Source organism: Podarcis erhardii (assembly GCF_964252035.2).
Source record: "Podarcis erhardii genome assembly, chromosome: Z".
Classification (NCBI taxonomy): Eukaryota; Metazoa; Chordata; class Lepidosauria; order Squamata; family Lacertidae; genus Podarcis; species Podarcis erhardii.
The window spans coordinates 29,432,443-29,504,531 of record NC_138504.1 but is presented as its reverse complement, the minus strand read 5'-3'; the positions used below and the strand labels follow the sequence as shown (position 1 = coordinate 29,504,531).

The 72,089-nt window shown below is 44.8% G+C and overlaps 1 protein-coding gene across 2 annotated transcripts; it reads left to right on the top strand.

Annotated features, from left to right (window-relative positions):
- The first annotated feature begins 35,341 nt into the window (after positions 1 to 35,341).
- Positions 35,342 to 40,577, top strand: LOC309333526 (uncharacterized protein). 2 transcript variants are annotated; one of them, XM_081847179.1, is made up of 2 exons: positions 35,342 to 38,321; positions 39,138 to 40,577. In XM_081847179.1, exons 1-2 carry the CDS (start codon positions 37,310 to 37,312, stop codon positions 39,329 to 39,331), a joined length of 1,206 nt encoding a protein of 401 aa, XP_081703305.1. In that variant the 5' UTR covers positions 35,342 to 37,309; the 3' UTR covers positions 39,332 to 40,577. The 2 variants fall into 2 exon arrangements, with proteins under 2 accessions (XP_081703305.1, XP_081703304.1); XM_081847178.1 differs by having other exon boundaries at positions 35,343 to 38,321; positions 39,132 to 40,577.
- The last annotated feature ends 31,512 nt before the right edge of the window (positions 40,578 to 72,089 follow it).

The following is a 72,089-nucleotide window of genomic DNA, read 5'->3' as shown; positions in this document are numbered from 1 at the left end:
CAGCCTTGAAGGAGGCCACCGCCACGGAGAATTATGAAAGAGAGGAGCTTGATGCCAGTCGCAGGGCCCCTAAGCCACAGATAGAAGTTGCGCATGCCATGGACGAGCTAGAGGCTACTCCGAGCCAGAGCCCAGTTTGTGGGGTCGAGTCAGTGCGTCAGGCCTGCACAGTGCACAAAGATCACCGAGGCAGGTGCCCTGGTTGTGGCGGAAACCACGAGCGGAAGAGTTGTCGTTTCCGGGATGCTGTGTGCCAGACGTGCGGAAAGAATCACATCGCCAGGGTCTGTAGATCGGCGGCGTTGGGAGCGACAGGAGCACCTAGACTGGAGCATCGCAGATCGGCCACAGCAAACCATGTTCTAAAGGACTGCAACTATGTAACAGAGATCAATGGGAGGGTCGTGCAGTTTCCAGCGCAAGGCAAGGCACATGTCAAGGTGAAGATTGAGGGTCAGCTGTGCGACATGGAGGTGGACTCCGGATCTGGATTCACTATCGTGTCGGACCAGACCGCAAGGACATTCTTCCCCAGGGGTAAGTTGCCCCCTCTGGAGCCCTTCCCGGCAACTTTGCAGTCATACTCAGCGGGCCGCATCCATGTCATGGGAATGTGTGCCGTGAGAGCACAGTTCCGGGACAAACAGGCGGTACTCAAACTGGTGATTGCGAAGGGCAGTCGCCCCAGTCTCTTGGCCACTGACTGGTTTCCCGCCCTGGGACTGAGTATATCAGGGCTTAATTCAATCCAAACCTGCCCCGAGATGAGCGAGGCATTATACAAAGAATTTGCTGGTCTCTTTAATGGAAAACTGGGTTGTTATAAAGGGCCCCCAGTTGACTTCGAATTGGACCCTGGGGTGGCCCCAATCCGACTCAAACCAAGGCGAGTGCCATTTGCACTGCAACCCAAGATCGAAGCAGAGCTGGATAAATTGGTCAAGCAGGGAGTTCTCTCACCCGTGGACTCCGCTAAGTGGGAGACTCCAATCGTCACGCCCCTTAAAGCAAATGGGGAAGTTAGGATCTGTGCTGATTACAAATGTACTATCAATAAGGCACTCAGGGGAAATTCATACCCCATTCCAGTCGTATCACATCTGTTGGCTAAACTGGCTGGGGGCAAGGTGTTCGCCAAACTTGACCTGGCACAAGCTTACCAACAGCTGCCAGTAACCCCACAATCAGCGGAAGCACAGACTATTATCACACATAAAGGGGCGTTCAGAGTTAACAGATTACAATTTGGAGTTTGTGTGGCCCCAGGGATTTTTCAAGGGCTCATGGAACGCCTGTTAAGAGGTCTGCCGGGGGTCTTGCCATTTTTTGATGACGTTTTGATTGCTGGAAAAGACCCACAGGAACTGGTTGTGCGTGTCCGTGCAGTGTTGCTCAAGTTCAAGGAGGTGGGGTTGCAACTAAAAAAGGAAAAATGCAGTTTTGGGGTGCCAACTGTGGAATTCTTGGGGTTTAAAATTGATGCATCAGGCATCTACCCCACAGATGCTAAGGTTAAGGCCATCATCGAGGCACCACGACCACAGAACAAGACGGAGTTGCAGTCATTCCTGGGACTTATTAACTTTTATCATTCGTTCTTACCCCAGAAAGCTTCGGTAGCTGAACCATTACATAGACTGTTGCAGAAAAAGAAGGTGTGGCGATGGGGGCAGGAGCAGCAGAAGGCTTTTGACTCCTTGCGAGGAATGCTGAGTAGCAAGAGCGTCCTTGCTCATTATGATGAATCGAAGCCGCTGGTCCTGGCATGTGATGCCTCTCAATACAGCCTGGGGGCGGTGCTGAGTCATAGGGAACCGGATGGGTCGGAAAAGCCCATCTCTTTCTATTCCCGTACGTTGTCACCCACGGAGCGCAACTATGCTCAAATTGACAAAGAGGCGCTTGCAATTGTGGCAGGAATAAAAAAGTTCCATGATTATGTGTACGATCGTCATTTCTCCATTGAAACGGACCACAAACCACTGTTGGGGTTGTTCAACCCGAACAAACAAACGCCACAAATTCTCTCCCCCAGAATGTTGCGTTGGTCTATATTCCTGAACGGGTTCCAGTACACCTTGACCCATGTGCCGGGGAAACGGTTGTGCCACGCTGATGCGCTGAGTCGATTGCCCCTTCCTGGCGGGAGCAATGAGGATCCTGCTCCAGCGGAGCACATAATGATGCTGGAAACACTTCCGGGGGCTCCTGTAACGGCTACTGATATTGCTGAGAAAACGAGGAAAGATGCTGTTCTCTCCCGTGTGCTCACTTGGGTGGGGAGGGGGTGGCCAGGTGGTCCGCATGAAGACAAATTCAGGCCTTATGCGACAAGGCAGCACGAGTTGTCCATGCATAAGGGTTGTCTCCTGTGGGGAGATAGGGTGATCATCCCAGCACCACTGAGAAACAGGGTTCTTGAGACGCTTCACATGGGACACCCGGGAATGGTCAGGATGAAGTCGCTAGCCCGATGTTATGTGTGGTGGCCTGGAATGGACCAGAACATAGAGCAATGGGTACGAACATGCAAGGCATGCCAAGAGGTGCGGCCAGAAGTGGCCAGAGCACCAGTTCACTGGTGGGAGCAGTCCAGATCTCCCTGGAGCCGGCTGCACTTAGATTTTGCTGGGCCATTCCAGGGGAAGGTCTTTTTGGTTATCGTCGATGCATATTCCAAATGGTTAGAAGTGGCGATGGTCCCTAGCATGGCATCAGCTGCCGTAATCAAGGTGTTGAGGCAGCTGTTTGCAACCCACGGGTTACCTGAGACCATTGTATCAGATAATGGGGCAGCTTTTGTATCCCAAGAATTCAAGGCATTCTTGGCTGATAACTTCATAAGAGGAGTCACATCCGCGCCCTTTCACCCATCCTCCAATGGGCAGGCGGAGCGCATGGTAAGAACAGCCAAAGAATCCATTGCGCACTTAATGGAGGGTAACTGGTCAGCTCGCATCGCACGAATGTTATTTTTGCAGCATGCGACGCCATGTACTGCGACGGGCAAGTGGCCAGCTGAGCTGCTCTTGGGTAGAAGATTGGTAACGGTGTTGGATTATGTCCACCCGGATAAAATGCCAAACCGTAATTCAAGAGCAAACCCCCAGGCTGAGACTGACACAACAAGGTATTTCGCCCCTGAAGATCTGGTCTGGGTGAGGAACTATTCACCAGGTTCGCGGTGGGTGGCTGGTGTGGTCACCCGGGCTAGTGGACCTGTGTCCTATTATGTGACCTTGGAAAATGGGCAAGTTTGGAAGAGACACATAGATCAGCTGAGGCGCCGGGCGCTCAGCAGGGAGGAGTCTGATAATTCATCCCTGGCTAACGACGCAGAGCTGCAAGACCAGAGTGAAAATGGCCCAGAGGTGCAATCACCAGGGGCTTCAGCAAATGAACCAGGGTCTGCTAGTCCTCAGGATGACGAGGTACAGGTAGGGGACCCTGAGATGTCTGGGACTCCATCTGTTCCTGACGAAACCCCTATAGCAGCCCCCCTACCACAGGTGACACCCAATCCAGAACCGGCAACACCTGTTGTCAGGAGATCAAGTAGAAGTTGTAGGACCCCACAGTACCTGAGAGATTACGTCTGCTGTGCTCACTAGGGGGGGAGGGGTGTTGTGTATTGAGTCAAAGGATTTTATATCTGTATTATTATTGTCTGTATTTGCATTAGGGTAAAGTAACTGCCTTTTGGTTCCAGAGGGTACAGCTACTATTGGTTCATTTAAGCTGCTGTATTTGGATCCTCTGTCTTATTGGTTGCCTCCAAAAGGCAGGACTGTGATTGCCTGATATTGTTCCCTCCAAAATGTATCCTTTCTAGCTAGTTCCCTGTCCCTATAAATGTAGCTCTCCCCTCCTCAAGTTTCAGTCTTGTTGCGTTAATAAAGAAGTGTTACTAGAGAACTGTCTCCAGCATATTATGTCAAGAGAGCTGAAATCACAAACCCCACGTCACAACATATGTAACCCGAGGTACCACTGTATTCTTAATCATTTCTATTATATTTTTTATTTCTTATTATTGATTGGATTTTATTGTAGTTGTTTTTTAAATTAAATCTGGAAAGCTACTTTGTGAACACATTGTGTGGAAGGGCTGAGAAAAATTAATGTCTATCTCTCTATCATCTATCCATCTTTTCATCAGAAAAGATGACAAAATGCGGCAGCATTTAAGATTAAGGTGAAAAGGGGGCTGCGGAAAAACATTATTGTTTAATATGAAAGACTGGTGGAAATTATTGGAGATAAAATTGATACATTTGATTAGAGAAAAACTATTGTTGAAATATATTAATAACAATAATTAGAGAACCCCTTTTGAACGTTAAAAGGAAAATGAATTAATCTGACTCACTTTTTCAGATGCACTTGATCAGAGAAAAACTAGTGTTGAATTTTAATAATAAGAATAAGAGAACCTCTTTTGAATTATTTGTGTAAAAAGGAAAATGAATTAATCTGAGTCATTTAGGTTGGATGATTGGGAAAATATTGCCTAACAGAAAGTAGATCAGTTTGTTATCATTCTAGACTAGAGTGAATATTTTGAATAATTTCTTTTCTGTAACAGGCTAGCAGAAAGAAGGGGAAGAATTGCTTGGCAAGGGGGTTTCTGGGAAGGAGAAGCAGGAGGTGGGGAGAACTCCATGCAGGGGGCTGAAGGTCAGGGCCATGAGGGCTGACTGGACACAGAGATGTTGCTTGGAAATAATAATAATAATAATAATAATAATAATAATAATAATAATAATAATAATTTATTATTTATACCCCACCCATTTGGCTGGGTTTCCCCAGTCACTCTGGGCGGCTTCCAACAGAATATTAAAATACAATAGTCTATTAAACATTAAAAGCTTCCCTAAAGAGGGCTGCCTTCAGATGTCTTCTAAAAGTCTGGTAGTTGTTTTTCTCTTTGACATCTGGTGGGAGGGCGTTCCACAGGGCGGGTGCCACTAGTGAGAAGGCTCTCTGCCTGGTTCCCTGTAACTTGGCTTCTCACAGAAGGCCCTCGGCACTGGACCTCAGTGTCCGGGCAGAACGATGGGGTGGAGACACTCCTTCAGGTATACTGGACCGAGGCCTTTTAGGGCTTTAAAGGTCAGCACCAACACTTCGAATTGTGCTCGGAAACGTACTGGGAGCCAGTGTAGGTCTTTCAAGACTGGTGTTATGTGGTCTTGGTGGCTGCTCCAGGTCACCAGTCTAGCTGCCGCATTCTGGATTAGCTGTAGTTTCTGGGTCACCTTCAAAAGTAGCCCCACATAGAGCGCATTGCAGTAGTCCAAGTGAGAGATAACTAGAGCATGCACCACTCTGGCAAGACATTCTGCGGGCAGGTAGGGTCTCAGCCTGCATACCAGATGGAGCTGATAAACAGCTGCCGTGGACACAGAATTAACCTGCGCCTCCATGGACAGCTGTGAGTCCAGAATGACTCCCAGGCTGCACACCTGGTCCTTCAGGGGCACAGTTACCCCTTTCAGGACCAAGGAGTCCTCCACACCTGCCCGCCCCCTGCCCCCCAAAAACAGTACTTCTGTCTTGACAGGATTCAACCTCAATCTGTTAGCCGCCATCCATTCTCCAACCGCCTCCAGACACTCACACAGGACATTCACCGCCTTCACTGGTTCTGATTTGAAAGAGAGGTAGAGCTGGGTTTCATCCGCATACTAATGAACAAGCCAGCCCAAACCCCCCGATGATCTTTCCCAGTGGCTGCATGTAGATGTTGAAAAGCATGGGGGAGAGGACAGAACCTTGAGGCACCCCACAGGTGAGAGCCCAGGGGTCTGAACACTCATCCCCCCCACTTTCTGGACACTTTCTGGAATCTACCCTCTTCCCAAATCTGAGTGACTATCGGCAAAAAACTTTGCAAAATCATTGCAGGAGATCATACTGCCCATACCTGGCCCTGATGTAGCTAGCAGGTGGTTCTGCTAAGCTGCGAACCACCTGAAAGTGTCTCCTGCTTCTGTTTTCTGCAGGTACAATAGAGGCGGTGAAGAAAGTCTTCTTCGCCATCACTACCGCCACTTGGTAGGCTCAACATTGAGCTCTAACCCGTGTCTGGTCAGCTTCAGAATGAGTTATCCACCACCAGCGCTCTAGCCGTCTCAGCAATTGTTTCATTGCCCTCAGATCCGTGGAAAACCACGGGGCTGTCCGGGCTCCATGCAATCGGAGAGGGCGCTTCGGAGCCAAACAGTCAATAGCCCTGGTTAACTCCACATTCCAGCGGGCCACCAGGGAATCAGCTGAAAGGCCATCAACATGGGATAAAGCATCTCCTCCCACTCTCTGGAAACCATTTGGATCCATTAAGTGGCGGGGGCGAACCATCCAAATTGGTCCCACCTCCCTGCAGTGGGGAAGGGTCACGGAGAAGTCCAGATGCACCAGGAAGTGATCTAACCATGGCACTTCTTTAGTTTCGCTTTTCTTAGTCTCAGATCACCAACATCCATAGAGATGAACACCAGGTCCAAGGCATGTCCGTGGTTATGAGTTGGGCCAGACTTATTCAGGGACAGCCCCATGGAGGCCATGTTTTCCATGAAGTCCAAGCGGCCCCTTGTAAGGTCACGTCGGCATGGATGTTAAAATCCCCTAGGACAACCAAACTAGGATGTTCTCCAGGAGAACATGCACCACGACCTGAAGCTGCTCGGGCAGGGAATCCTTGGTGCAGTGGGCCCCACCCTGGGCCAGGTGGTGGGTGGCAGGAACGGGGCACTCAGGCACTCACACAGGGGAGTCCTCCGCCTCCGTAGCAGCAGCGGTGGCAACCGTCCTTATGAGGCCTGTCAGGCCCCACCCTGGGCCAGGTGGTGAGTGGCAGGAATGGGGGTACTCAGGCACTCAAACAGGGGAGTTCTGGGCAGCAGCAGCAGCAGCAGCGGTGGCAACTGTCCTTATGAGGCCTTTCAGCCCCCCCTGGCCCAGGTGGTGAGTGGCAGGAACGGGGGCACTCAGGCACTCAGGCAGGGGAGTCCTCCTGGGCAGCAACAGCAGCAGCGGCAGCAACCTCTGAATGCAATGCTGAGCTGCTTTGCAGGACAGGCCCCTGTTCAGATGTGAGTGTTGTCAACTCTGCACTCCCCCCATAATCCAGGTAGCGATTATGTGTTAACAAACCATTTTCTCAAAGACACAAAAGTTTTGATTTCCAACAGAAATAGGGCCTTGGGTAAGCACCTGGGATGCCAACTTGAATAAAATATTGTGGGTGCCCAGGAAAGCCCCTCTCCACATAATAAATCACATGCTGCCGTGCACACACACCACTTGAATGGTAATGCCCATCAACCCTGGGGGAGGCCTGGCCCCCTCAAATATTTTATTATGGGGGACAAAGCCCCCACGACCCCTAGGAGTTGGCTCCTGTGCCTGGAACCCTTTGGAATCTTCCTACTGCTTGCTAGAGATTGAGGTAGCAGGTGTGACCCTTTTAATGATGTCAATAAGCATATGCCAGTATGTCTAATGGGGCTGTATCCCAAGTGTTTTAAGTAGCCCTCAATGCCACTACATCAGCAGCAGAAAAGGAAAGTGTAATGGACAGACCATTGGGTCATCCTCCTGGAGACCCTTAGCACATCATGGCAGGGAGGAGAAATGGCCAATAAGGAAAAAGTGATGATGATAAAAGGAGAATTTGGCATTTTAAGTGGCAGATAAGGCCTGGCCAGGGAAGTAGCTAATGGTGCTTGGGAGATTGTCAGGCAGGATATACTGATTTAATTTCCTTAGGTGGAGGAAAAGGACCTAGAAAGGGGCTAGAGGTATTTCACAGGCAGAGTGGGCAGCCATACAAGGAAGAAACAGGTTCAATAGAAGCAGTTCTATTGTGGGGAATTATAGGTAAAGTTCACGTTTAAACTTGAAGCAGCATTACTGACAAAATAAACTGAATGTTGTTGGCATATGTCTGTCTTGGGAGACAATGGAGGAGTGTACCTTTGGGGGTGAAGTAAAACATTAGAGACTTTCAGCACCTACTGTGACTGTAGAGACCGATATGGAAGAGATGTTTTGTTGCAGCTGGGGCAGATGAAGGCATCCAGTTGTGCTACTGCAGATGCACCATGGCATTTTTCGCTCTCTGCTCCTCCCAGCAGTCATTCCTTCTCCGGTCAATGCTGTGGATACAGGACCTGACTGCCTGTTCTCTAGGCACTGTTCCCAGCCTTCATGTCACATTTGCAGACATCTTTGTAATGCAGAGTTGGTCTGCCTATGGGCCTGGTGCCTGAAGCCAGCTCCCTGTAGAGCAGGGGTAGGCAAACCTAAGACCCAGGGGCCAGATGCGGCCCAATCGCCTTCTAAATCCAGCCCATGGATGGTCTGGGAATCAGCGTGTTTTTATATGAGTAGAATGTGTCCTTTTATTTAAAATGCATCTCTGGGTTATTTGTGGGGCCAGCCTGGTGTTTTTACATGAGTAGAATGTGTGCTTTTATTTAAAATGCATCTCTGGGTTATTTGTGGGTCATAGGAATTCGTTCCTTTTCTCCCCAAAATATAGTCCGGCCCACCAAGTGGTCTGAGGGACGGTGGACCGGCCCACGGCTGCAAAGGTTGCTGACCCCTGCTGTAGAGCATATCCTTAGGGATCCTGCCATCTTCCATTCTGTGGACATGACCATAGACATTGCTGAGGCAGGGTGTGAACATGCTGGCAATGTGGGCTTGGGAGGGTGCATCTTTGCTTGAGACTCTGTCCTGCCATGTGATGCCCAAAATCTTCCTGATGCAGTGCATGTAGAAGGCATTGAAGTATTGTGCCTTTAACATTGAAACCTCCAAGCTTTATCCTCCATTGCTTTAAAAACACATTAGCCTTTCCACTAACCTTCAGCTTTAATCTATCCCTAGTACAGGGAATAAGTTGTCATAGGAACCCCTAAGTCAAAAGCCCTTGCTGCAGAGCTACATTATACTCTGTGACACATGAAAAATCCTTGGTGTCTCAGGTATCATAGGCAGGAAGTCACCAAGGTTAAAAAACACCTTTCTCGATCACATCCCGCTCCCCCCTTCACTAAGTGAGTTTGTCACTGTGGAAGCAGTATATATGAGTCTGGGATCTGCAAGGACCTGGACCTGTAAATGGCTTGAGCCTGTTCAGAACTTATATTCCTAGGGCCATGTCTCCCTGGAACAAAAGTTAGCATGTTGGAGGCTTTTGACCACCAATACTGCTTTTCCTTTGCTTCCCTCCCCCCCCCCCTTGCTAATCTACTTGTTGTGGTTTCATATTAACCAGGTTTTGACAACTTTGTCATCCCTATAAACACTGTTAAGCTCCATATGTTGGTAGAATAACTTATCGATTAGTTCCCAAGAAAGACATGGAGTTCTTTTCAAACGCAATTGGCTTGTCTTCATAAACAGAGTCTTGAAGGACTGACATTTGCCCTAATCACAGCATGAAGGCTTGGTTTTCTTTTGTGGCCACAGAAAGAATGCTTGGTTTCCCACCAAAATGAAAGCACAAATCTTTGCTGTGCCCTGAACTCCCATTAACTGCATGCCTTCTGCCACAGGCCTTCCAAGAGACAACCAGCTGTTTGGATGCGGCTTTCTTCCTCCAGGTTTCATTAAAGACAAACCCACTTTTAATCTAAACTGTCTGCTGTTGGTATTTTCTTCCTGTTTGCATATTTTGGCACTTTTAATAGTTTTAAAATGCCTCATTTTATCTTATTTATGTATATAGTGCTATTCATCAGAAAAGATGACAAAATTGGGCAACATGGAAGTAAATAAGGTGAAAAGGGGGTTGCAGGACTTTTTCCTAGAATGAGGAGTGGCGCTGCCTTTCCAGGGGGTGCAGCTCCCATGGGGGCTATGCCCAGAAGCCAAAGGCACAAATAGCTTTTCTTGGATTTTCAGTTGTATAGAGAACAAATAAGAGATATACAGTAAAGTCAGCATAAAGCACTGATCCTCCCCTGGAGCAAAACAGGAGAGCAGGAACATTAGCACCATATATAAGAGAACCACACATCAAAGAGTTTTGAGCTATAAAGCCCAACATGGCTCAGGACTGCAATACCTCAAGGACTGCCTTTCCCCATACAGTATATACTTACCTGCACCCCACAATCATCCTTCTTCGTGTGCCTCCTCCACAAGAGGTCTGAAGGGTGGCAACATGAGAACGGGCCTTTTCTGCAGCAGCTGCCCATTTGTGGAATGCTCTCCCCAAGGCTGCTTGCCTGGTGCCTTCATTACATATATTTGGGTGTCAGGCAAACGCTTTCCTCTGTAACTGGCCTTTGGTCTTTAACTATCTATGATCTTTTAGAAGTTGGTGTTTTTGATGTATTTCTTTTTCTTTTTGGTTTTAATGTATCTATAGTGGGGGGGGGTTGTCTGTCTGTCTGTTTAGCTTTACGTCACTTTGATTTTCCCTGGGCAAAAGAAAGCAATTAACAAATTCAATTAATCATCATCATCCCCATCTCCCACCATAAAATACAAAAATATTATGACTGCTATTTACCCTGCAGCAAACCTAGGATATGGGTAATCTTTTCTAAAATCGCAGTGTTCCAATTGTTCTTACAGTGTGCTTGCAAGGAATAGATTGTACTTAAGTTTGCAATGCTATACTACTGTTTGCATAGAAGCAATTAGTAAAGAAAGTCAAAAGTTCCTTAGAATGTAAATCCTTGTTTGAGCCATTAAACAGGGATAATATGGACAATTCTGGGGAGTGAGCAATAGGCACAAGTGCCTACAGGTGCAACTTTCTCACACAGACATACATCTCCTCACTGTCCTTCACATAGGCAGGCAAGCAGCACAATCACAGTTCACATTAAAGCAAGATACAGTGGTGCCCCGCAAGACGAATGCCTCGCAAGACGAAAAACCCGCTAGACGAAAGGGTTTTCCGTTTTTGAGGCGCTTCGCAAGACAAATTTCTCTATGGGCTTGCTTCGCAAGACGAAAACGTCTTGCGAGTCTTGCAATTTTTTTCGCTCCCCCCCCTTTTTCTAAGGTGCTAAACCGCTAATAGCCGCTAAGCCGCTAATAGCGCTAATCCGCTAATAGGGTTGCTTCGCAAGACGAAAAAACCGCAAGACGAAGAGACTCGCGGAACGGATTCTTTTTGTCTTGCGAGGCACCAATGTAAAAGGCGTTGATGAGGTGGCCATGGAGCAAGGGTCGTGGCGGTGAGAGGCCAGGCCTCAGGAGCAGGAATGTGGTTTGAGGGTTCGGTGGAGAGGCCTAGAGATCTGCATTCCAATCCCAGGCCTGAAGTCTCTCACTCCTCTTCGTGTGTCATGTGGAAGCTTTGGAGAAGACTTTTGTGGAGTTCACAGAGCTACCATCCTGTAACGTGTTCCACATAAATGACTCAGGCTACATTCCCACAATACATTTAAAGCAGCATCAAACTAATTTAAACGAACTGAGCTGAATTCTTTTAAGGCTGCTGAGAGCTGTGCAGAGGCCTCCTATTCCCCTCACCGAGCTGCAATTTCTAGAGTTTCCTGTGACAGTTTATTTTATTTTTTAAAAATAATATTTATTAGCAGTTTAAAGATTACAAAAGAAAAGAAAAAGAATTAAACAAGACAATACAATACAATACAAAAACAAAAACACCACACAACCCAAACCCTAAAACATTGAATCAACCAAACAAAACAAAAACAATTAAAAACACATCCATTGATTTCAACATCATAACTTGTGTTCACTTGTTTCAGCGACCTCCTCACACCTCCCTTTTTTGTATTCCACTTCAATTAACTGTTTCAGCAATTCCTTTCCATCTTCCTCTGTTTTCTGTCCTGTAATTTATCTTAACATATTCTAACCTTGTTTTTTCCCTTTAATACATTTACAATCTGTCTGTACCTAATTCCTTATAACATTTCTGTTAAAGCCATATAACTTCATTCCATCATTTTTCTAACATTCATTAATCTTACAATATTTCTGTAAATAATCTTTAAACTTTTTCCAATCTTCTTCCACCGACTCTTCTCCCTGGTCTCGGATTCTGCCAGTCATTTCCGCCAGTTCCATATAGTCCATCAACTTCATCTGCCATTCTTCCCGGGTGGGTAAATCTTGTGTCTTCCAATACTTCGCGATGAGTATTCTTGCTGCTGTTGTTGCATACATAAAGAAAGTTCTGTCCTTCTTTGGCACCAATTGGCCGACCATGCCCAGGAGAAAGGCCTCTGGTTTCTTCAGAAAGGTATATTTAAATACCCTTTTCATTTCATTATAAATCATCTCCCAGAATGTCTCAATCCTTGGGCATGACCACCAAAGGTGAAAGAATGTACCTTCAGTCTCATTACATTTACAACATTTATTTTCGGGCAAATGGTAAATTTTTTGCAAGCTTTACTGGTGTCATGTACCACCTATAAATCATTTTCATTAAATTCTCTCTTAGGGCATTACATGCTGTAAATTTCATACCTGGGTCCATAACTGTTCCCAGTCAGCCATCATAATGTTATGTCCAACATCTTGTGCCCATTTAATCCTAGCAGATTTCACTGTTTCATCCTGAGTGTTCCATTTCAACAGCAAGTTATACATTCTTGACAAATTCTTAATTTTGGGATCTAGCAATTCTGTTTCCAATTTTGATTTTTCCACCTGGAAGCCAACTTTTTTGTCCAAATTATATGCCTCCATTATTTGGTAATAATGGAGCCAATCTCGCACTTTGTTTTTTAATTTTTCAATGCTCTGCAGTTTTACTCTGTCTCCATCTTGTTCCAAAATTTCCCAATATTTCGGCCATTTGGCCTCCATATTGAGTTTTTTCTGTGCCTTTGCTTCCATTGGTGACAACCATCTTGAGGTTTTATTTCCTAACAAATCCTTATATCTTATCCAAACATTAAACAGTGTTTTTCTAACAATATGGTTTTTAAACGCTTTATGTGCTTTTACCTTATCATACCACAAATATGCATGCCAACCAAATACATTGTTAAAAACTTCTAAATCCAGCACATCAGTGTTTCCAAGAAGCAGCCATTCTTTCAGCCAGCAAAAAGCAGCTGATTCATAGTAAAGTTTAAGGTCTGGCAGGGCAAATCCACCTCTTTCTTTAGCATCAGTTAATATCTTAAATTTTATTCGAGGCTTCTTGCCCTGCCAGACAAACCTGGAAATATCTCTCTGCCACTTTTTGAAGCAGTCCATCTTGTCTATAATTTGCAATGTTTGAAACAAGAACAACATCCTTGGCAATACATTCATTTTTATCACAGCAATTCGACCTAGCAATGATAGCTTCAAATTTGACCATATTTCTAAGTCCTTTTTCACTTCTGACCAACATTTTTCATAATTATCCTTAAACAGATTCACATTCTTGGCAGTCATGTTAACCCCTAAATATTTCACTTTCTTGAGCAATGTTAATCCTGCCTCCTCCTGGAACTTCTCTCTCTCATTCACAGTTAAATTTTTCTCTAAGAGCTTAGTTTTCATTTTGTTCAACTTAAAGCCTGCTACCTGTCCAAATTCTTGAATCAGTTCCAGTACCCTTTTGGTACTAGATTCTGGCTCCTGTAAAGTCAAAACTAAGTCATCAGCAAATGCTTTCAGTTTGTACTGTTTAGCTCCCACTTGTATACCTTTAACCAATTGGTCCTTTCTAATCATATTTAACAAAACCTCCAGGACCGATATGAAAAGCAATGGAGAGATTGGGCAACCTTGTCGTGTTCCTTTCTCAATCTTAAACTCTTCTGTCACTACATTGTTCACAATTAATTTTGCCTTTTGTTCTGAATAGATTGTGTAATGGGGTTTGGGGTTGCTTGTGCGTAAGGCGCAAACTGCTCCAAGCTGAGTAGTTTGGTTAAAACTTCCCCCTGGCTGGACAGTCAGTACTCCGTGACTGTCTCAATCACTGGCAGAATCCGTCAGTGGGCGTTTCCTGAATTTCCTCCAACATAAAAGTTCTTTGACACCAAGTCGCCGCCTAGCTTCCCTGCGCGGAAGCTTTCTGCGCAGAGTGGGCGTCCCAAGGGGAGGTCCTGTGCTCTCCCCACTGGTCTCGCTGGAACAGTCCCGGAGCCTTCCCGCCGAAGCTCCCTCAGCCTCCTCTTTCTCCCTGGCGTCACGTCTATTTCCTTCCCCAGCGGAAGCTCTCCCTCTCTCCTTGCTGGTTCCCTCTCCAGCGTCATTGAGGAGCCTTACCACCACCCTTGGCTCCGATGGCAGTTCCCTGACAGATTGCACCTATACCATTTTCAAAACCTTGACCTACCCCCATCCCCTGTAAATTCTTCTTCATAAAACTCCAAGAAATATTATCAAAAGCTTTCTCTGCGTCCACAAATATGAGAACTGCCTTAGTATTAATATTCACTTGTAGTTTTTCTAAAATATTAATTATGTTCCTCATATTGTCAGACAAATGTCTGCCCAGGAGAAAGCCCGCTTGATCTTTATGGATTTCTTCTACTAGCACCTTTTTTAATCTTTTAGCCAAAATGTCTGCAAAAATTTTATAATCCACATTAAGCAGCGATATGGGGCGGTAATTCTTAAGCTGTGTCTTTTCAGTCTCTGTTTTCGGTATAAGTGTAATATAGGCTTCCTTCCACGACTCTGGTGCCCTTTTCCCTTCCAATATTTCATTACAAACTTCCTTCAATGGTTGTATTAACCATTCTTTCAAAGATCTGTAATATCTTGAAGTCAAACCATCTGGTCCTGGAGATTTACCCAATTGCATGTTCTGGATGGCCCCTTCCACTTCCTGATCCGTTATTTTATAATTCAACATTAACTTATTTTCCTGAGAGATTTTCTGTAGTCCATTTATTTTCAAAAATCGATCAATGTCCATTTCTTTCTGCTTCTCCTGTGTATAAAGTTGTTTAAAATACCTCTGGAAGCACTTCCTGATCTCCACTGGGTTCTGTATATTCTTTCCTTCCACTTCCAAATTCGTAATAGTATTAAGTTTTTGTCTTTTTTTCATTTGCCAAGCCAACAATTTTCCACACTTATTTGCCGATTCAAATGTCTTTTGTCTCATCTGTTTAATCTTCCATTCTATTTCCTGATTCATCATTTTCATATATTGTACTTGATATAACTTTATCTCTTTCAGGATCTCCTGTGACTTTGGTTTTGCTCTCAGTTTCTTCTCTCCTTCCTTTATTTTCTCCAGGATTTTATCTTTTTTTTCATTTTGAGTTCTCTTCTTAATTGCATTCTGTTGTATCAAAAATCCTCTCATAACCGCTTTACTTGCGTCCCAGATTACTCTTTTTTCCACTGTAGTATTCATATTTATCTCAAAATAATCTCTCAAAGTTTTTTTGGCCTTCTTGGTCACTTCTTCATTCCTAAATAAAGTATCATTCATCCTCCATCTAAAAGAACCAATTGGCGTCAATTTCATTTCCATCTTCACAGCATTATGGTCAGAGCAAGTTTTGGGGCAAATTTCCACTTTGCTGGTCTTCGGAACCAGCCCTCTAGTTACCCAAATTTGGTCAATTCTTGTCCATGTCATTTTAGCTTCAGAGAAGAAAGTTCCCTCTCTTCCCAAAGGATTCTTCATTCTCCAGATATCAACTAAGTCCATATTTTCAGTCAGGTCAAAAAAAGTTTTTGGTAGTCTACCATCTTTGGTAACTATCTGTCTCTGTGCCTTGTCCATATTTGTAGACACCACTCCATTCATGTCTCCCATCAAAATCATGTTATAATCCATATAGTCCATCAGAGTCTCATGTAGCTTCTTAAAAAATTCCGATTTTCCTTCATTTGGTGCATAAATGCCTACTATCAAGAATTTCTCTCCTTGTGATTAGATTTCAATTGCAACAAATCTTCCTTGGTCATCTTTGAATAAAAATTTCGGTGATAAGCTCTCCTTTGCATAAAGAACTACTCCTCTTTTTTTAACTTTATCTGATGAAATGAATTCATGGCCCAATCTCTTATTACTCAATATCTTCCTATGTAGCCTTATCACATGTGTTTCTTGTAGACAAATCAAGTCCAATTGTTCTTTTTTCAATAAATGAAAGACTCTCCGTCTTTTTTCCAGGGAGTTCAGTCCATTCACATTCCAACTCAATACTTGCAACACCATGGTGTAATTACTATTTTCCTTCAATTGCACGCAGTGCTTGCTCTTCTTCTGTTGGTGGTAGTGGTAACACATTTACTGGGGGATCCAATCCAAAGGGTAAAGCTGATATATCCAATATTCCCCTATTTGGTGATCTTCTATCCAATGCCCTTTGCTCTAGTCCTCTACCTGGTGATCTTCTATCCAATGCTCCTGGCTCTTTTCCAAATCCCTTCTGCAAATCTTCTTCGTAATTATACAAAAACTTTATTTTATCTTCTACTGATCTTATTTTTATTTTCCTTCCTTTAAAGTTGAAGGATAGGCCTTGGGGAAACTCCCACCTGAAAATGATTTTGTTCCTTCTCAGCAGGTCAGCCAAATCTCGATAATTAGACCTGAAGCAAAGTTCTTAACCTGAGGTATTTCTGAGTTAGCAGAGTCTGTAACCTGAAGCATATGTAACCTGAAGCGTATGTAACCCAAAGTACCACTGTGTGCTTATCTGTATGCGTATCTGGCATTAGGAGCATAGGAAATTGCTTTATACTGAGTCAGACCATCGTTCCATCTAACTTGTCTACATGGTCTAGCAGCAGCTCTGCACCTTTTCAGGCAGAAATCTTTTTCAGTCCCCACTGAAAATGAGATGAACCAGGTACCCTTTGCTTGCAAAAGCATTTCCTTCCCCCTAAGATTGAGCAGCTTCTTCTGCCCCTGCAGGTGTTAAATACATAGGCACCTCCTCAGACTAAGGTATTGGCACCCATTATCCATTATGTGCATGGAAACAATAAATAAAAATGTGAAACACACACTGTGTTCTATAGGATTAACACATTGTGGAAAGGAATAAAGTGTGTTGTTCAAAAGTCAGGTTTTCTGGCAACTTTACTTGTATGCACAACATGATCATTAGCACTTAATATACAGTGGTACCTCGGGTTAAGTACTTAATTCGTTCCGGAGGTCCGTTCTTAACCTGAAACTGTTCTTAACCTGAAGCACCACTTTAGCTAATGGGGCCTCCTGCTGCTGCTGCGCCGCTGGAGCACCATTTCTGTTCTCATCCTGAAGCAAAGTTCTTAACCTGAAGCACTTTTTCTGGGTTAGCGGAGTCTGTAACCTGAAGCGTATGTAACCTGAAGTGTATGTAACCTGAAATGTATGTATGTACACTGATTTCAACTGAAACTCCAAGCACATGAGCTCACATTTTTTAATTACCCATTTAAAAGGTGACAGTACAATAAATTCTAAATATTGTAATGTTTTGAGAGATGTTCCTTGAGAACAAAAATATTTACATTTCTCTTTTTTCTTTTCATTTTTAAAAAAGATATACATTTATCTATCGATACTTATACAAAGATACTCAAAAGTTCATACCCCGTACAATGTATATTTTTATAATGCACCCAAATAAAAGAGGTGTTTCTAAAATCTAACCTAAAAACGAACGAAAGAGGAGGGAATGAAAAAGGAAAAAGCAGAAAGGGAGGAAGGAAGGAAAAGAAAACGAGAGAGAGAGAGAAAGCGGGGGGGGGGGAGAGAGAAAATGAAAAAATAATTTTTAAAACCTCCTGGTTCTCTGTCTTGCAGCTAAATGTAGTATTCACTCATTAACATCCAGCTATTCATTTTCTATAAGCTGTTTTTTAAATCTTCAAATCCAGATATTACAAGTTAATTTTCTCTTTCATGCAAAAAGTTCTTAAGAAGTTTCTAATCCTTCATTAATGTCAGTAATGAATTTTCTCTAAACATGTTAACTTTGCCATCTTAGCTAAGTCCAATAATTTTATTGACCATTCCTCCATAGTACAGTCATACCTCGGGTTAAAGTTGCTTCAGGTTGAGCGTTTTCGGGTTGAGCTCTGCGGCAACCCGGAAGTAACGGAACGCGTTACTTCCGGGTTTCGCTGCATGTGTAGACGCTGAAAATTATGTCACGCGCATGTGCGGAAGCGGCAAATCACGACCAGCGCACGCGCAGACGCGAGTTACGTTCGCTTCAGGATGTGTGGAAGAGGTACCACTGTAGATATTTCTCAGTGTGATCCACTCCTTTCATCCACATTAAACAACAGGCTGTAAAATACAGTTTTATATTTGATACACCCAATCCTCCCCTCTTTTGCATATTGCAACACTTTAACAAGTGTTTTTCCCCCTTGCCATAAAAACCTGTACGAGTCTTTTTGCCATTGTTTGAATGCTATGTCATTAGTTATAACGGGTATTGTTTGGAACTGAAACATAATTCTAGGCAATATATTCATCTTTATCACAGAAATTCCACCCACTAAAGAAAATTTAAATTTTTCCCACCTTAGCATGTCTTTTTAAATTTCTGTCCATGTCTTAAGATAATTATTTTGAAAAAACATACAATTCATATTTGTCATTTGTTGTTGTTGTTTAGTCGTTTAGTCGTGTCCGACTCTTCGTGACCCCATGGACCAGAGCACGCCAGGCACTTCTGTCTTCCACTGCCTCCCGCAGTTTGGTCAGACTCATGTTGGTAGCTTCGAAGACACTATCCCCAGTAGCATGTTGGACGCCTTCCGACCTGAGGGGCTCATCTTCCAGCGTCATAACTTTTATATGCCTGTTGTCTTTGTCCATGGAGTTTTCTTGGCAGGGATACTGGAGTGGCTTGCCGGTTCCTCCTCCAGGTGGATAACGTTTGGTCAAAACTCTCCACTATGACCTGTTCATCTTGGGTGCCCTGCTCGGCATAGTTCATAGCTTCTCTGAGTTCTTCAATCCCCTTCGCCACGGCAAGGCAGTGATCCATGAAGGGGCATATTTGTCATAGAGATACCTAAATACAGTGGTACCTCTGGTTACGTACTTAATTTGGTCCAGAGGTCCGTTCTCAACCTGAAACTGTTCTTAACCTGAAGCACCACTTTAGATAATGGGGCCTCTGGCTGCCGCCACACGATTTCTGTTCTCATCCTGAAGCAAAGTTCTTAACCTGAGGTACTATTTCTGGGTTATCAGAGTCTGTAACCTGAAGCGTATGTAACCTGAAGCATATGTAACATGAGGTACCACTGTACTCTACTTTCTTTTCAGTTTGAAATCCAGTTTTCTCTGTTAAGGCCTTTTGATCTTCTGTTGTCATATTCTTTTGAAAATGTCATTTTCATCTTCTGATAATTACCCTTAAAACCTTCTAGCATGCCAAATAAATTTAATTTATTCATAAGAGTCTCCACCCCCTGTAAAGGAATATCATGAAATCATCATCAAACTTTATTACGGTCGCAGACCAACATAAGATAAAAACCAACAAAGACAGAGTGGCTTGCCAAATTATTGGAGTACTACAATATATCCAAAACAATGGGAGAAATTGGAAGGATCTCAAAAGAGAAGGCAGACAGGGACTGGAAGGTGTTTAAAAGATACTTGCAAAACTATATCGAAAAATCAGAACTCCTATTAGAATAAACAAGTTTCGTTTCAAATATTGGAATACTAAATAAGATGGATAACAATGTGTAATAGAAAAAGAAGTATGAAATTAGGTTAAAGGTGTGTGAAAGAAAGTAATAGAAGTGGAAAGAAATTGCAATTGAGTAGATTGGAAGTCTAACACAAAGGGTGAGGGGTGGTGGATGGTGATGGGAATTATCTGTGGGATTGAGTGTAGGTATGTTGTAGGTATGTTGTATGTATGTAGGTATGTTGTATGAAATGTATGTTTGTATGTTTGTATGTGTATTAATGTTGAATTATTTTAACAATAAAAAAGATAAAAACATGTGAATAAAATAAAGCACATAAGACTTAAAGAAGAAAGGGATAAAAGCTAAAGACTTAAAGAAGAAAGGGATAAAAGCTAATAGTTAAAAGTGATTATAACTCGCATAAACTTAAAACAGATGGCAACAAAAGACAAGCAGTTAAAAGTGACTGTAAGGAAGGGAACATGAAGCAGCACAGGTCTTGCATTATGGGTCTTCAGTTTAGGCATGGTTTGTGCCACAAACCATCCTTCAACAGATGCCCATCATGGCACTGCAAAATCTAGCAACTGAGAATGTGACACATTGGAGTAGTAGGGAGATACAGAGTTGTTCTGTACGTGCTGGGAATTTGTGTAGTATAGGCAGGATGGACCTAGCTTGTGTGTCTGTACAGTATTGACAGTGAAAAAGTGCATGTTCAATTTTTTCCCGTTGCCCAGAGCCACATGGGCATTTCCTCTCCTCGTACGGTGTCTTCCTAAAATGGCCTTCTGGATAGCTGAAGGGAGGACCTGGCAATGGGCCATAGTGAAAGCCCTTCACTGTTTTGGAATATATGGCATTTGGGAGATGGCGTTCTGTCTCTTCCACACACTGTTTAATTATTTTTTTAGCTTGTTCATAGCCCATGTCAAGTAGAATCTGTGGGGTGAGGCCTAGAGTTGTTATGTTTATCACTGCCTGTTGCCATGTCGTTTGGAAATCATCCTTAATAGTTAGGGGAGCAAGGCCATGTTGGAAGGAGGATAGTCTCAGCCAGTAATTAAGTGTGGCAAGCCACACTCTGGCCTCAATTCTTGTGAATCTGGTTTCAAGGTAGCATTGGAGATGTGTTTAGGCACTTGTAAGGCTGATCTCAAAAATTTAGATTCTACCAGTCCTAGTGGTGCACAATTGGCGGAGGAGCCTAGGTGGGCACCATTCCCTGATGAGATCATCAGGGAATGCCTGTAACTTATAATCTTCCTCTTTTATCTTTATCCTCTTAATTCTCTAAGCAAAACTTCCAAAACCAAGATGAAAAGCAATGGGGACAATGGACACCCTTGCCTGGTCCCCTTCTGTATCCCACAGGGTTTTGTTAGTTCTCCATTAACAATTATATGAGCTGTCTCTGGTGATTTTATCCTTTTAAAAATATTATATCCAAAATTCATTTCTTGTGAAACTCTCAGTTCATATTTGTCAAAACCTTTTTTCTGCATCAAGAGAAATCAGTGCAGCACGCTTCTCATTGTCACAGTTCAAATATTCCGAGATATTTAACACATTTCTGACATTGTCACTTAACTGTTTTTTTAGGTAACAATCCACTGAAGCCATAATGAATAAAGTATTGTAGATTTTTTTTAAATCTTTCTGACAAAACCATTGTAAATACCTTATAGTCGTTATTCAATAATAAGATCAGATGGCATTTTTTTACTAAGGTAAAATATTGGCCCTCTTTAGGTATAAGAGTAATATCTTACTGCTCTGCAGAATATTAGTCATTGTTCATTGTAAGGGTTATGAATGTCCATCTTCCAAAATATGCGGGGTGGGGGGGAGAGATAGTAAGCAGCTGCTAAATAAATGCTTACATTTCTGGCATTGGGAAGATGTGGTTTCTTGTTTACAAGGATATGCATACTTTGAACTGAATATTCTAAAAATTCTTTCTTTGGCTCTGCCAATTAAAATACAGAAGCAGCTTGCTCATTCTCACTATCTTAGTTTGATCTTGGTGCACTCACTGTAAAATTAATGTGAATATTTTCATCCACCAGCTGTTGAAGGCAACGGGAGCTTGAGTAACAGTGGTGGTCTTCACTGGATTTGAAGAGAGCATTTGGACAGTTCTTGCTTCTTATCAAGATGAGAGGGAAGGACCCATTAGGTGTTTCCTGCTTTTCTGCATGCACCTTATAACACCCCCCCAAAACAGAGGTTATTGATTCCTGCCCCCAGCCCACCTTTCCTATGCATGACCATCAGGTCACATATTCTTATTGGTTACCGTATTTTTCGCTCTATAACATGCACCAGACCATAACACGCACGTAGTTTTTAGAGGAGGAAAACAAAAAAAAAAAATCTAAACAAAATAGTGGATATATGATTTTTGTGGTTCATGCTGTGGCCACAGACATGTGATCTGACAGTGAGTTTGGAGTAGCCCAATGCAAAAATCCTGAGGATCCATGTGGATCCATGCTTTGTAACCACGGAGGAGGGAAGGAAGGGGAACCATGGATCCTCTGCTCACGACTGCAGCAGATCCCCCCCGCCACCCGCAGGCATTCGCTCCATAACACGCACAGACATTTCCCCTTACTTTCTAGGAGGAAAAAAGTGAGTGTTATGGTGCAAAAAATAGGGTATTTGCTCCCAGTCTAGGACCCCTTCCTAGTTACTATTCCCCCAAACAGCAATAAGTTGGCAGCTACTAACTGTGAGGACAATGGAACACAGCTATAAGAGTGACACATCTTGAAGAAGAAAATCTTTTTGTGGGGTACCCTTATGAAAGGTTTGGAATCAATGTGCTGCATCAAAATAGATCTTAAGCTCTGTGGAACAATTTCACTTCCCATTTTATACTAGGCATCCTTTGGATGTTTTAGGTCAAAACATGACAACTGGAGATCTGAGTAGGTTATACTGTTTCAGCCTGGCCCACTTTGGAATTGGTTTGACAAGCAGTTCAGAATTTGATTCCAAAATACTTAATTGGAAGCAAGCTCTACAAAGAGCCTTGCTGGATCAGTCAAAAGATGCAACCAGTCCACTTCCAAAATGGGCCAGAAGATTCCTCTGGAAAACTCATCAGCAGGCCTTGAAGGCCATATCACTTTTTTGCTGTTGCTGCCCAGCGACTGATATAAAGCGACAGTTTCTTATCCTAGCAGTTCCATATAGCTATCATGACTAGGAATATAGGAAGCTGCCTTATACTGAGCTAGACCTTTGCTCCATCTAACTCAGTATTGTCTACACTGACTGGCAGCAGCTCTCCAGAGTTTCAAGCAGGGGACACTCAGTACCCTACCAGGAGATGCTGGAGACTGAACCTGAATACACAGTAGTGCTCTAACACTGAGCTTTGGCCCTTCCCATTAATGTTCTAAGCCTCTTTTAAAACCACCTAAGTTAGTGGCTATCATGAATGTTGAGATATCATTAGTAGCCTAAAATTAATGCATCAAATCTAGAGAAGGCAGAATTATGTGCATAGGAAGATTAGAAATGGTTGATAATTTCCCCCTGTATATGGATGAAATTGGGATTTCTTTCTTTATTAAATTTATATCCTGCATGCCCTCCAAAGGAGACCAGGGTAACAAGCACATCAATAATAATAATAATAATAATAATAATAATAATAATAATAATAATAATAAACCTATTAAAAACAGTTTTAAAGCATCCTAAAAGTTAGGTTGAGAGTATGATAAAGCAAACATAAATACAGATTATGAAACAATGCATGTTTCTATATGGTAAACTATACCATACAAATTTTGCTGCCATGTTATTCTGGCACACGAGGCAGAAAATCTCACAAGTTCCATTCCTCTCCTCTGGTTGAAATAAATACAACAATAACTGAGGGCTCGCCCACATTTCAGCTTGCACTGTGCCTGCTTAACCCATGCTTCCTAAGCACTGGTCTGAGTGGTTTCCTCCTTGTGTAGCTCCTTCCCAATGGAAAACCCACTATTTCAAGATAAATTGGGCACTCTGGGGAAAACACAGATTTCTGTTTGCTCCGATTGAGCGTTCAAGGGTAGTTTTTCCTGGGAAAGCAGCGGGGCATTAATTTCACTCCAGGGACGTGTGATAAAGCTGTGGAGTTTTAGCTCATAAATTTGGTAAACAGGAAATCTTTCGCAACTTGCATCACTGGTTGCATCCCATAAAGACTAATGGGCAGTTCTAGATTTTTCTCTTTCTCAAGGTGTGCTTTGAAGATAAAGGTGATAGGGAGATCATTAGGTTCCAGCCAGTGGGCAAAAGTGCAGCAAAACCCAAAACAGAAGGAAAGGCTGGTGGGGGGCTTGGTTACTCAGTATTGCCTATTTTGGTTTATAATATAAAACAAGAGAGAATTGTGTCTTTGTAGCTACATCTGAGATCTATCTCCATTTGTCAGCTTGACAATGGTTGTATGCCTGTGTTTTTAAATGTGGCCTGAACAGTACCAATTCTACCCGATAGAAAGTTTGAGGCAAATCAGAGGAGTCTTTGAGGAGACAGAAATGATCTCACCTTCTGAGCATTTCCCTCTTCTTGCATTGAATGTTTTCTGGCCTGTCATATCTTCTAAATGGTTTAGCCTAAAAATGTCAGATTTGTTCTAATCTGTTAGGCTTGGCAAGGGCCGGCGTCTTTTGACTAATCTGTGTGGGTGAGAGAGCAGCCATGTGGAAAGGTGTGTGGGCCTGTAGGGTGCATGTGTGTGCGGGGCTACTATTTGATTCATTGCGCTATCAAAGCCATCTCTAGTTGCAGTCAAGGGTGGCAGCAGCTGGGTGTATTTATTTGTTTTTTAAACACCTTTATTAGGACCGACCAAAGTGTTACAAAGTTGTGAGCAAGCTTCTGAGGTCCCAAAACTCTTCATCAGGCTGGATGCTGAGTAAGGCCACATTCATATCATACATTTAAAGCACTCTGATACCACTTTAAACTGTCATGGCTCTCCTCAAAGAATGCTGGGAAATGTAGTTTGTTAAGGGTACTAAGAGTCCTGTGTTCCCCTCACAGAGCTACAGAGTGGTTTTGCAGTCAATCGCTCTTCACAGGCAACTCTGCACAGCGGCGTAGCGTGGGTTGTCAGCACCCGGGGCAAGGCAAGTAATTTGCGCCCCCTAATCCGGGGCAAGGCAAGTAATTTGCGCCCCCTAACCCGGGGCAAGGCAAGTAATTTGCGCCCCTAACCCCTAACCTGCCGCCGCTGCCAGCTTCTTCTTGCTGCTGCCTGGGCTGGGGTATTTACGGTAAGGTAGCCACGGCGACGGCGGCGGGTCCGTGTCAGGTGATCTGAGGCGAGTTGCCGCTGGCGCTGCCGCCCAAATGACGCCGCTTGCCCGGAGGAGGAGGAGGGCAGAGAGGCGAGGAAAATGCAACATGGCCCAGCCGCTGCAGCAGCAGCGGCGGGACTGTGAGGAGGGGCTGCCTGGCGGCCCTGACGCGCGGGGACAGCGGCGAGCGCTGAGAGCCGCTGCCTGCCGGACGCCTTCAGCCCGGACGCACGCACAGCTCGTCGGTTCCGCGAGACATGGGGCTCTGCTACAGCCTGCGCCCGAGGCTCTTCGGCGACTCCGGAGGTGGCGAGCGCCCCCCCCCCCGATGTTGTGCCGGGTGCGGCCGGCCCCCCCTGCACCCCCCACGCTACTCCACTGACTGCAAACTGTAGCGCTGAAGGAGGAAAAGAGCTCTCCTGGTAAACTCTCATTTCCCAGAATCCTTTGGGGGAAGCCATGGCTGTTGAAAGTTATCATAGCACTTTAAATGCACATTGTGGATGTGGCCTAGAGTATGAAAAATTAGGGCACTTAATTCAATTTATTTATGCAAACATAAATAGCCTGCCCTTCACAGAATAGAAGAAGAAGAAGAAGAAGAAGAAGAAGAAGAAGAAGAGGAAGAGGAGGAGGAGGAGGAGGAGGAGGAGTTTGGATTTGATATCCCGCCTTTCACTCCCCTTCAGGAGTCTCAAAGCGGCTAACTATCTCCTTTCCCTTCCTCCCCCACAACAAACACTCTGTGAGGTGAGTGGGGCTGAGAGACTTCAAAGAAGTGTGACTAGCCCAAGGTCACCCAGCAGCTGTCAGTTATCAATATTTATTTTATTTTTTAAAGTGCAATATGCCAACCTTTTGGAGATACAACACTATGTCTCTTCCCATATTGTTCAGTGTCCAGCCTCATCAAGAGTTCTGGAGTACAGTGGTGCCTCAGGTTAAGAACTTAATTTGTTCTGGAGGTCCGTTCTTAACCTGAAACTTTTCTTAACCTGAGGTACCACTTTAGCTAATGGGGCTCCTGTTGCCACCACACAATTACTGTTCTCATCCTGAAGCAAAGTTCTTAACATTTTTCTTAACATCCTGAAGCAAAGAGCTCAACATTTTTCAGAGGATCTAGGAATCTTAGTAAACAGCAAGATGAACATGTCATCTGGCTCCTACTTGGTTCACACACATGCACTGCATTTTTCAATAGTGTCCCATGAGTGAACATAATAATAATAATAATATTTAAAAAATTATATCCTGTCCATCTTGCTGGGTTTCCCCAGCCACTCTGGGCGGCTTACAACATACAGTCGTACCTTGGATCCTGAACGCCTTGGTACTTAGACGTTTTGGCTCCCTAACGCCGCAAACCTGGAAGTGAGTGTTCTGGTTTGCGAACGTTCTTTGGAACCCGAACGTCCGATGGGACTTCTGCAGCTTCCAATTGGCTGTAGGAGCTTCCTGCAGCCAATCGGAAGCCGCGCTTTGGTTTCCGAACATTTTGGAAGTCGAACAGACTTCCAGAACGGATTCCATTCAACTTCCAAGCTACGACTGTATATAAAAATACAACAAAGCATCAAACATTAAAAAACAAAATATCCTATATGAGCAACAAACAAACCAATAAATCAATAGAAACCAACAACAACAATAACAATAATAAACAGTTTACAGTTACAGTGGTACCTCGGGTTACATACGCTTCAGGTTACATACGCTTCAGGTTACAGACTCTGCTAACCCAGAAATAGAGCTTCAGGTTAAGAACTTTGCTTCAGGATGAGAACAGAAATCGTGCTCCAGCAGCGCAGCAGCAGCAGGAGGCCCTATTAGCTAAAGTGGTGCTTCAGGTTAAGAACAGTTTCAGGTTAAGTACGGACCTCCAGAACGAATTAAGTACTTAACCCGAGGTACCACTGTATACACAAATTAAAATAACTGCCAACCCCAACTAAACATTTAACCAACATCAACCCGACAAAAACAAAACAGAGGAACCAAAATTAGTACCATTTAAAACATTTCAAAACATTTTAACCAGTTGCCCCAACCCAGGAGTGCATGCATGAGAAAGTAATGTTGGGGATTTCTAGATTGAATAACGAATGGCCTGACTTCCAGCTTGGATGATGTTGCGTCCTGATGGCACATGCTTTGGCAATCCTCTGATACATACTTGGTGCATATATCTTTCCGCTACTATAATATGCACTTCCGATGTTATTTCCTTATTCTTTGAGAACATTACAAGTAGCGACATAACATATCAATGCCAGTTAATGCTGCAAAGGGGGCAGAAAGAGTTAGAACAGATGGCCTTTGGATCTCTTCTCAGTTGCTGCTGTTGTTATTAAATAATAACATATATTTTACTTAAAAGAAATCAAATCCTTGGAGAGGGGAGAATTAAATCCTGACAACCAACCCCCATTCTGCTTTTTGCATGAAAAATGCTGGCAACTGGTCCAGACCTGGGCTTTTACTTTCTAAAGCAGTCGGTCCACTGAGCTAGTGCAGAGTGCACGGTAACCTCTCTGCAAGTGTGAGACATTGAGCTCATTGACTTTACCCCCTCTTCTCTCTGTGGAATACATCAAGTCAGTTCTCATTATTCAATACTGTTATTTCTCATTTTTGTGGTGAAGATCATTGGGAAGAGAACATCCTGTTTTCTGATGCCTAACATCCCCTGGTTTGGGGAGCTGGGGAGAGAGGGCAAATGTTCTTCCTCCTCCTTCGTATTTCTACTTCTATAAAGCTCTTTTGGACTGGGGGTCTGGCAGGCAGAATATTTCCCAGCTTCATACACGTATTTGATTTGGCAGGGACAGTCTCAGTGGAATTGCGTTTTGTATTAGAAGCAGTCCCCTTCCCCCTCCCAGAAATTAAAACAAGAACATGTGATTTATTAATCTTGGTATTTTATTTAGCAGATAAATGCTGGTATGACTTCTCTCTCCATGATTTATAGCATTTGGATCCTGCTTGCTTGTTGCTGAAATCAAAATTAATATGACTGAATGATAAATCAAATTTGGGATCATGTGGGTTCTAGAGAAGACTTCATCTCAGTGGCCCTTCCATAGAATATGGATCTAAAACATTATTTTAATGTAGTTACTTATTGGTTAGGGCCAAACCCAGAGACATGAGTACGTTTCCACCTTAGTGGCCAATAACAAACTGCTGGTGATGGTGTAGTTGCTGATAGAGAGGAATCAGTGCCAGAGCAAAAGGGTTAATCCCCCTCCCCTATGCTATAAACCTGATCCAAACTGGGGGGCTCTAAAGGTGCTTTTTGAAAAAGGAAAATATGTCATAATTTCCTTAATCACTTTTAGTTTGGCCCAAACTTGAGACCCCTGGAGATCATGCCTTGCTTCCTATGGACGCTTCTGAGTCAATTCTGTTTTCTAGCTCTTTCTGTTTTTAAGAGGTCTGATTCTCATATCTTGACTTGATTTTTTGATAAATTTCATGTTTAAATTTTATTAATTTTACTTTTGCACTTATTTTTACTTCATAGCTTCCAAGTTTGCTTGCTTCTGCATTTTAACAAGTGCTCAAAATCCACATTATAACTTTTTTAAAACAACAACAACAACAACAACAACAACAACAACAACAACAACAACAACAATGTCCTGAGACCTCTCAGGGGATCTGCTAAGCCAGGGTATCATTTCATAACATTGCTGGGTAAATGGTGAGGAAAGTTCAGCCTTAATAATCACCCTCCGTGTCAATGTGCTATGCTTGTTATGAAGGAATGTGGCACTCCTATAACCATCTCACCTACCATGAAGCAATAGTCCTTGGCCATGACTGAGGAAGAAGAGACCATTGCTTAGGCATGAGGGGGCATTAACTGGCCCCAAGTCACCTGGTGAGCTTAATGGGGATTTTCACTGTGGTCTCCGAGGTCCTGGTTTGGCATTCTAACCACTACCCCACACTAGCAGGAGAAGTAGGCAGAAAGCAGGCGGTGGAGCAATCCAAGGATGAAGCTGGAAGTCCTTGGGAACTGAAGAGAATCGCAAGGGAGAAGTGGGGGCAGGGCTGCCAACTTGAATAAAATACTGTGGGGGTGGACAATCAGTCATAAGACATGGTGCATGCACACCATTTGAATGATAATGCTTATCAACTGGGGGGGGTCAAAATTTTTTTTGGGGGGGCAGAAGGGACCTCAGCCCCTAGATGTTGATTTCTATGAGTGTGGGTCAGAGTTGGCCTGAGGGTCAAGCCACTAGTCAGGATCAGAGCTAGTTTGCATGCCAGGAACAACAGAGGAAAACTGTCATTGACCTGACAACATCCTTAGCCATCTTTAGGCCTCTTGTGCAATTTCCTACAGGGATGCACAGTGGCAAAGTATTTGCTCTGCATGCAGAAGGTATCTGGTACAGTCCCTGGCATCTTGATGTAGGGCTAGGAGGGAATGCTGCTTGAAACCCTGAAAAGTTGCTCCCAGGCAGTCTAGGCAACACTGGACCAATGGCCTGATCTGATCCAATAAAAGGCAGCTCCCTATGCATGAGGAAGGCCTGTAGCTCAGCTGCATAGAATCTTCTTTGCATGCAAACACTCTCAAGTTCAATTCTTGGCATCTGACCCCTGCCTGAAATCCTGAAGAGTTACTGCCACCCACTGAAGACAATACTGGGCTAGATGGACCAATGGCCTGACTCTACAAGGCAGTCTGCTATATTCCTGCAAAAACTGACCAATGGGATCAGAGGCAGGATTCTCCTAAGAACAACCCTCCACCACAACTCTGTACAGCACTGTAGGCCCATTCAGGCCCACCCCCATGTCCTCACACATGCCCGTTATACATCTCACGAACCACCTCTGTGTGGAGCAGAGAAGACTCACAGGAGGCTTCTACTCACATTTGCTTGAATGCTAGTGAAATGTCTTCCACTGCTTTGTTAGGGCTCCTGATCATGTGCAGAATTCAACTCAGATTTAAGCAAACCTACAGGCATTTCACACTCAACCTGGGGGTGGTTGGGGACTGAGCATACAGGGCAGTGTGATTTGGGACATGGTTGCCTGCTTGTGTGCATACCCCTGCCCTCCATCCATCCATACCGGGGCTGGCCCAAGACATTTTGGCACCTGAGATCACCCACAAAATGGTACCCCCTCCTCACCAGGGAAGAAGGGGTGAGTGAAGATCTATATGAGGAGTAAAGGGCGGGGGAGAGAATAAAGATCTAGATTGACATTTGCTGCCCCTGTGGGTCCTGCTACTTGAGGCGGTTGACTCACCTTGCCTTATGAGTGGGCCAGCCCTGACAGATACATAGTTCATGCATTCAGGCTCAAACGCCTGAACATGCTTTGTGTTCCAGGCTTTTCTTAGAAGGCAGAAGCAACAAAATCATGTGGCCAGGCAGCTCGAGACCCTACTGGGGTCTGACATTCACCAGCCAAGATCCTGCTCTCGACAGAGCAAGTGATGTGGTATCTTTCACTGCACTTTCCTGTTCTAGGGCAGATCTGCAGCCTTTTCTTAAAATAACATTTGCTTTTTTAGCAATGGGAGGCTGTGATTCAGACAATTTCAGCCATCAGGCAAGCAGCCTATCATGCAATCCTGCTTGCGTGTATTGACTGCCTTTGGCTCAGGATAAAGCAAAGTGAAGGTTGAAGGTCAAAAACTGCTGACCAGCATTTGATCCACCCTCTCACGTGGATTCCCCTGCTCTGCCCCTTGCCCCAAAAGCTGAAAAGTACATTCCTACTTTTAGACAAATTTTTGGCAGCTTCCTTCTGCATAATATATATTGCTAAGCAAATGACTGAACTCCATAGATGACCTGGTTTGCTTACGAGTTGGAGGAAAGTCTGTCGTGTCAATCTGGATATGCACAAAGTGAACGCCAAGCCCTTTGGCATGCTGTAAGTATGTGTTGATTGTGAATAGGCTTTTCCAGCCAGAAAGAAAAAAGAAAGAAAGAAAGATTCTGAAGGCCTTTCTCTAAGATTTTCCATAAGGTCACCTTGCAAATCATTCGAAGTCACAAATCATTGTTCTTTATTTTCAAACTGAACTATGAGCAGAGGAGGAAACTGGCAAAGTCCACTTGCATCTCTCTTAATGAGAAAAAACACACACCACAGGATCAGGACAGCTTCACACAGAAGCATTGTCTGTGGACCAATTTCAGCAATTCAGTGAAAGGAACACCAAGGGTCATCTAGTCCAACCCCCTGCAATGCAGGAATCACAGCTCTAACAGATGAGCATCCAATTTCTGTTTAAAAACTTCCAATGAAGGAGCATCCACCACCTTCCGAGGGAGACCATTCCACTCTCAAACAGCTGCTACTTTAAGAAAGTTCTTCCTAATGTTTAATCAGAAGCTCCTTTTTTGGAATTTGAATCCATTGGTTTGGATAGTTGCTGTGATCCTATGACTATTGCCATGAATATAATATACACACTGCCCATTTGTGTGGTTATAGTGAAGGATGTATAGTGGTACCTTGGGTTACATACGCTTCAGGTTACATACGCTTCAGGTTACAGACTCCACTAACCCAACAATAGTACCTCGGGTTAAGAACTTTGCTTCAGGATGAGAACAGAAATCGTGCAGCAGCGGCGCAGCAGCAGCGGAAGGCCCCATTAGCTATATAATAATAATAATAATAATTTATTATTTATACCCCGCCCATCTGGCTGAGTTTCCCCAGCCACTCTGGGCGGCTCCCAATCAGTGTTAAAGACAGTACAGCATTACATATTAAAAACTTCCCTGAACAGGGCTGCCTTAAGATGTCTTCTGAACATCAGGTAATTCTTTATCTCTTTGACATCTGATGGGAGGGCGTTCCACAGGGCGGGCGCCACTACCGAGAAGGCCCTCTGTCTGGTTCCCTGTAGCCTCACTTCTCGCAATGAGGGAACCGCCAGAAGGCCCTCGGCGCTGGATCTCAGTGTCCGGGCTGAACAATGGGGGTGGAGACGCTCCTTCAGGTATACAGGACCGAGGCCGTTTAGGGCTTTAAAGGTCAGCACCAACACTTTGAATCGTGCTCGGAAACGTACTGGGAGCCAATGCAGATCTCTCAGAACCGGTGTTATGTGGTCCCGGCGGCCACTCCCAGTCACCAGTCTAGCTGCCGCATTCTGGATTAATTGCAGTTTCCGGGTCACCTTCAAAGGTAGCCCCACGTAGAGCGCGTTGCAGTAGTCCAAGCGTGAGATAACTAGAGCATGCACCACTCTGGCGAGACAGTCCGCGGGGAGGTAGGGTCTTAGCCTGCGTACCAGGTGGAGCTGGTAGACAGCTGCCCTGGACACAGAGTTAATCTGCGCCTCCATGGACAGCTGTGAGTCCAAAATGACTCCCAGGCTGCGCACCTGGTCCTTCAGGGGCACAGTTACCCCATTCAGGACCAGGGAATCCTCCACACCTGCCCGCCTCCTGTCCCCCAAAAACAGTACTTCTGTCTTGTCAGGATTCAACCTCAATCTGTTAGCCGCCATCCAACCTCCAACCGCCTCCAGGCACTCACACAGGACCTTCACCGCCTTCACTGGTTCTGATTTAAAGGAGAGGTAGAGCTGGGTGTCATCTGCATACTGATGAACACCCAGTCCAAACCCCCTGATGATCTCTCCCAGCGGCTTCATATAGATATTAAAAAGCATGGGGGAGAGGACAGAACCCTGAGGCACCCCACAAGTGAGAGCCCAGGGGTCTGAACACTCACCCCCCCACCACTTTCTGGACACGGCCCAGGAGGAAGGAGCGGAACCACTGTATGACAGTGCCCCCAGCTCCCAGCCCCTCTAGACGGTCCAGAAGGATGTTATGGTCGATGGTGTCAAAGGCCGCTGAGAGATCCAGCAGAACTAGGAAACAGCTCTCACCTTTGTCCCTAGCCCGCCGGAGATCATCAACCAGCGCGACCAAGGCAGTTTCAGTCCCATGGTGAGGCCTGAATCCCGATTGGAAGGGATCCAAATGGTCCGTTTCCTCCAGACGTGCTTGGAGTTGTTCAGCAACCACCCGCTCAATCACCTTGCCCAAGAATGGCAGATTTGAGACTGGGCGATAGTTGGCCAAATTGGCCGGGTCTAAAGATGTTTTTTTAAGAAGCGGTTTAATGACCGCCTCTTTCAGCGGGTCTGGGAAGGCTCCCTCACAGAGGGAAGCATTCACCACCCCGCAGAGCCCATCACCCAGCCCTTCCCGGCTCGCTTTTATCAGCCAGGATGGGCAAGGATCAAGGAGACAGGTGGTCGGTTTCACTCGTCCAAGCAGCCTGTCCACATCCTCGGAGGTAACAGATTGGAATTGATCCCGTGTAACAGGACCAGACAGAACTCTAGCACTCTCCCGCCCTGGCCCTGCTCCCACGGTGGAGTCTACCTCCTTCTGAATCTGAGCGATTTTATCTGCAAAAAACTTTGCAAAAGCATTGCAGGAGATCTTGGGGTCCCTACCAGGCCCCGGTGGTACAGGTGGTTCTGATAGATTGCGAACCACCTGAAAAAGTCTCCTGCTGCTGTTTTCTGCAGATGCAATGGAGGCGGTGAAGAAGGGCCTCTTCGCCGTCGCCATTGCCACTTGGTAGGCTCGACGTTGAGCTCTAACCCGTGTCCGGTCTGATTCAGAATGAGTTTTCCGCCACCGGCGCTCTAGCCGTCTCAACGATTGTTTCATCACCCTTAGCTCCGGGGAAAACCACGGGGCTGTCCCGTGCATTGCTAGTGCAGTACAGTGGTACCTCTGGTTAAGAACAGTTTCAGGTTAAGAACAGACCTCCATATCGAATTAAGTTCTTAACCCGAGGTACCACTGTACTGCACTAGCAATGCCACCAATGGTCTGGTTCAGAAACAAACAATACCAATGGTTAGCATTAGCTAGCATTTGTGGCCTTAATCATGGTTACAACCTGTAAGTGGCAAATTCAGAAGTGCAGGGTCCTTTCATGATTGTCACAGCCATGCCTCTCAAGCCTTCTAAGATTATTCATAGAATAATATAATTGTAGAGCTCGAAGGGACCCTGAGAGTCACCACCCCCTTAATGCAGGAATCCTGTCCACAGCCATCCCTGGGTGGGCTTGAACCACCAACCTTTTGGTTGACAGCCAGACACACTGACCCATTGTGCCACCTGAGATCTCTATTCAACCTTCTAAGTTAACTCAATAATCTTGTAATATAATAATAATAATAATAATAATAATAATAATAATAATAATAATGGGTGCATTGCAGTTAGTAGTTCAGATCTGCATGTGTTGCTTTTCAGCTAGAGCTACTATTCTCTGTGCAAATACAGTGTGGGAAGCATGTTCGTAACTCGCAGCACCACGTGTGTGCACGTGTGGGTCATGATTCGACGTTTCTACGCATGCACAAAGCGTGATTTAGCGCTTCTGCACATGCGCAAGCGCCGAAACCCAGAAATAACCAACTCTGGTACTTCCAGTTTTGGAACGGTGTGCAACCTGAAATCGCACAACCTGAAGCATCTGTAACCCGAGGTATGACTGTACATGGGCAAACAATTTGGAGTGCTGCAGTATCTTGTACAGCCTGCTCCTGAAATAGAAGCACCTTGTGTTTTCAGTATCCCAAGATGCTTAGCTTTGGAGCACACGAAACAACAACTTCCCAGTGCTCTTTCCATGTGCCTTCTCTAAAGGGACTTTAGGAGCCAATCCTCCATGGTGGTGCCTTACTTCATTTTGCTCTGATTGGCCCCCATCAGCACCAAGGCTGAGAAGACTTATCAGTGGCTAAAACTTCCTTGATGACTGGGCAGTTCAAGGATTTTGGAAACATGGACCTTGCTGCAGAAATAGTAATGGACCTTCAACCCTGGGGAACCCAAACCAGTACAACTCTACTAAGATCACAAAGTGAAACCACGATTTAAGATGCTAAGTGCTGTGTTAAGGGAACAGCCACTCAATCTGCTCTTCCCTTTGCAATCAGAGAGGTGGGAGAGGTGGTGACCCGAGTCATCTGATCTCTCTCTTTCCCTCTTTTTTGAGAGAATTGGAATCATAATCCTTTGGCCATTGTGTGGACATTTCCCCACGTGGCATACCACATGTTGTTTCAGGTGTGTAGTAAGTGTAGCTGCATTCACCATCTCCTTCATCACACAAAAGGGTCAGCACTCTTAACTGGCAAAGGTATTAACCCAGGCATAGGCAAACGTGGCCCTCCAGATGTTTTGGGACTACAATTCCCATCATCCCTGACCACTGGTCCTGTTAAATAGGGATGATGGGAGTTGTAGTCCCAAAACATATGGAGGCCCGAGTTTGCCTATGCCTGTGCTAACTGCATGGCTAGAACTGATGAATCATAGAATCATAGAGTTGGAAGAGACCACAAGGGCCATCGAGTCCAACCCCCTGCCAAGCAGGAAACATGATGATGGGACTAAGGAAACCAACATCTTCCTCTCTGTTGGGAATGCTTCTCTTCATCCGTAATCCTTTCAAAGAACATGAGTCACTTCCTTTCATGGTGAGATGCTCAAATTGCGTGGCAGCAGGGTACCCTCAGCTGCTCCTGGAAGTACTGTGATTTCTGCATTGCAGGAGTTAGACTAGATGACCCTTGTGGTCCCTTCCAACTCAACAGTTCTATGATTCTATGAATAATGACTCCTGTCAGCCACCAACTACTGCCTGCTGTCTCTCTGAATGACTCACATTTCTCTCCTCACTGCCTAACCTGGTGGGGCAGGATAAATTATGTCAAATATATTCACGGAGTGGAATGTATTCCTTTGATCAATCCCAATACAGTGATCAGGGGTGCCAACTTGAATAAAATATTTGGGGTGCCCAGGTAAGGTTTGCCTCATATAATTGAGTACATGATGTTGTGCACGCACACCATTTGAATGGCAATCCCCTTATGGGGGGGGGGTGCCACGCTTAAATGTTTTATTGGGAGGGCCGAAGACCCCTTGGCCCCTAAGAGTTGGCTCCTATGGCAGTGATATGGCAGAATGAGTTGCCCTCAGAGGAGTGTGTCTGATGTATCTTTGTATGAGTCACTGCTCTGATTTAATTTTCATTTAATTTTGAGAAAGAACCTAGAACAGTGATTTATACAAAGACATTGGGGGGGGGGATGTCATAAGAGTAAGCCATTCCTACTCTTTCCCTTTCTAAAAGTGAATCTTTTTTGCAGTGCAACATTGGAACATGCCTCCTGTTTTAACCCAGACATCTGTTGAGCTCCTCAGGGTGAGAAAAATACTCAAAATAGTCTCCCATGATGTCAAATAGTTCTTTAATAACATGAGGGCATTTACAGCTTTTCATAGTCTACATTATTAGGGTGTTCCCTTTATTTCCCTTTTACAAATATATCTGACCATAAATGTGCATTTATTGAAAAGAGGCACTTGACATCACCTGCAGCTTTGAAGTTTATTTGTTTTTGTAACTTTAATTTTTTGTTCCTTGCCATGATGAACAAGATCTCCCAACTCCCCCTGCCCTTTGATCACCCAACTTTTTTTTTCACTGGCAGAGCATGGGACTCTGAAACTAGATTTGAATACTGAGCCATTCTGCATTAAGGAACAGAAGACCCAATCCACTGAAGAATTCTCTTCCATAAGTTCCACTAAAATTAAAAGGAGCCCCCAGAAGATCAATTGTTCACTTCTTTTTCAGCACCGTCCAAAAAGAAACAATATGGCAAAGTGGAAAGTTATTATTTTTACAAGGTTAGCTTTTCTGCCCTTTGGAAAGTCCCATTTATCCACCCTCCCACGCTCAACCTTGGTACTCAGGTGATGCAGCATCTAAGCTACCCAATGCCTCCGGTGTTGCCAGCTGTTGGATATCTGGTTCTAAGAGATGTTGACATTGTCATTAAGGGAGGTGGTTGCTGAACCAATCAGACAATCTTCTTTGCAAAACAGCGACCTTGGCTGGTGGATTAAATGTCCTCAGCAGCATCTCAAAAATATTAGCTAGGTTACTACAATTAGGCAATGGTGACTTCAAGGCTACTGGGTGGGCCTTTCCTCCATCCCTTTTCTAGCTGCTGGATAGGAGAGCAAAAGCCAGTGCGTGTGTGAGAGACAGACAGAGAGAGAGATAGAGAGAGCTGAGCTGGAAGCAAACCAAAGACAGAGACATACTTGCTTTATGCTCAGTCCAAAACTATAGGAGAAGCAGGATCTTTAGGGCTGTTAATGTGAGCCATTCTATCCTATGCTCATGTTGTTTATATGTGCAAATAAAACCATATAGCCTAAAGACACCACGTTCTCTGCCGACCATCATTCCAAGGAAACTGAACTCCGGACAAGTGCCTAGAACCCCTGGACTCTCTCACTGCTGGGAGATTGGGCTGGTGTGCAGCACTGGTGTTTTTCCTGCAGGAACAACTGTGAGTGAGTTGTGCCTGAGTTGAAATGGAGGGAGAAATAGCAACACTCCAGGATCAAATGAAGTTGCTATTCCAGCAGAAGCAGCAGCAAATGGAAGACCAGCAACAAATGCTGAGACAGCTTAAAAGCAGTCTTGAAGAGAAAATGGATGCCTCTTATCAGGGTATCAAAGACTTCATGGATAAACAGCTGCAAGAGGTGAAAAGTGACCTAGAAGCCCAGGCAAAGGACTCCAGGAAGAGAATTGAGGAAGTAGATGACAAACTGATCAACCTGGACTATAAGGCGTTTAAGGCAATATCCAGAACCCAAAATGCTTTGGCTGACTTGGAAGTAGCCAACAGATATGAAAATGAAGATATTTATAAAGGATTACAGGCACTGGAAATGAAACTGCAAATTGTGAAGGAAGAGTGCCAACACACCCGTGGAGCAAGTGACTTGGTGAGAAACCAGCAACCAGCAAGTGTGCGCAAGAAGACCCCCCCTAAGGGGCAGGCAGGTGTAGCTGATGAATTCAAGAAGCTCTCTCTGTATGATGGCAAGACTCCTTTGGAAGCTTATCTTTCAGAGTTTGAAACAATCTCCCAAGTAAATGGCTGGGATGAAAAACAAAGGGGGGAATTCCTAGCAGCCAGTCTTAGTGGGCCAGCTCAGGAAATCCTGCAGCATCTCCCATCAGAGAAAAGGCAGAGCTATCCTGATCTGGTGAAAGCCTTAAGTCAGCAATTTAGACCAGGGCACCGTGCTGAGCTAGCCAGGGCCCATTTCAGGAGTAACAGGAAGAAGAAACTAGTGATCCCTCCAGACTTTGCTGAGGACTTGAAGACTCTTGCAGAAATAGCATACCAGGAGGGCAAAAAGGAAACAGAGGATGCACTGGCAAAGGAAGGGCAGAGTGATATGGAGGGCAGCTGGAAGGTGCCGCGCCCAAAGAACCTGCAGGAAGCCATAGAATTCACCAAAGAGATAGAAACATTTCTTGCCGAGACCAGAAAAGGAAGAGGAGAAGCTTTCTTGCAGGAAGTCTTTGGGGGTAAGTACACATCCTTTTCTACTGCAAATGGGAATGTGGGACAGCCTGACTGTGCAGCTAATATTTTAGATTGGTTAGAGGAGTTCCTAAACTTGGTTGAAAAACCCAGGTAATTGGCAATGGCAAAGGGTTGAGGGATAATGTGCCATTGAGGTGCTGGCACTGTAACAAAATTGGTCGCAAAAAGAGAACTCCTATCTTGCCAAGGGAAGTCATGCGAGAGGTTCACAAGTGCCAAAAGATGATGAATGAACCGGTGTTCGAAAATGGGGTGCCAGCAAGCCGAACGGGCAAAGCTTGGAGGGAATAAGGGAAGTCTCGCAGTGTGTGCCCAAATCTGGGTAATTAGACTGTAATAATAGTAGCCTGGCAATTAGCTGTGAGGTTGGTGGTGTGAAATGCACAGAGATATTTCATATGGAATCAAGCATCACTGTTCTTTAATCTGACATACCAGGCTTATTCAGAAAAGAAATGGCTCTTGTAAGAAGGGCTGCCTGGTCTCAGATAGAGACCACCAGTAGTAATATTAGTATATTAGTTATATAATATTATTATATTAGTATATAATAATAATAGTAATATTAATTAATATAAACCTCACTATAACCACACATTATAGAAATGGCCTGATTCCAAGCCAAGACCCAGCATGCTGGATTAGCAAATGCTACCTGATCACATAGCGGCATTTCCAGAGAAATCCATCTGGCCCAGTTTTCAAAGAACCAAACAGGCGACAGAGTTTCTTAGCCTCTGAAAGAGACTTTTACTTTTAATGAAATTTTGTTTGTTTGTTTGTTTCTGAAGGGATAGAAGAGGAAGATGAAGACGAATACGAATACGAAGATGAAGACGAATACGAATACGAATACGAATACGAATACGAATACAAAGAGGAAGAGGAAGAGGAAGGAGAAGAAAAGCCAGATCCATACCTCCCCCGCTTCTCCACTGACAAGGAAGATCCACCAAAAGAGGAGGAGCTGGGGGCCTGTGCCAAGCCTTAGTTTGTTTCTCTTAGATGCTTTAATAATTTGCAATATAAGGGTTTGTCCACACTTCTGCTAATCCAGTGCTTTCTATTCACTGGTCCAAGAGGTTTTCCTTTTGCCCTGCTATTTCCACTGGGAAAACCCACTGTTTAACACTGAATTGGAACAAATGCCAGACCACAGAAAACCTAAAAGATGTTTGTTCCGATTTAGTGGTTTTCCTGGGGGGAAATGGTGGGATAAACAGAAGAAAACATGGGACAAGTGGAAGTGTGGATGAGCCTTGAGTGGTGGTGGGGGGGGGGCGGGTGCTGCACATTGGAAATGAAATTTCCACTCTGCTGTTTCAACTGATGACGTTTAATTTTGTCATTTGCTTTCTTTCTTTTATTTTATTTTTACTATCTGTCTGGTGGTGGTTGTTGCATATTGAGGCCCCGTAACCAGCCTGTTCCCTAAGGTACGAATGCAATATTTCAAAAAGTGAAAATCCAGGCACAAAAGTTGCTGAGCTTCTTTTTAGTTCCCGGACATTTCAGCAATTTCCACCTGGATTCCCTCACACTTGAGCCGGAAGCTGCACTTAGTGCAGAATGCTGCAACATGATTGCTGACAGGAGGCCCTGTCAACGCAACAAGGAGGGTGGTGATAAAATAGCGAAATGCAGTGTAACCATTATACAGTTAGAAATCTAAACAACCATGAAAATAACAGGAGTGATCTTTTTCTTAATGAACATACATATATTTGAATCTTGATAGAAGAAGAATCCACCCATAAATCAACAGTTGGTAAACATTCAGACATAGTTCCAGTATACATCACATTTCCTCCCCCAGGGGGGCTTAATCACTGAGCTAACAAAATTAAATAAAACAAGATTCCAGTCAACATCTATTTCCATATAAGGTAAATATAATGTGAAGAGAACACATACATGCAGCAATACCTTGTGTAGTAAAATGTAGACGGTGAGCAATTATTAGTTTAGAACAAGGGTAAATCTATAAAGGTAAAAAATGACAAAATAACTCATCTATATGCCTTGTTAGCATATAACACTCAGTGCTCAGAGGTCTGCACTGGTTGCCAATCTGCTACAGTGCCAAGATGCACACATACAGGTTTGCATGCTGCCCTTCCACAGTTTAAAACCATGCTCAAGGCAGCTTACTACTTGAAAAAAAATGCATAATTAAAAGTATAACAAAATTAGTCATAAACAATGAAAAAATAAAAATAAACAACCAAATTGAAACAATTTCCGCATAAAACAATTGAAACAATTTCCACATAAATAATAACATCTAAAATAAAATATAAAAAACATAAATAACAGCATTAACAACCCCAACAACCCCCTGCTAAACAATACCTGAGCACAAGAGTCTGTTCAGCAGCCTCCCAGACAACGTGGGAAAAGGCTTGCAAAGCAGGGAGCAGGTCTTCTAGGACTCATAGCCATGCTGGTTCAAGGTGTTACTGTTAGTATACAAAGCCCTTAACTCAATAATTTAGTAACTCAGCACCTTTGATACCCAGCAGGTATTTGTTGTATTCTTTTTAACACCTGCTAAAAACATCCTTGTTTAGACAAGCCTATGTAGATGCTTAGAAATGCTGGTGTGAATTCATTTTAGTGTTGTAACTTTTTATTGTGTGTTTCTTGTGTGTGTTTGTTAATTGTGTGTGTTTGTTAATTGTGTGTGTGTTTGTTAATTGTGTGTGTGTTTATTGTGTGTTTAGTGTGTGTGTGTGTGTGTGTGTATTTATTGTGTGTTTTAATGTGCTGTAATTTCCCCTTGATTCTATTGCTTTGTCTTTTTGTAAACTGCTTTGAAATTTTTGCAGTCAAGTAGTGTATTGAGTATTATGAAATAAATGTATCAAATAAGCTATCTCCTAGGGGCAGAGCTGGGAAGCAGGGCTCACTCCATCAGCTCCTCTCTGACAGGCCAGCTCCATCAGACCTCCTCTCCCCTAAACTGCCACCTGGGGGCAGCCTTTCCATCAGGCTGCCTCAGTGTGAGAGATAGAAAGCAGGAGGCTCGCTCTGTCAGCTTTGTTGGAGGTAGATTTAAGGGAGTGCGGCCAGTTTGGTTGCACTGGGCGTGGAGCCAAGGGGGTGCCACAATTATGTTGTAGAATGGAAGGCAAGAGATGGAGGGGGCACCGAATTTTGGTGTCGCACAGGGCACCGCTGAAATTTGAGACCTCAGGGTCTGCCACTGCTGGAGGCCCATCTGTACCCGGGACCTCTTGGCACTCAGCTGTGCCAGATGGGCATTGTAGGAATAACTGTTTAGAAATCAGTGCTTGGATTTGATTATGATGTTCCTCTTACCTCCCTGTCACATTTCTCTTGTGTGTCATGTTTTATTTTAGATTGTAAACCTGTGGGTATTAAGTATCATGTTTTGATTGTATGTAAGCTGCTTTTAGAACTGCTTTGGCTCCAAATAAACAAAATAAAACAAGTTTTGGTCTGCCATTTTGCCTTTTTTTTAAGCAACACTGTTTCTCCTAGTATATTATTTTCACTAACATATGCACTTTACACATGCTTTGCCCCATTAAATGCATTTTTGCACATATGACTTCACTGAAAAACTGCATCGCAAAATTCAGGGAAGTGCAAATTCCAAAGAATGGTTGTGTTTTGGTTTTTTGTCTTGTTTCAGCAAGTGTAAAATAAGCAGGTTGTCCTTAAATTATGAACTGAATCAGATTTCTCCCCTGTCCCTAGGAATGCGTGTGGATTGCTTAATTCCCCTCACTCACATCCCTCTCTTGATGTAAAAATGACTCCTTTCACCCCCCCACCCCACTTCATGAGTGAAAAACGCAGGCATGTGAACATATACTGTATACAGTCTCTGCCAAGTCATCTTTGATCACCACAGTGCAGTCAGAATCTATTGCGAAGTCATAACGAGGATCATGGGACACGACTGGCCCAGTGGACCAGAGGCTTTTCTGGCAGATTTCAAGGCTAGGCCACACATTCCATGTGTCAGTGCTGGGGAGGGGAGAGCGAATGCTGCTGAAAAGGGGTTGACCCCCAGACAGTGTCAGTGGTTAACAACATACCATATTGAATTCTGAATTCTTATGCTTTTCCTGTCTGCATAACTAGGCAGTTTTTCAATATGTTAGGAGGGATTTTTTAAAAAAAGATTTCCCTGAAGTATGGATTCCCATAACAAGGCTGCAATTTCTTCCCGTTTGGCAAACTTGCACCTGTTTTGCCTTTGGCAGTAAAGACAGGGTAATGAGGTAGACTAATGATGCAAGCTCTGGTTCAAAACCATCTCTCAGTAGGATGCCTTTCCTGTGTTTTTGCTCCCCCTTCAACCACCCTTCCCCCTACATACCCACCTTGGGCGAGGAGCTGGGTTGCTGCACTAAGATCTTTGACATGCTGACCCTTCTTGGGGGGGGGGGGTGTGAACATTCTGAGTCCTTATTTGTGGCACAGTGTCCTTTATGTAATGTCTCAATATGACATAATCGAAAATAAATTAGATGGTGAAACAGTATATCATCATCATTCATGTATCGATGGGGGATTCCCACCCCTTAAGTATCTAAAACTCTTCACATAAATCTCGTTTCCCTTGCCCTGTTGTACTGTTGTAACGTAGTTTGGTGAACAAGAGACCACATGAAAATAAGTTTATAAAATTATTCATGACAAGGAGAAAGTGTACAATGGTACCTCGGGTTACATATGCTTCAGGTTACATACACTTCAGGTTACAGACTCCTCTAACTCAGAAATATTACCTCGGGTTAATAACTTTGCTTCAGGATGAGAACAGAAATCGTGCTCCGGTGGCACAGCAGCAGCAGGAGGTCCCATTAGCTAAAGTGGTGCTTCAGGTTAAGAACAGTTTCAGGTTAAGAACGGACCTCCAGAACGAATTAAGTACTTAACCCGAGGTACCACTGTATAGAGAAAAGTCCCCCTTCTCCCCCTTCTCTCATAGCACCACAACTTATGGACATCCAATGAAGATCAATGTTGGAAGATCCAGGACAGGCAAAATGAAGTACTTATTCATTCAGTCCATGGTTAAACTATGGAACTCCCTCCCACAGGAGGCAGTGATGGTCACCAGCTTCTCTGGCTTTCAATGAGGATTGGACAAATTCATGAAGGAGGAGAAGGCTAAAAATGCATACCATAAAATAGAAATATGGTGAACATGTCCAAGTGGATGCCAGCAAGGTTAAATAGCAGTGTCAAGGAAGCTATAAAAGGCAAGAAGCCTTAAATAAAATAAAATGCAAGCCTTGCTAAAAGTATGTTTGATAAAAAGCAAGCCAAAGAGACTGGGGTGTGTGTGTGTGTGTGTGGATTTGGCAGACAAATTGCCAAAGGAATAAAAACAACCAACCAACATTTCTGTATACAGTGGTACCTCGGGTTAAGAACTTAATTTGTTCCGGAAGTCCGTTCTTAACCTGAAACTGTTGCATGTCAAGGTCCCCAACACCCCCCCCCAATAAAACACAGTTGACACAAGATTTTAGTTTTAAGGTTTTTGGCATAATTTTGGCCACAACTTTATTAAAATTATAAGTGATGTGAGTGGTTGCATTGGTTAGGCATTGGTTGTGACTATCTGACCCCACATGGGGACAGACTGACATTTGCACGCCCGCGAAGTCAGAAAGGGTAAACAATTTGGGGAGAGAGATGGGACTGGGAACCATGCCTCACTTATCCCCAAATGCTCCCAGGGGCTCTTGTGTGGCCCTAGCCCCTTGACTGGGGTTCGGACAAAAGCATGGCGAGCTTCTGGGTTCCTTTAACGGAAAACCAGCAGCAGCATTAGAGGGGCAGCAGCAGCAGCATTAGAGGGGCAGGCACAGCCAATCCAAACCCCTCCACCAACCAATTCCAAAACCAATGCCTAACCGCAACCTTACAAGTTGTGACGATTTGCTACGCAGTAGGCAAAAACCAAATGGCACCAACCAATCAGTCAAATGGACAAAATTCCTACTGGGCCCCTGCCCCAAAGCAGACGACCCCATGACAGGCATAGCAAGGTCAAGCAAACAACCTGAAAATAGGGAGGGAGGGCGTGTGATCTGATGCGCACAGCGAAAAGAGAAAGCTCAAAGCTGTGCACAGGGTATTTAAAAGCTATGGCTGTCAATCACGAAAAGGCAACATTTAAATCTCCCCAGCAACAGTAAGCTCAATAGTAATGGTGGCCAACTCCTTTCCTGCCCAGCAACAGTGGGTGTCTTGCTAGCCCCCACCGCAACACGTGCTCTCCATGAAGAACACGCTTTCTTAACCCGAAGCACCACTTTAGCTAATGGGGCCTCCCGCTGCTGCCACGCCACCGAAGCACGATTTCTGTTCTCATCTTGAAGCAAAGTTCTTAACCCGAGGTACTATTTCTGGGTTAGTGGAGTCTGTAACTGAAGCGTCTGTAACCTGAGGTACCACTATGTACAGTAGGAGGCAGAAACCAACTTATACAAATTCATGTGGGAGAGCTGGGGAGCAGAGTTGACTCCATTAGCTCCATCAGACCACCCCTCCCCTTGTCCCAGCCATCAACTGGGAGCAGCCATTCCGCTGGTCTGCCTCAGTGGGAGAGACAGGAAGAAGAAGGCTCCCTCCATCATCTTTGCTGGAGGCACAGTTCCATCCAGCACCTCCTGCCCAAGAACTATGCCAGCTGGTCAATATAGAAACAACAGTTTAGAAATTTGTGCCCAAGTTTTTGTTTTTGTTTTCCTCTTCCCTCCCTGTACATATTCCTCATGTGTGTGTGTGTGTGTTTAGATCATAAGTATATAGGTAGGGGACTGATTTTGTTTTGATTGTGTGCAGGGCTTTTTTCTGGGGGGAACACAGGGGTTCCTCTAAACATTTTGTGAATCTTTATACTTTTGTCCATTTACTGTATTTATTTTCCCTGATTTGAACTATAAAATGGTGATTTTATTGAGTCAAAATGAAAGTACCCCTAAACAGTTTTTTTAAAGAAAAAAAAAGCACTGATTGTGTGTAAGCCTTTCTACAGAGCAGAGTACAAATGCACTAAATAAACAAGCAAATTAAAAAATGCAGTATAGGCTCTCTGCCACTGTAAGCCATGACAAATAAATGGAGCCTCAATATTCAGGGGCAGTATACCTTTGGCTACCCAGTTTCTAGGGGCATGGAATGTTGGAGGGTCACCTTCTTCTGTGCCCAGCTTTTAGGCTTCCTTTTGGAGACAGGAAAATGCTGGGCTGACTGAGCCTTTGGTTTGATTAAGTAGGACCGTCCTTATGGGCTGGGCTATGTGATACTGTATTATGGGCTATGGTGTTTCATCTTCAAAACAAAGTATATTCATAATGAATATCAACAGCAATGATTACCTGTTTCAACCTTTTCATTTTCCAAATTTGTAACTGTTTTGTATCTGGAGGCCCTAAGGTAAAGATTACCTTAACTCTTTATTCTACTTAAAAACAAACCCTAAACTTAAATGTGGTATTACTTTAACAAGAAAAAAAGTGGTTTATGAAAATCAGGAGCTTAACTTAACTAGATGGGGACTGTTTTACCGCAGGGAGAGCATACGGATTTCATTTCCCTCATATTTACAGCAGTAATATTAAGTTATAGGGTGGCACAAACTCACGCAATGCCCAAAGGCAGCAGGACTTTTGAGCTGGTCTCTACAGCGAGAGAAATTCACACACTGAAACTCACAGTGGCATTAAATTTTTAATACATTTGATTCCTTTCTTTTTTTAAAAAAGGGAAAAAAGACTGTAATCAGTAGAGTCTTGAAGCAATTAAAGCTTCCATGTTTCAAACATATAGCTGTTTAGGAAAAAGAAACCCAGTTCAGACATTAGGCTCTGTGGAGGCTGGAGTGTACACACACAGCATATGTCATGATGCTGGGTAGTTATGTGCACTTTATTCTCTCTACCCACATGGTCCCTCTCTGTTCCAAAAGATATGGGGAAATTGCACATACAGGGCGAATCACACATTCTTTCATGTGTGTGATTGTCTAGTTCCATGTCAACTGTCAGCTGGGGGAGTGCTAGACAGAGGAGGACCCAGGGCAAGGCTGGTCCAAGACATTTCACTGCTAGAGGCAAATGACAAAATGATACAAACATGCCCCCATTCCATATATACCGTATTTTTCACTCCACAAGACACACTTTTTTCCTCTTAAAAACTAAGGGGAAATGTCTGTGCATCTTATGGAGTGAATGTGTGGTCCCTGGGGCTGGGGGGGTGGGAACCCTGGGCTTCCCCCGCCAGCCCCGCCAGCTCCAAGAGCAGAGGCAAGGCTGTGCGCAACCTTGCCGCCACTCCCCGACCTGTTCTGGTGGCTGGGGTCGGGGAAAGCTCAGGCTAAAAACGAAGCCAAGACAGCGAGTGGGATCCATCCCACTCGCTGTCTCGGCTTCTTTGCTCTTTGGGGCTGGGGGGAGGGGACCCAGGCTTCCCCTGACAGCCCCAGAAGCTCTTTGGGGCTGGGAGGGGGAAATAAGATTTTTTTTCTTGATTCCCCTCCCTAAAAACTAGGTGCGCCTTATGGTCCGGTGCACCTTATGGAGTGAAAAATACGGTAGTTGTGTATCCCACTTCAATCCTAGCAGCCAGGCACTGCCTTCCACTGAGGGAGATTGGCAGGGTAGTTATAAAGGAGGAGAGCAAGGTACATGACACACATCTTTCTTCTCCAACAGAAGAATTTGGTTGGGGATCTCAGGAGAAAGAACTAAGGGGCACCACCACTTTCCAGCAAAGAGGCAGATGAAAGCCATGCGGCTGAACTGGAGCAACTAGCTCACACCTCCTCACATGCTGAATTCACAGGTAGACTGGGAGTGGGGGGTGGGGGTGGCGGGACAAAGACTATTTCCTTCCAAGGTAAGGGGAAGTGACCTAGATATGCCTGGCAGGACACCTTACTCTACAGTATTAACCCCTTCATGCATTAATTAGACTTAAGCATAGAACTGTAGAGTTGGTAGGAAACCCAAGGCTCATCAAGTCCAACCCCCTGAAATGCAATTCTATGATTCTAAGTATGTTGGTTATATTAGGCTGGTTATCCCACACTTTGCACATGTCATCATAAACTGGGTCTGGAAATGGGGGAAGGGGACCCTATCTCATTGCAGCATTGCATATTGCCAACTGGGGTTCTGGAGCAGACAAAAAGCTCAGCAGTGCTACATGAGAAGCCTTTCTCCATCTGCCTGACTGGGGTAGAGGTGTCAGGGTTCCGACACATGGAGGTGAAGAGGCAAGGGGCATTTGAGCTGAAGAATGTATCTGTGGAGGCTTGCACTCCATTCCTTCAGAGATCTGTGCCCCTCTATGCCTTTGGACTGTGTGAAATCATCCCTGTGCTGTTTATGAAACCCTCCCTGCTACAGTTGGGACTTTGGGCAAATGTCTAGCCTAATTCAGCAAGGACTCTGTGACTTTGAAGACATACAGCCAATAGGGACTTCAGGTTCTTGAATAATGGGTATTTAGCACATGGCTATAAGGACACGGGTGGTGCTGTGGGTTAAACCACAGAGCCTAGGACTTGCCTATCAGAAGGTCGGTGGTTCGAATCCCCGCGAGGGGGGGAGCTCCCATTGCTCGGTCCCTGCTCCTAGCAACCTAGCAGTTCGAAAGCACATCAAAGTGCAAGTAGATAAATAGGTACTGCTCCAGCAGGAAGGTAAACGGCGTTTCCGTGCGCTGCTCTGGTTCGCCAGAAGCAGCTTAGTCATGCTGGCCACATGACCCAGAAGCTGTACGCCGGCTCCCTTGGCCAATAAAGCGAGATGAGCGCCACAACCCCAGAGTTGGCTACGACTGGACCTAATGGTCAGGGGTCCCTTTACCTTTACCTAGCACATGGCTGTATGAAGAAGCTCAGCCATTCCCCCCAGTGAACAAACTGGAACATTTGTTGGGGAGAGAGAGAAAGCATCCTGAGCTGGTGAGCTGAGTGGGCTTCATGCAGCAAGTAAGGCCCAGTGCACTAGCTCTGGTAGCCTAGGGATGCCCAATGCAGGTCTCACAGGAGCTGGTATGGCCCCATGAGATCTCACGAAAGCATCCTAGAGCAGCTTGCTGAGCAGAACTTGCCACCCACCCAGCAAAGCAGAGAGCCTTAAAGCTCTTTATGCACAAGGCAACCCCAAGCAGACCTGGCACAAAAGTAGACCTGGCACACACACAAAGCACAAAAAGTGCTTTTCAACTCTCAGCCTTGCTTGGATTTAACTTGTGGAACTTCAGTCAGCTGGCCTTCAACCACGTATGGTTGAAATTGCACAAGATAAATACATGCAAGATGTGATCATACTGTAATGCTAAGCCAAACTGTGGCTTGGTGCCAGCAAGCATGAGGGTTCCTCGAGACAAGATCACAGCTGCTGCACCTTTCCCCTGGTCCTTCCGCTTCTGCTCTGCTCTATGCTAAGCCATGGTGTTGTCAAAACCTGGGCTTGTGGTTTGTCTCTTCCAGGCAAACCATGAGCTATTGACTGCAGTTTTACTGTAGCATTATGTGTGAACCAGCTCATACTCAGGGCATTTAGAAAGTTATTGTTCCTTTGATGCCTCTGTGCCATGTTTGTTTTCCTGCCTGAGAATGCATGAAACTACACCTGCCTCAAGTACAAGCTGGTAGCCTTGCTGGAAGAGAACATACAACAACTCGAGACCCACCCATCCACACTTCAAGTTATCAGAGAAGATGAAGAATTTCTTGATGGAGCACAGTGGACTGTCTTGAAACATTGACACAGGTGGGGTGCCCCCAAGAAGGAGGAAGATTGCCCAATGCAGGAAACAAACCCCTGGAGGGACATGACACACAGAAGCAGGACTGTCAAGTGCCATGCTGCGTCACTGGAGCTGCAAAATCAATTCCTATTCTCTGGCCTAGAACTGGTGTCTCAATTCAGACACCAGTACTGGGTCAGATGAGCAAGAACAGCAGTTGCAGACCTCAGAACAGACCAAAGTAGTCGTAGAAGGTGCAGTGTACAGAACAATTCCTGAAACACCCCAGAGGAAGAAGAGACATATGGTGGTGGTAGGTGACTCCCTGTTGAGGGGGCTAGAGGCAGCAAAGTGCGGAAGTAACAATATGTCCTGGGAGGTATGCTATCTTCCAAGTGCAAAGATTCACGATGTGACAGAGAAGTTGCCAAGTCTTATAAAGCCCACTGACCAATACCCCCTTCCTTCTGATTCATGATACTGCTAGACACATCTTTTGATATATAGCAAGGGATTACAGTGGTACCTTGGTTGTCAAACTTAATCTGTTCTGGGAGTCTGTTTGACTCCCAAAACTGTTCGAAATCCAAGATGCAGCTTCCAGTTGACTGCAGGAGCTTCCTGCACTCAAGTGGAAGCCACACTGGATGCTCAGCGCTCTTCCTGTCATTGGTGACCTAAATTTTTGTTCTTTATAAAGGATAGCATTGGAAAATTCCTTTCTGCTGCACAGCTTGAGACAGGCATTGTCAAGTACAGTGGTACCTCGGGTTACAAACGCTGCGAGTTACAAACACTTTGGGTTACAAACTCTGCTAACCCGGAAGTAGGACCTTGGGTTGAGAACTTTGCCCCAGGATAAGAATGGAAATAGCGTGCTGGCAGTTCAGTGGCAGCGGGAGGCCCCATTAGTGAAAGTGCACCTCAGGTTAAGAACGGTTTTGGGTTAAGAACGGACCTCCAGAACGAATTAAGTTCGTAACCAGAGTACACCTTCTTTCCCAAGGTGCAATTATTATTTTAACTGATAACACTTGTTTACTAATTTGTGGTCAACATCAACTTTGTAATACAATATTATAGGTTTACTACTATTGTCATCAATTTCAAAATTGTTCACCAATTCTGAGAGGAACTTGAATCTTTTTGCAATCTGCTTATGTGGGTCAATCCTCTTGCATAGCTGGATTATGAGGCTCTACAATTTAAGAAGGATATTGGCAAACTGAAATGTGTGCAGAGGAGGGTGGGCAAGGGTCTGGAAACATGGAGAAGAGGGATGATAGAAAAGCCATCTTAAAATTTTTGGTGGGCTGTCACATGGATAGTAGAGCCAGCTTGTTTTCTACTGCTCCAGAGGGTAGGACCCAAACCAGTGGCTTCAAGTTACAAGAATAGGAGATTCCTATTAAGCGTTAGGAAGAACTTTCTGACAGTGGCACAGACTCCCTCAGAGGGTGGTGGACTCTCCTTTATTGAAGGTTTTGAAACAGAGCTTAGATGGCCATCTGATGGAGTTCCTTAGCTGTGATTCCTGCATTGCAGGAGCTTGGACTAGATTACCCTTTGGATCCTTTTCAATTCTATAGTTCTATGAATCTAATCCTTTGCATAAAGGTACTTTATAAAGGTACTTGCATTACAGGGACCCCTGACCATTAGGTCCAGTCGTGGACAACTCTGGGGTTGCGGCACTCATCTCACTTTATTGGCCGAGGGAGCCGGCGTACAGCTTCCGGGTCCTGTGGCCAGCATGACTAAGCCGCTTCTGGCGAACCAGAGCAGCGCATGGAAATGCCATTTACCTTCCCACCTGAGTGGTACCTATTTATCTACTTGCACTTTGATGTGCTTTCAAACGCCGTTTACCTTTCCACCGGAGCAGTACCTATTTATCTACTTCATTTTGACGTGCTTTCGAACTGCTAGGTTGGCAGGAGCTGGGACCGAGCAACGGGAGCTCACCCCTCGCGGGGATTCGAACCGCCAACCTTCTGATCAGCAAGTCCTAGGCTCTGTGGTTTAACCCACAGCGCCACCCGCACCACTAAGCCTTTGCATAGTTCAATATTTAAAAGGACTGGAAGAATGTTCTTTGACTTCCCCTCTTTCCCCACCTTTCCTTCCCCAATACCAGTTCATCTCTCAGCAGTTCATTTCAATTATTTAGACATCCCCCCAAAAAACTTCTAATAATGTGGGATTGTGACTGCAAGGCTGAATGCCACTGAGCCCTGTTGGTTTATTACACCTGTGTGACCGCTGTGCTTGACTTCATGCCACAAAGAGCCAAGTTCCTTTCCCGTAATTCCAAAATAGCTGTGAAACATACAAATTCCCAGGCTTGACCTCTTTGCACATTCCGTACAGTTTTGGCACTGGAATGTATTTGCCTCCAACCCCAGACGTACATTGCAATGTAACAGATCATGGGACAGGAAATCAATGCAAATGTGCTATGCACTAGCACATTTGGTTCCATTTCTTGGGGGACCATAAAGTGAAATTTAACATGTTAATCTGTGGGTTAATTTTTGTCTTCGGCTGGCAAACTGTAAATGCTTCCAGGCACAGCATGAAGAGTGCATTGCAGAATTCCCCAGGTTTGTTTTTTTATGCAAGAGGCACATTTCTTTTCTAGAATAATATCGGGGGCACACTTCACTCTAACAGTCAGAAAAATGCAAGGTTAATTTCTCTGTCTGCTGCTAAAGCAGTGGAAAACAATCTTCCTTGCAACTGAGGGATGGAATAGATAATATTCACAGTAGGGCCAAGTGGGTTTTCCCCCCTCCATAGACCAACCAAGCTATGTATCATTCAGCAACCTGCTCAAACTTTTGCACAGTCAGTCAGGGATGGGAATGTCCTTTACAGACAATGGAACTTCTTCAGGGATTTCCCTCTGCCTGGCAGCTGTAATTAGAGAGGTAAGCTAGGACTCAATTTCTTGACTTTAAGAAAGCCGACTTCATAAAACTTAGGGAAGTGCTGGGTGAGATCCCATCGACAGTAATACTAAAAGGAAAGGGAGTTCATGATGGCTGGGAGTTTGTTAAGAGGGAGATAGTAAAAGCACAACTTCAGGCAATACCAATGAGACGGAAACATGGAAGGTGCCTAAAGAAGCCAGGGTAGCTATCTAAAGAACTTTTAACTGAGTTAAGATTAAAAAAGGATGTGTACAAAAAATGGAAAAGGGGGGAAACCACCAAAGAGGAATTCAAACAAATAGCCAGCACGTGTAGACACAAAGTCAGAAAAGCTAAAGCACAGAATGAACTCAGGCTTGCTAGAGAGGTTAAAAGCAACAAAAAAGGCTTTTATGGGTATGTTCGTAGCAAAAGGAAGAACAAAGAAACTGTGGGGTCACTCAGAGGAGAAGCTGGTGAAATGCAAACAGGGGACACAGAAAGGGCTGAATTCCTCAATGCCTTCTTTGCCTCAGTCTTCTCCGATAAAGAAAACAATGCCCGACCTGAAGAATTTGGAGCAAATGATTCAGCAGAGGAAACACAGCCCAGAATAACTAAGGAGATAGTACAAGAATACTTGGCTAGTTTAGATGTATTCAAGTCTCCAGGGCCAGATGAACTGCATCCAAGAGTATTAAAAGAACTGGCAAATGTGATCTCAGAACCACTGGCAGTCATCTTTGAGAATTCCTGGAGAACAGGCGAAGTCCCGGCAGACTGGAGGAGGGCAAATGTTGTCCCTATTTTCAAAAAGGGGGAAAGAGAGGACCCAAATAATTACCGCCCAGTCAGTCTGACATCAATACCAGGGAAGATTCTGGAGCAGATCATTAAGCAAACAGTCTGTGAGCACCTAGAAAGGAATGCTGTGATCACCAATAGTCAGCATGGATTTCTGAAAAATAAGTCATGTCAGACTAACATGATCTCGTTTTTTGACAGAATTACAAGCCTGGTAGATGAAGGGAACGCAGTGTATGTAGCCTACCTTGATTTCAGCAAGGCATTTGACAAGGTGCCCCATGATATTCTTGTAAAGAAGCTGGTAAAATGCGGACTTGACTATGCTACCACTCAGTGGATTTGTAACTGGCTGACTGATCGAACCCAAAGGGTGCTCATCAATGGTTCCTCTTCATCCTGGAGAAGAGTGACTAGTGGGGTGCCACAGGGTTCTGTCTTGGGCCCGGTCTTATTCAAGATCTTTATCAACGACTTGGATGATGGACTCAAGGGCATCCTGATCAAATTTGCAGATGACACCAAATTGGGAGGGGTGGCTAACACCCCAGAGGACAGGATCACACTTCAAAATGACCTTGACAGATTAGAGAACTGGGTCAAAACAACCAAGAGGAATTTTAACAGGGAGAAATGTAAAGTATTGCACTTGGGCAAAAAAAATGAGAGGCACAAATACAAGATGGGTGACACCTGGCTTGAGAGCAGTACATGTGAAAAGGATCTAGGAGTCTTGGTTGACCACAAACTTGACATGAGCCAACAGTGTGACGCGGCAGCTAAAAAAGCCAATGCAATTCTGGGCTGCATCAATAGGAGTATAGCATCTAGATCAAGGGAAGTAATAGTGCCACTGTATTCTGCTCTGGTCAGACTTCACCTGGAGTACTGTGTCCAGTTCTGGGTACCACAGTTCAAGAAGGACACTGACAAACTGGAACGTGTCCAGAGGAGGGCAACCAAAATGGTCAAAGGCCTGGAAACGATGCCTTATGAGGAACGGCTAAGGGAGCTGGGCATGTTTAGCCTGGAGAAGAGGAGGTTAAGGGGTGATATGATAGCCATGTTCAAATATATAAAAGGATATCACATAGAGGAGGGAGAAAGGTTGTTTTCTGCTGCTCCAGAGAAGCGGACATGGAGCAATGGCTCCAAACTACAAGAAAGAAGATTCCACCTAAACATTAGGAAGAACTTCCTGACAGTAAGAGCCGTTCGACAGTGGAATTTGCTGCCAAGGAGTGTGGTGGAGTCTCCTTCTTTGGAGGTCTTTAAGCAGAGGCTTGACAACCATATGTCAGGAGTGCTCTGATGGTGTTTCCTGCTTGGCAGGGGGTTGGACTCGATGGCCCTTGTGGTCTCTTCCAACTCTATGATTCTATGATTCTATGATTCTAGCATCATACCTCATATAGAGAGGTATAGCATCATACCCTCCAGTATTTCTCCAATGAAAAAAGGAACATCCTGTTCTACCCCAGGAAGCTTCTCCCACGTTTGATCTTGCCAAACAGAGAGACTGGATCTAGACACATCAAAGAAGCGATTCACTTAAACGCATTATGAACTTCGTAAAGGGAAGTTCCGCTGGCAAAAATGGAACGCAATAGCGCCATCTGGTGTCATAGTGCTATAACACATTTAAAGCCCTTTATCTTTACAAATGTAGCCAAGTCCATAGACATCATATACACATCTTACCTTGGTCACCTTGAGCCAATTACCACCTCTCCACTGAACCTACCTCACAGGATTGTTGTAAAGAAAAAATGTGTGAGGGAAGGGATCGTGTACAACACCTTCCACAGATAAACAGAATGAAATTAAATTTTAGCTGTGAGCTGCCTTGAGTCCCTGTTAGGGGAAAAGGCGGGATAATGGAAACTCAGAATGCACAGGAACATATCGAAGAGTAAATTCTATTGAACTCAGCGGGGCTTACATCTGAGTAAAAATGATCTGAGTTACAGTGTAAGGCTGCCCAGTCTTTACCCAATTATCTGAGAGTAACCTCCATTGAATGCGTGGGGCTTACTTATGAGTAGACAGCGTAAGGCTCTATTTACAATAAAGGAATCAACACTGCGTTTCCTAAGAAATGGCTGGCTGTTGAAGCAACACAATTGAAGAATTTGCACTGGATTGGTGACCTTTTCCTTCAAAATCATAGGGAGGACTTCATATGCCAGTATCATCATTTCCTTCATTTGGGGTTGGTATTTTATTTTCAGGATACACAGATCTCCGTTCTTGAACCTACACAAACAGGCACACAACTTTTAATTGTACTCCAAGATGGGGAGGGGAGGAAAAAGGAAAACTGGGACATTACGGGATCAGATCAGAAACTGGGGCAGCTTCTGTAGTTCTGGGACTGTCAGAGGGTATGTAGCATGAGGGCCTAAGATGGGAAAATTGAGATTCAAATCCCTGATCAGCTATGAAACACACCTTTGGCAGTTGCTATATCTCAGCCTAAATTATTTCATAGGGTGGGTTTGAGGTTAAAATCCACGGATGGAGAGCTGTTTACATCCCCTCAACCAAGCTCCTTGGGAGGAAAGCAGGGATAGAGAAAGTTCATAGGTAGAGAATCTGCTTGAGAACATAAGAAGAGTCTGGCTGGCTCAGACCAATATGGCCCATCTAGTCTAGGATCCTGTTCTCCCAGTTGTCAACCAGATGCCCCCATGGGATGCCTCAGGTGCCAAAATGTCTTGGGCCAGCCCTGCTTAAGGATAAAATGCAGTGGTGAGGAAAGTCATGACAGAAATGAAATTAAATATTGACTCTGCAGCCTGTAGCGGCTCAGGGGCACTTTCATTTATCCTGCCTTCATATATTCCAAAACAAACAAGCCCACCACCACCACCACTGAATATAAGTGGAGCTCTGGCCCAAACTGAGGACTATGCATATGTCTAATTCTGCCACCCCCACCCTGCTCCTTCCATTGTGTTTTCCACTCAGTCCAAAACATGACAGCTTCGTACTCACAGATCTGTTTGAGACTCTCTGGCCTTTTCACTTGTTTTTAATCTTGGGAAATAAATGAAAATCACATGTGAGCTGCTGCTTTGGTATTTGCAAAGGACAAAACTATGGCAGCAATTGCTTGCTTAGACACACAAAACCACCACAATTATATCTTTGTTTCTATTCTCTAAAACAACGTGTCCCCCCCCCTTTCTTTTTCTTCTGGAGAGACTAATGAGAGGTACTCACTTCTTTAGCTGTCTTCACTAACATTTTATCTTTCTCTCGGTCTCTCCCCCCGCAGCCGATGCTTATACTGGCAAATATATTATTTTTCCCTTTGTTGAATCCCTTCTGTTAGGTTGCTATGGACATAGACTTTTGCTCCCCCTGCTTAATCTCAAATATGTGTCTGTTTTGAATTTGATATGACAATTTATTTATTTGCTTCCTGCCCTCTTTCTCATCCTTGTGTGTGTGTGTTTGTGTTGTGTTGTGTTGTGTTGTTGTGTTGTGTGTTTGTGTGTGTATGTGCATCACAGGAAGCATGAGCTCAGCTATTTTGCTGGCCTTGTTCTTTAATAGCATACCTGAATTCTTGGCAAAAAGGTCTCATTCGGGGAATGTTGAGCAGCTCCAGATTTTTTGGGGGGTAGCCAGAGGAAATATAAAATTAATTAGCAACATAATTTAGCCCTTTACCTGACTAGTAAAAAGGGCTTGAGTGTTTGTACTAGTAAGAGGCTCTTGGCTGGGATCCCTTTCCCCCCTACTTTAAGAGGGCTGGGAGGTCAAAAGTCATATTGCTTACAGTAGTGATTATATTAACACCTTTAAATTGACATGAGTAAGAAGATGCAAAGGGGGGGGGGGGGGGACAGCCCTGGATGCCATCTCTGGGCAACAGCTTGATCAAAGGTTGGTGCAGAGATGGAGTGGGAAGGCAGAGAGTAGTTGATAGTGGGTGTGTCCTTTTCATTGCCTGCCACTAATCCCCCACACCCTCACATCTCCCCCCTCCATACATGCTTCTAGTGGTATAAATGTTAGTGCGATTTAAAGCATGGTCCCATATGCTGAAATGTTTTTCTTTCACAGACTTTTTTATTGTTTCAAAATATAGATAGCTATAACATCAGCCATGGAGGAAAAATTCATCAAAGTATAGAACTAGGTTTAAAATCATAAAACAAGAAAGCTCATTAAAGGTTTGGGTTCTTCCTAAGCATCAGCCCGAGGTGCTTAGCCAGAAACTGCCACAAGTAGTTTGTGGAGCAAAGTTATTTTCTTCTTGGATGGCATGTGTGATCAAGGTATACGACGTGCCCTGAAAAGTGTCAGGACTCCTTAGTGCAGGGGTAGGCAACCTTAGGCCCGTGGGTCAGATGTGGCCCAATCACCTTCTCAGTCCAGCCCATGGATGGTCTGGGAATCAGCGTGTTTTTACATGCGTAGAATATGTCCTTTTATTTAAAATGCATCTCTGGGTTATTTGTGGGGCATAGGAATTTGTTCATTATTTTTTCCAAAATATAGTCCGGGCCACCACATGGTCTGAGGGACGGTGGACCGGCCCATGGCTAAAAAAGGTTGCTGACCCCTGCCTTAGTGCTTTGAGTCTGTGGGTTGATTTTTCCACCTGTGCGAAAATGTAATTGTGCCAATAAGATAAAATATTTGTTGTAGAGGTCTGGGTCAGCGAGAGACATTTTGCCTCCTGGGAGCCAGTGTGGTGTAGTGGTTAAGAGCAGTAGTCTCCTAATCTGGGGAACCGGGTTCGCGTCTCCGCTCCTCCACATGCAGCTGCTGGGTGACCTTGGGCCAGTCACACTTCTGTGAAGTCTCTCAGCCCCACTAACCTCACAGAGTGTTTGTTGTGGGGGAGGAAGGGAAAGGAAAATGTTAGCCGCTTTGAGACTCCTTAAAGGGAGTGAAAGGCGGGATATCAAATCCAAACTCTTCTTCTTCTTCTTCTTCCTGAGGTCAACCAGACAATGTTCCCCACCAAGCATCCTGGGGATTGTAGTTTGTTAAGGGTGCTGGGTTAGAGCATGGGCAGGGAATATCAGACTCAGGGACCAAGTACAGCCCTCTGGGTCTTCTCATTGGGGCTCAGACTGCCCCTCTCCAGTCTTTGCACCCTCGCTGAGTGTTTTGGACTGACTGCAAATGTGCCTTTGTATGGAGAAAAGGTAATGTGGTGGCGGGAGAATACTCATCTCACCCACTCTTCCTTTCCCTCTTTCCTCCCCCCACCCCACAAAAACACTCTTCCTCTTTCCATTCTGAAGAGTGGCCTTTGCACCATCGCTCATTGGTTGGAGACTGCAGCTGCTCTCTTGCAAAGCTAGGAGCCTGCCCATCACGAGGCAGCTGCACAAGTAGTACAACTCTGTGGGTTAGTGGTTTGATAGTAAAGGTAAAGGGACCCCTGACCATTAGGTCCAGTCGTGGCCGACTCTGGGGTTGCGGCGCTCATCTCACTTTATTGGCCGAGGGAGCCGGCATACAGCTTCTGGGTCATGTGACCAGCATGACTAAACCGCTTCTGGTGAACCAGAGCAGTGCACGGAAATGCCGTTTACCTTCCTGCTGGAGTGGTACCTATTTATCTACTTGCACTTTGGCATGCTTTCGAACTGCTAGGTTGGCAGGAGCAGGGACCGAGCAATGGGAGCTCACCCCGTCACGGGCATTCGAACTGCCGACCTTCTGATCAGCAAGTTCTAGGCTCTGTGGTTTAACCAACAGCGCCACCTGCATCCCTAGTGGTTTGATAGAGGTGCAAAAAAGAAGAGAAAGGAAGATGTCATGAAATGGGGGTGAGAAATGCTGTGGTGGAGCAACGGGGACAAAATTTTGTCCCCCTTGTTTCACCACATGGTTTCTCCCCACCCACCATGGGCATAGCCAGGATTTTATGCTCGGGGGGGAGGGCACCCACCTGTCATCATCCTCTGTTTGGCTCTGTCAAACAGATTCAGAATGAAATGTCTCAACAACAGTTTTAAGTTACTTTCTTTTGACCCGAAGTGCTCAGAAAAATCTGTCAAAATCTTCAGTCATTTTAAAACTAGGAAATCAAATTAAGCCAGCAAACTACACTATACAGTCATACCTCATGTTACGACCGCTTCATGTTACATTCTTTCAGGATACGTCCTGCAGTGACCCGGAAGTACCAGAAAGGGTTACTTCCGGGTTTCGCTACTCACACATGTGCAGAAACGCAAAATGACGTCACGCACATGCGCAGAAGTGGCAAATCGCAACCTGTGCGTGCACAGACGCACCACTGTGTGTTGCGCTCTTTTCATGTTGCGAACAGGCCTCCAGAATGGATCCTGTTTGCAACCAGAGGTACCACTGTATTTAAATAGAACAGTGGTTCACAAGAAACATTAGCTACAAACCCACACTGATCTTAATTGTGAACTTGAATAAACTGAACTACATCATTGACTGAGGCCTGAGAGGGTTTTCTATGGTGTAAATAGCCTGTGGGAAACTTCCGGTCGTTTCTAGACTGGCCCTGCAGGTGTGCGCTCTCAGGAGAAAATGGTGGGAAACTATGAGAAGCTTCCAGAACCAAGCTACCTGCAATGTGAATGGTGGGGTTGCCATATTTCATATTTCCGCCTTTCGGAAATTCACACGGGATGTCAATTCTGCTTTTGAAATTCCAGTAATATCTGGTAGAATTCGAACATATGGCAGCTGCAGCGATTGGTCAGTTCACAGAAGCCATGCCTAACACCTAGTCAGGTTGCCAGTTGCATCACTAGAATGTGCCACTCATCCAAGTGACTTCAGTGAGCATTTCAATTTCAAATATTCTGATTATTTCAACTTTTAGTTATTTTTATTTTTGAACTTGATTGGTGGGGTGAAGCAGCTGCTCCTCTACCCCCTGGATATGTCCATGCTGCCCACCCCATTTTCTTCCACTTCGTTCCCCTTGCTTCACTTTCTGCCACCCAAAGGGTGCTTCTTCATCAAGCTCTGGAAACACCAGTGGGCCATCAAGCGTCTTTCTTACATGCCATTCCAATCTCTGAGTGGTGGGAAAACCATTCCAGACACCGACCCAGGGTTCAGTTTCCTTGGACTTGAGGCCAGCAGAGACTACAGAGTCTTTAGATTTTATTCACACATATATACAGCCTGAGCATAAGATGGGGGAGGGGGAGGCTTACAGCATTAACCCCTCAACAGATCTTGCTTTTCCCTTAGTCACAGCTTAGGATCCAGTCCAGAGCAAGCAAGCCCCTGTGTCTCCAGCTTCTAGACTACTTCCAGCTCTCACACGCTGCTCAGAATCTTGCCCTACTACCTAGCAGCTAGGTGAAGGGGATGGAGAAATCCACTTCCGCCTAAGGAGGAGGTGGGGTTGCGGGCTTCACGGCCCCTCCATGTGCATGGTGGGTGGAGCCAGCCCTGTGTGATTGGGGGGATTCCTGGCCGCATCATCCCCTGGTTGGCCAATCGGCTGGCTGGGGGTGTGTGGCCTGCCCTATTTAAGGCAGGACACAGCCGGGGATCTCCCTCCTTGCCGCCCACCAGCTGTTCCTGTTTCCCACCCTCCCACCCTATAAGGTTTTCGTTCCTTGACCTTGCTATGGACCTTGATTGGTCGCCGTTGATGGGCCTGGTAGGAATTTTTCCACTTGGCAAATTGGCACCAGCCACTTGGTTTTCGCCTACATCGTAACAAATCATCACAACTTTCTGGGTATTGGCAGTTAGGCATTGGTATTGTTCTATAGATGGAAGAGGGGGGGTAGCGCCATCACCTGCCCCACATATCGAAGGGTAGTCCATTAATGGATTCTGGGGGGCGTGGCCCTGTCTGAAGCCTAAGGAGGTTAGGGCCCAAGGCACGGCCCCTAGCGGTGACCCCCAGGGGAGTTCCTAGTTGATGTGCATCAGCAGGACTCCCTCTACTGGTAGTTAACCCTTCCCGGACTTCAAGCAAATGGGCTGGAGTCGAATATAGTCAGTTAGGACCAATGCCTAAGCTAATACCGCTCTTCACCTGTAACCAATAAAGTTGTGGACTTTTTTTAGCCCATTAACCTTAATAATTGTGTCATTATTTCCACCTGGGGGGGGGGTCGGGAACTCACCTCACAAAAGGCCCACCCAATAGCCCAGAGGGCACCATCACTTAGTTGTAGCTCTTGCAACCCAACTCATTCTTTTGGGATACTGAGGAGGACCTTTAAGTGGCCTGCTAATGTCATTATCTTACAAAGAACATTTTCCGATCAGTTCAGCAACCTTCTTCTCTATTAGATTCTAACACTCACTGGGTACAGGACCCCAAGACTTGGGAGGACTCAGGAAGGTCCCAGACTAATCTCCCAAACACACAACAATACTTTTTCTAGAACTACTGCTGATATACATTGTGGAGCTGGAGCCTCATGAGTGGGTTGATCCATGCCCCTTGCTTTTTAAATAAAAAGCTCATATAAAACCCAAGTTGTTCTCCAATGATTCTGAAAAAGTGCTTTGTGGAGCAACCTATGGGGATGCCCACATCTAAAAGGGGGTCACAAAGTGCATTGTGATATGGCACAACATTTGAATGGAGGCATCAACATGACCCAACTCATCCATTTCTTGCATTTGGTGTTGCAAGCTTTCTATTGTTCCCTCCGCCGCCACCCACCCCCCAGTGGAAAATATGAAAGAACCACTGCTTCTCTTGGTATGATGCAAGTAGCCCTATAAAACCACCCGGTATGACCAAGCCCTGTGACTCTGTGCACTAGTCATTCCAGCAGTTGGGTAATAAATTGAGGGTGCCATTAAACTACTCTGAAGGGTCAAGTGTATTTCCCTAAATTGGAACGGAAGGGATGGCAATTAGCTCTGTTTCCTTGGCGTTCATGGCCTAGAGTGATGCATTGTTTCCTTTCTTTTTAGATATTTCCCCTAATTAATCACTGCTTCAGGAAGGAATAATTCTTTGTTATGCTTTCTTGGCTGCAGGAGAAGTTCGCTGCGGTCCGTCTGTGCATCCAAACAGCACGTTGTAGACTGTCCTCCAGGCAGACACACCCTCCCTCTTGGTTCCCATTTTCCTATGTTGCATGGTAACTGAATGATCAACTCTATTCTCCAACTGGTGGGATTTCAGATGTGAGTCTCCAGCCCTGAGCACTCCTTGTTCATCAAATCCTTCAGGGTCCACTTGTTGCTAGTGCACAGAGATAGGCGTATCTTCAGTTTTCCATGATTCTCACCACACAGCTGGGTGGACGGACATCCTGAAGGCATATTCACTAGAGAAACATCCAAAGCTTCCCTGATAGCTCAGCACATAATGTAACCCACACTCTCAAAGGCTCATTAAATTTCATCCTTGTCATTTCTACCCATTTGTCACATTTGTTGACATAATTTTGACTCTCTGTGCTGACCTCTGAATTGTTTCCGGTTTTTACCTATTTAGTACCATCGGCAATTTTTTTAAATAAAAAAGTTCATCACCTCTTATTTCACATCACCACCACCACCACCACCAACATTATACTTATACCCCGCCCATCTGGTTGGGTTTCTCCAGCCACTCTGGGCGGCTCCCAACAGAACATTAAAAACACGATAAAACATTAAACATTAAAAACTTCCCTAAACAGATGTCTTCTAAAAGTCAGATAGTTGTTTATTTCCTTGACATCTGATGGGGGGGCGTTCCACAGAGCGGGCGCCACTACCAAGAAGTCTCTCTGCCTGGTTCCCTGCAACCTCACTTCTCACAGTGAGGGAACCGCCAGAAGGCCCTCGGAGTTGGACCTCAGTGTCTGGGCTGAACAATGAGGGTGGAGACGCTCCTACAGGTATACTGGGCTGAGGTCGTTTAGGGCTTTAAAGGTCAGCACCAGCACTTTGAATTGAATTAGTTCAATACTTTGAATTAATGCACCGTGCCCCCGCCATCCCATAGGCACTGAAGTTCCCCGCTTGCTTACAAGACAACATAATAAGTTTTAAATCTACAATGCTAAAGTCAAAATAATCTCAGTATACATTTTAAAATTAACATTTCTAGCTGAGATTGTTTTAGAGGAAAACTAACTAAAGAAGGCTTGGCAATTCAGAGGCAGTGTATGAGATTTTAGTGAGAAAGAGCAAATAATGTGGATCTTTGTGGGAGTTCAGGTTTTTATGATTTTGATAATTATCTCTATATGCCGCCCATCTGACTGGGTTGCCCCAGCCACTCTGGGCGAATTCCAACAAAATATAAAAGCACCATAAAACATTAACCATTAAAAGCTTCCCTGTACAAGGCTGCCTTCAGATGTCTTCTAAATGTTGTGTAGTTCTTCATCTCCTTGACATCTGATGGGAAGGCATTACACAAGGGGGGCACCACTACCAAGAAATCCCTCTGTCTGGTTCCCCATAACTTCACTTTCCACAATGAGGGAACTGCCAGAAGGCCCTCAGAGCTGGACCCCAGTATCCAGGCTGAACGATGAGGGTGGAGACGCTCCTTCAGGTATACAGGGTTTCAAAGGTCAGCACCAAAACTTTGAATTGTGCTTGAAAACATACTGGGAGCAAATGTAGATGCTTTACGTCCCAGCAGCCTCTCTCAGTCACCAGTCTAGCTGCCACATTCTAGATTAGTTGTAGTTTTTGAATCACCTTCAAATGTAGCTTCATGTAGAGGGCATTGCAGTAGTTCAAGGGGGAGATAACCAGTGCATGTACCAGTGTGTAGGCAGGTGGAGTCTCAGCTCCTGTACCAGATGGAGCTGGTAGACAGCTGTCCTGGACCTTTGTCTCCATAGACAGCTGTGAGTCCAAAATGACCCCCAGGCTGAAGCCCAGGAGAGGGCCTTTTCGATGGCAGCCCCTAAGTTGTGGGACTCCCTCCCTATAGAGGTGCATCTGGTGCATTGTAAACAGTGCTTCTTTTTTTTTTTTTTTTTAAGAAAAAGAGGTGCCAAACCTCACCACGAACACTTCCCTTTTTCTCTTGGAGAGGGGCAGGAACTGAGTTCATGTGAGTTCTGTCTGAAAAAGCCCTGATTGTACAGTTTCTGGAGAATGCGGAAGACATAACTCTTTACCCTGGCATTTGACACTTGGGGTATATGTTTTAGGACCTGCCTTATTTTTATGGTTGTAAGTTGTTTTAAATTGTTGTTAATATTGTGTTTTAATGCTGTAATTCACCCATACCCTCCAACATTTGTCTGATGAAAATAGGGACATTCTATTCTACATCAGGAAGTTTCTTCTGCTACATCTGTCATCTTGAGCCAATTGCTACCTCTCCACCAAACCTACCTCACAGGATTGTTGTAAAGAGAAAATGTGTGAGGGAAGGGATCCAACACCTTCCACTGATAAAAGAATGAAATAAAATTTCAAAGATAGGCTGCCCAGTCTTTACCCAGTTACCTGGGTGTAAACTCCATTGAACTAAATAATTTTGGATTGTTGACTTTTCCCTTCAAAATTATAAGAAGGGCTTCATATGCCAGCTTCACCATTTCCTTCATTTGGTACAGGTACCGTATGTTCCGGTGTACAAGATGACTTTTTATCCCTGGAAAATCACCCCAAAAGTCAAGTGTCGTCTTATACTTCGGGTATACGCGTTGGGAAGGAGGAGAGGGAGCCGGTGAGCAGAGGTGCCCCTTCTGCCATCGCTCCTCCTCTCTCCCCACAGAAGGGGACGTGGAAAGTCCTTCTGAGCACAGCACTCACCTGCCTGCCCAACACCTCACCTCAGGCTGCTGCTGCTGTGACAGCAGAGGCAGCGGAATGGAGTGCACTTTGCCCCTGGAGGTGCTCAAACTCTATAACTCTAAAACTCTAAAACTGATCAGCAAAAGTTGGGGGCATCTTAAACGCCCACTCAGCTAATACGCCGGAATCTACAGTATTTTATTTTCAGGATAAACAGGACTCCATTCTTGCACCTACACACACTTAGACAGACAAACACACACACACACACACACACACACACACACACACACACACCACTTGTAATTGTTCTCCAAGATATGGAAGGAGGGGAGGAAAAAGGAAAACCAGGATATTCCAGGATCAAATCAGAAACTGGGATGGCTTCTGTAATTCTGGGACTGTCCCTGGAAAATTGGGACTTGGAGAGTATACCCACCCTGTGTCCTTAATGTGAAGTGCAGGAAATGAAAAAAATATAGCAGCAGCAGCAAAAACAACAACAAATAAGTATCATACGCAGCAGATATGTTTTCTGCACACAGAAGAGAAGCCATGATGGATCAAAATGGATGACTAGGCCATGGCTGCGTTTCCTGTAGAAGCTGCTTGGAACTTTGTGTACATATTTGCTGCTTTTGATAAGGGTCACGGAGACCTTGGCGTTAAGATTAGAGTAGAAATGAAAGCAGCAATGGCGTCAAAACAAAAGTGAGAACATAACATGTTTTGGCAAACAAATGTTGGAAGTGCGTCAATGTTCCCTGTGTAGAGTATCGCTGGTACAGCAGGGGTCCCCAGTTGCTAATTTTTCTCCCTGCCAGATGGATTGTGGTTAATTCATAGTCCACATTATGTAGGTCTAGCCATATGATAGAAAATGAAAATGTGAACCCCCCCCCAGTCCTGTTTCTGATTGATATAAAAATTTGTATAAAAAGGCATACTTAGTTTTTTCTAGGTGGTGGTTCTTCCTTGACTTTTTTTTGGGAGGAGTGGGGAGTGCTTGGGGTTTTTGTGGGGGGGATAGGGGAGTGGTGGGTTGGGCTGAGGGGCAGTGACTAGCCACCCAGGGCCACCCAGTTCATTGTTGTGTGGGATTTGAACCCTCATTTCCCAGGTTCGAGTCTGAAGCTCTGACCACTACAGCACACTGGCTCCCACAACCAAAACTGAAAAACCTCACTACTCCTCTATTGGTGTCCACTTCTTCAGTGATGAAGCTCTAAAGTAACATCAGGGAACTGAATCTGGGTGGCAGACCAGATTTTGACTTCCCATCAGACAGCTTTAATACAGGGGTCAGCAAACTTACCGCGCCTCGGGGCGGTGTCTCCAGCGCCGATCATGCGGCGGGCCGGAGGGGGGGGGGAGTGTGTGCCCATACATGTGCGCACACTGTATTTCTGGTGCGCTTCTGGGTCGGAGGAGCACCAGAAATAGCTTGTGCGAATATGCACGGGCCTCCTCCAACCCAGATGTGCACCGGAAATAACGCTTGTGCATGTGCACAAGCTATTTCCGCTGCTCCTCTGACCCAGAAGTGGGCAGCCATGCAGCGCAGCACCAGTAAGAGCGGGCAGCGGCAGTGGGTGGCGGGGATCACTGCGGGCCCGATAAATGAGTCCCTCGGGCCTTATCCAGCCCGCGGACCTTAGTTTGGGGACCCCTGGCTTTAATAGGTGAATGGCTCCACCCACTTGTCAGTTACCTGACATCAACATTCTTTCAAAGGAAAATGTTGTGAGCATAATTAGAGTACATTCCTGATTATTCCTTTCTTCCGTTGAAGGCACTGCTTGATCTTAAGACCTGCAAAAGGAGGTGTTTGGGTTGTTGTTGTTGTTGCTATTGTCTGCCAAGTCTGCCAAGTCTGGCTGCCAAGTCTGGCTGCAATAAGGAGCAGTCTTCTGTTTCAGGTGCAGCTTGAAATGTGGCTGCAAAGCAAGGCTGACCCTACTATGAGACAAAGGGAGGCAGCTGCTTCAGGTGGCAAATGATGAAGGGCAGTGAGTGGGCAGAGCTGTGTGTATCCATGCCATGGCTGCCCTGCACCCACTAAGTCAGTCTCCTGCCTTCAGGTGCAATGATGTTGAAGTAGAAATCAACTTCCAGCCTGGTCAGTTTTTGTAGATGGGATGAGGGAGATGCCATTGTGTCCTTTGCCTCACCTCAGGCAGCATGATGTCTTGGGCCAATACTGCTGCAAAGGAAGAATAAGAAGTGCATATTAAGTATGTTCAGAAGCCCTGTTTGCAGCCAATACGACAATTTTTGAATTTGACAGCTTTTCCTGTTGTTCTGCAATGTGATAGAAAAAGGCACCCTGCTTTAAAAGCACCTTTTGGCTGCAGAGGAAGAATCAAGGACACACTCCAGGTACATACCCAATTCTTCATTTAGCCATGTCTTCAACTTTTCTGTGCCTGACCATCATATATGATGTCATACATGATGTCAGGCTCAGGAAGAGTGGGCATGGGTTTCCCAAAGTTAGGCCAGATGTTCCTTATCCCTGCTAGAAAGTCAGTCTGGCTCCAAAACTACATGTTAGATTTCTAAGCATCTGGCCACTTCTTCTCCACTGCAAAGCAGCATCAAGAGGAGGCAGTTTACAGGGTGAAAAATAGTAGGTTAGAGGAGGGAAGATTCCTGCTCACCACCCTCCATTGGAGTCTGAGTTTCAAGTTGTTGGGGTTTTTTTAATCCTTTATTGCTGTTACTAACAAATCAAAATTGTCACAGTAGAGTATTACAGGACATTGCCAACATTGGTGACCACATGCTTGAAAATTTATGGAGGATAAGGCTGTCAATGGCCATTTGCCCTGGTGACTGGTTTCTACCTAAAAAGTTAAAGGTGGTATCCTTTTGAATACCAGTTGCAGGAGGAGAGAAGAATGCACTTGTGCTTGAGTCCTGCTTTGGGGCTTTCCACAGGCATCTGGTTGGCCACTGTGACAAGAAGATGCTACACTAGATGGGTCTCTGATGGGTTTGATTCAGCAGTCTATTCTTATGTTCTTAATAAAAGATAAGGCTATAAATGCCTATTGGTCATGAGAGCATTACCTTCAGGCAAGGTGTTTCTGAATATCAGCTGCTGGAGGATCATGAGTAGGAGAAGGCTGTTGTGTTCATGACCAGCTTCTGGGATGGAAAGCCATCTGATTTGCCACTGTGAAAACTGAATAGCCCTTTGGTCTGAACCAGTGCAACTCTTCTTACATTTTGCCTGGTTCCTTGAGTGGGGGGGGGGGGAGTCTGGGAAATGGTTGACCCCTTCTTCTCTTCTCATCCAATGTTTTCCCCCTGCAAATCCTCCTTGCCTTTGCAGCAATATCTATCATCTATCTATCTATGATCTATGATCTATCATCTATCATCTATCATCTATCATCTATCTATCTCTATCTCTATCTCTATCTCTATCTCTATCTCTATCTCTATCTCTATCTCTATCTCTATCTCTATCATCTATCTATCATGTATCATCTATATCTATCTATCTATCATCTATCTATCTATCTATCTATCTATCATCTATCTATCATCTATCTATCATCTATCTATCATCTATATCTATCTATCTATCTATCTATCTATCTATCTATCTATCTATCATCTATCTATCTATCTATCATCTATCTATATCTATCTATCTATCATCTATCATCTATCTATCTATCTATCTATCTATCATCTATCTATCTATCTATCTATCTATCTATCTATCTATCTATCTCTATCATCTATCTATCTATCTATCTATCTATCTATCTATCTATCTATCTATCATCTATCATCTATCATCTATCTATCATCTATCTATCTATCATCTGTCTATCTATCTATCTATCTATCTATCTATCTATCTATCTACTATCTACCTATCTATCTATCTATCTATCTATCTATCTATCTATCTATCTATCTCTATCATCTATCTATCATCATCTATCATCTATCTATCATCTATCTCTCTAACATCTATCTATCTATCCATCTATATCATCTTTCTATCTAGGCCAAATATCTGGAGTTGATCAGTGATGTACATTTCCAGCCTCAGTGGTGTCAGAAGAGCTGATGGAGAATCCCAGTGTCTCACTTCAAAGCAAACACCTGACACTCTGCAGATGTTTTGGACCACAGCTCCCATCAGCCCCAGCCAGCTGAATTAAAGCCTGCTGGTTGGAAATCCCAGTGACCAGCCTCACACCAACACATGTATGACTGGCCAGATGTGCGATTCCTAAGGAGAGATGGTCTTTCAACTTTTCATTTTGTCACAGAACCTTGTAAGAGTTTGGCTTCACCTTTGTTTTTTATTTGGTCTGAAGGAAATCAGACTTTCAAATACAAGCTTTTAGCTTTGTGGGGGGGGGGGGAGAGGGAGGAGGAGGGGACGGTTCCCTCCCTTGCCAAAGCAATGATGATGATTTTTTTATATTAAAAAAATGCTGACAGTTCCCCGCCCCCACACTTATGCACAAAATAACTGGTTGTTTCAACTTGATCCATGAAGAAAAGCAAGAGCCATTATTGTCATTGTAATCCAAATAAAGTGGGGAGGGAAAATACTTATGTGACCATCAAAGTTTCCTAGCATTAGATGAAGAGCAATTTGGGGCAAATTCTGGAGCAGAACATGAATGGCTGGGTGGTCCAGATTTATGTTCTGATATTCTGGTGTCTTTCTTTTTCGTGAGTCAAATTGCTTCATTTCCAACTGATTCAGTTTCTTTAATCTATAAAAGGGTGATAGCAACAATAAAATGAATGTGATAATTCTTACTTTGTCTAAATGATCTCAGCAGTAAACTTACAAGACACTTATTTTCCATGCAGCTCTAAATATAATTATCTCCAGCCCTTCAGATGCCATCTGTTGAGTTCAATGATTTAGGAAACATCCAGGGGGAAATCTCAATTAAAGTTTCTGTTCAAAGAAAACGAAAGGGCAGATGCCAGGAGTAGTCAACATGGCCCCCTTTGGATGCTGTTGGGTTTACAGTTTCCATCACTCCTGAGCTCCTGACTAGGGGTCATGTTGCCTGAGGCTGATTGGAGTTGGAGACCAGCAACATCTGGATGGCACCGGGTTGGCTATCCCTAGCAAATATCAAGGAAAATGAATTGGTACTACCTGCCTAGAGTGAGAATGGCAGATGTAGTTGCAGCAAGAACATATGTTAGACTGGAAAGAGCATCTACCCCATGGTACCTCCCAGGAGTCACACTAGTTAGGAAGCAGCCTGCACCCAAAAGACATAAAACTACAGCACTCACAGTCACTCACTATAGGAAGCAGGGATGGCCACCAACTTGGATGGCTTTAAAAGAGGACTGGGCAAATTCATGGTGGTAAAGGCTGTCCTTGGCTACTAGCCATGATGGCTATGCTTTGCCTCCCCAGTCAGAAGTAGTACATATTTTTTAATGTTTTAAAAGTGTTTTTACTTTGTTGTACTGTGAACGGTGGTTTTTATTTATATCTTTTTATTTTATTTTTGTTTGGGGTGGGACAAATGTTGAGTTGGGGTGGGGATTAGTTTTATTTTAGTATAATTGTTTTTTGCTGTGTTTTTACTTCTACTATCTTGTTAGGCTATTGTATAGTTTGCATTTTGCTTTTTAAGGGGAAAGGGTCAGAGCTGCCTGGGAGTGGGCCTCAGCAAACAGAATGACTGGGGCAGGTTCCACAGGGCGGAAGCACCGGGACACCTGATCTCAGTGATCACGGGCAGGAGGAGGAGCTACGCTAAGACCAGACCATGTCATTGCGGAGGAGACAGGCTTAGTTGTTGTCTGAGGACTACCCCTGCCTCTGGGTCTGGTCCTGATCGGAAGGATACTGGAATCAGCAAGGGAGACCCACATGATCTCAAAGTGCTGCTGTGCAATGCCGGGTCAATGATTCACAAGACAGCTGTCATCCACGACTTGATTGTGGATGGAGGACTTGACCTGGCATGTGTGACAGAGACTTGGTTGGAGGAAGCAGATGGGCCTGTCCGTGCCGCTGCTTGTCCACCAGGTTTCTCTTACGCACAGCAACCCAGGTCATGTGGGCGGGGAGGGGGGGCTGCAGTGATTTTTAGGAAGTCACTAGCTTGCATCAGGCATGCTACTGGGAAGACCCAGTTCTCTGAGTGCAAGTTCTGGAAGTTTCTCAGATTAAGAAGGAGGTAGACTCCACTGTGGTAGCAGGGCCAGGGCGGGAGAGTTCCGGAGTCCTGTCTAGTCATGTTACATGGTATCAATTTCAATCTGTTACCTCCGAGGATGTGGACAGGCTGCTTGGATGAGTGAAACCAACCACCTGTCCCCTTGATCCTTGTCCATCCTGGCTGATAAAAGCAAGCTGGGAAGGGCTGGGCGATGGGCTTCGCGGGGTGGTGAATGCTTCTCTCTCTGAGGGAGCCTTCCCAGGCCCACTGAAAGAGGCATTCATTAAACTGCTTCTTAAAAATACATCTTTAGACCAGTATGGCCAACTATCGCCCAGTCTCAAATCTTCCATTCTTGGGCAAGGTGATAGAACAGGTGGTTGCTGAACAACTCCAAGCATGCCTGGAGGATGCAGACCATTTGGATCCCTTTCAATCGGGATTCAGGCCTCATCACGGGACTGAAACTGCCTTGGTCACACTGGTCAATGATGTCCTGTGGGTTAGGGACAAAGGTGAGAGCTGTTCTAGTGGATCTCTCAGCAGCTTTTGATACCGTCGACCATAACATCCTTCTGGACTGTCTAGAGGGGCTGGGAGCACTGTTATACAGTGGTTCCGCTCCTTCCTCCTGAGCCATGTTCAGAAAGTGGTGATGGGGATTAGTGTTCAGACCCCTGGGCTCTCACTTGTGGGGTGCCTCAGGGTTCCATCCTCTCCCCCATGCTTTTTAACATCTACATGAAGCTGCTGGAAGAGATCATCAGGGGGTTTGGGCTAGGTGTTCATCAATATGCGGATGATACCCAGCTCTACCTCTTTTTTAAATCAGAACCAGTGAAGGTGGTGAAGGTCCTGTGTGAGTGTCTGGAGGCAGTTGAGGGATGGATGGCGGCTAACAGATTGAGGTTGAGTCCTGACAAGACAGAAGTACTGTTTTTGGGGGACAGGCAGCAGGCAGGTGTGGAGGACTCCCTGGTCCTGCATGGGGTAACTGTGCCCCTGAAGGACCAGGTGCGCAGCCTGGGAGTCATTTTGGATTCACAGCTGTCCATGGAGGCGCAGGTTTATTCTGTGCCCAGGGCAGCTGTCTACCAGCTCCATCTGGTATGCAGGCTGAGACCCTACCTGCCCTCAGACTGTCTTGCCAGAGTGGTGCATGCTCTAGTTATCTCCCGCTTGGACTACTGCAATGTGCTCTACGTGGGACTACCTTTGAAGGTGACTCAGAAACTGCAATTGATCCAGAATGCGGCAGCTAGACTGGTGACTGGGAGAGGCTGCCGAGACCACCGGTCTTGAAAATATCTTCATTGGCTCCCAGTACGTTTCCGAGCACAATTCAAAGTGTTGGTGCTGACCTTTAAAGCCTTAAACGGCCTCTGTCCTGTATACCTGAAGGAGCATCTCCACC

Coding starts and splice junctions, on each gene's coding strand:
- LOC309333526 (XM_081847178.1), top strand. CDS start 37,310: ATGGAGGGAGAAATAGCAACACTCCAGGATCAAATGAAGTTGCTATTC. Junction 38,322..39,131: donor CTTGCAGGAAGTCTTTGGGG/GTAAGTACACAT, acceptor TTGTTTCTGAAG/GGATAGAAGAGGAAGATGAA.